This window comes from Lethenteron reissneri, chromosome 3 (assembly GCF_015708825.2).
Source record: "Lethenteron reissneri isolate LAM-NWPU_2019-01 chromosome 3, ASM1570882v1, whole genome shotgun sequence".
NCBI lineage: Eukaryota > Metazoa > Chordata > Hyperoartia > Petromyzontiformes > Petromyzontidae > Lethenteron > Lethenteron reissneri.
Genome location: NC_083781.1, coordinates 12,878,373 through 12,950,086, shown reverse-complemented (window position 1 = coordinate 12,950,086; position 71,714 = coordinate 12,878,373). Strand labels below are relative to the sequence as shown.

The 71,714-nt window shown below is 46.9% G+C and overlaps 4 protein-coding genes across 6 annotated transcripts in view; 2 read left to right on the top strand and 2 right to left on the bottom strand.

Annotated features, from left to right (window-relative positions):
• The window catches only part of LOC133346964 (COP9 signalosome complex subunit 7b-like), a 9,379-nt gene extending 5,325 nt beyond the window's left edge, over window positions 1–4,054 (bottom strand). Inside the window, exons 1-4 of one of the 2 annotated variants that reach the window (XM_061558814.1) lie at window positions 3,916–4,054; window positions 2,789–2,882; window positions 1,371–1,514; window positions 242–317 (exon numbers count right to left, since the gene is read on the bottom strand). In XM_061558814.1, coding sequence (XP_061414798.1) covers window positions 242–317; window positions 1,371–1,514 — 220 coding nt within the window. In that variant the 5' untranslated portion in view covers window positions 2,789–2,882; window positions 3,916–4,054. Of the gene's footprint in view, window positions 1–241; window positions 318–1,370; window positions 1,515–2,788; window positions 2,883–3,903 lie in introns of both variants that reach the window. The other variant, XM_061558822.1, reaches the window with a different exon arrangement.
• Window positions 4,055–6,486: 2,432 nt separating this feature from the next.
• LOC133346948 (AP-4 complex subunit mu-1-like) lies at window positions 6,487–24,528 on the top strand. Its single transcript, XM_061558781.1, is given in 17 exon segments — window positions 6,487–7,171; window positions 7,612–7,749; window positions 9,517–9,593; window positions 10,307–10,413; window positions 11,327–11,423; window positions 12,081–12,164; window positions 12,166–12,192; window positions 12,947–13,015; window positions 14,458–14,520; window positions 14,727–14,793; window positions 15,481–15,534; window positions 15,994–16,100; window positions 17,402–17,493; window positions 18,626–18,673; window positions 21,974–22,024; window positions 22,419–22,536; window positions 24,049–24,528. Coding segments are annotated over 16 exon segments (1,332 nt in total). The 5' UTR covers window positions 6,487–7,171; window positions 7,612–7,691; the 3' UTR covers window positions 24,262–24,528.
• Window positions 24,529–24,554: 26 nt separating this feature from the next.
• DECR2 (2,4-dienoyl-CoA reductase 2) lies at window positions 24,555–36,279 on the bottom strand. 2 transcript variants are annotated; one of them, XM_061558804.1, is made up of 9 exons: window positions 36,143–36,279; window positions 33,425–33,565; window positions 31,916–31,984; window positions 31,340–31,391; window positions 30,340–30,475; window positions 29,324–29,448; window positions 26,787–26,880; window positions 25,934–26,038; window positions 24,555–25,504 (listed from the first exon to the last, which is right to left on the bottom strand). In XM_061558804.1, exons 2-9 carry the CDS (start codon window positions 33,523–33,525, stop codon window positions 25,293–25,295), a joined length of 894 nt encoding a protein of 297 aa, XP_061414788.1. In that variant the 5' UTR covers window positions 33,526–33,565; window positions 36,143–36,279; the 3' UTR covers window positions 24,555–25,292. The 2 variants fall into 2 exon arrangements, with proteins under 2 accessions (XP_061414788.1, XP_061414779.1); XM_061558795.1 differs by lacking the exon at window positions 36,143–36,279 and adding an exon at window positions 33,932–34,137 and having other exon boundaries at window positions 24,556–25,504.
• Window positions 36,280–39,059: 2,780 nt separating this feature from the next.
• CAPN15 (calpain 15) lies at window positions 39,060–63,792 on the top strand. The gene is made up of 13 exons (XM_061558767.1): window positions 39,060–39,411; window positions 44,590–46,396; window positions 51,413–51,618; window positions 52,774–52,867; window positions 53,429–53,518; window positions 54,314–54,534; window positions 55,555–55,680; window positions 56,231–56,383; window positions 58,192–58,353; window positions 59,432–59,664; window positions 61,207–61,346; window positions 62,364–62,542; window positions 63,083–63,792. Exons 1-13 carry the CDS (start codon window positions 39,134–39,136, stop codon window positions 63,255–63,257), a joined length of 3,864 nt encoding a protein of 1,287 aa, XP_061414751.1. The 5' UTR covers window positions 39,060–39,133; the 3' UTR covers window positions 63,258–63,792.
• Window positions 63,793–71,714: the final 7,922 nt, after the last annotated feature.

Genomic DNA, 71,714 nt, shown 5'->3' with positions numbered 1-71,714 from the left:
CAAGCGATTGTGAGCCACTCACTTTGCTCTGCTGAGCCACCTGGCTGGATTCATAATGTCAGATATTAGTAACAAGGGAAATGAGTATCGTCTAAATGCACTCTGTTATAAATCTACGTGCAGTCCTCATGAGTAAAACAATTACGCTGATAATGTAGACACAGCCAAAGTGGAGAAGTTTTACTAGCATCATTGTGCACTTAAATGCATGTAGCAAGTGTGCCTGTGTAAGCGCACGCACCAGTATAGTCCGAGTATGTTCCATATGCAAACAACTGTAGCAACTGGAAATGTGGAGCATGAGGTCCGTTGCTCAACTGTGGACAAATTTGAACAATTACATCAGTTAGCTGTTCATAGTCACTTAAAATATACAAACGTCATTGCAATATACCGATCACTGTGAGCACCAAAATCTCCCCTGTGTTTACAATATTCAGTGCACCACATGACATGTGCAAAATTAATTAACCATGAACACAATTAACCACGTTTTCCAAACTCTTTGGTTCTTTCGGTAAAGTCACGTAGGTAGAAAAAATAAAAGATCATGACATTTCGATGGCCACACAAATAATCGTCCTCAGCTGGGGATTCCTGCACCTGCAGTCACGAAAGCTTCAAATCATGTTTTCCAAGTTGAAACCATTTATTCCAGTTTAACACGTAGACTATCGCGACCAATATCATATTTCCAAGTTTAAACCATTTATTCCAGATTAACGCGTAGGCTTTCGCGACCAATATCATCCATAATACAGGTTTTTTGGGTTAGATCGCGTAAATATCTGGCTGTCGCCTGATGAAGCTAGTTATAATTACTGGCGAAACGTCGTACTCAGATTGTAAATGTTGTGGCTTTGCTCCCCAACACACCGGTGTGCTGTACTAGTAACGAATTGCCACGTTCTGTTTACTTGACAAACTTTGCTAATGGGCAGTGTCGGGTGGTGGCTGGTTCAACGACACATTCATATATTTACGCAATTTAACCCCAAAAAAACTGTATTATGGCATTTATTCCAACGTACAGGAATCACCATTGCAAGAGTTGACTCCCGGAGATGACGTGTAGATGAGTGAGCGGTTCTCAACCAGTGGGTTGCGCTCACCTTGGTAGGGTGCTACCCACAGGTTTTGCCCCACGTGCTGGGAGCTTCCTCAGGAACTTAAATAAAACAGCCCCCCCCCCCCCCCCCCCCCCGAAGCTCCAAGCACATGGAAGCGAAACGCTGGACATCGTGCCGAACAACATACGGCAACAACCCGCAAACACACCCGACGGCTACGCGGCACGCCCCGTGAAAACCTACGTAGTAGTCGTAGGAGCACGAGAGCTCTCTCCCTGGCTGGCAAAGCCGCTCACTCACCTCCTGCACGCTGGGGACCTCGAGCAGCTCCCCGAACACGTACACTCCCGGCGCGTCCAGGGCTTGCTCGATGAGAGCGCAGAGCGCCACGCCTTGCGCCGAGCGAGCCAGCAGCACAAACTGCTCGATTGGCTTTCCCTCCATCTACACGCGCGCACACAAGCACACATATACCCCCGTGTAGCCTTAACAGACTGATGGGGCAAGTGCTGTTAGTGAGCACCTATGAAGGCTGGCACTGTGGCACACGAGGGGGTGGGTAGCCGCTTTTGTCTCCCGAACGGCGATGTCCACACACCGCACTGGGTACTCATTTGAGGCTGAGTTGACCTAGGGGAGGCCCAGGACCCGGTTCAGATAATCGTCACTGGTGTTGGCCGTGCGCGGGAATCGAACTCAGGAAGCCGGGTTTGAAACGCAGCGCGCTAACCGCTACACTCCCGCTCCCCTTACACACACACGTGCGTGTGTACAGCACAGGCACTCTCGTACGCTGTACGCACGTATATGGACAAATGGCAGATATTGTGAAATGCTGTAGTTTGAGGATTGGTGGCCTCAGTAGTTGGCGCACTGTACTATGAACACCATTACAACGTTCAGTTCCTGGCCACGGCTAAAGTCAGTGGCGAGTGTGTGACCATACTTCACAACTTGCGTCATGACAAGAGAGACCCAAAGACAGAAGATATTGACAACACAGTAATTCTAACTGACCCCAGATAAGTTCACGCTATCCACACTGTGTTCATCCACTACATTGCAGGTCATAACGCATTTATTTATGCTTCTTAGCTCGCAGTGTTCGCCTTTGGGATTCCCTCCATCGTCTAATTTACTACGTTCCTATAACAATGTTCAATTCAAGAAAGTATGAACTCTTATATATGATACATTCAGGAATGCTGTTGTTTTTTTGCCCACTTGATGCTTTAGGCCACTGGGTCTTTGGACAGGTGACCACCCAGCCTCATCCTACTAACCTCATGCCAACCTCACCCTCACCTCATGCCAACCTCACCCTCACCCCAACCACACCCCAACCTCACCCTCATCCTAACTTCACCCTGACTACATCCCAACCTCACCCTCACCTCATGCCAACCTCACCCTCACGCCAACCACACCCCAACCTCACCCCAACCTCACCCCAACCTCACCCTCATCCTAACTTTACCCTGACTACATCCCAACCTCACCTCATGCCAACCTCACCCTCACCTCATCCCAGCCTCACCTCATCCCAACCTCACCCTCACCTCATCCTAACCTCACCCTCACCACATCCCAACCTCACCCTCACTACACCCCACCCTCACCACACCTCATCCCAACCTCACCCCAACCACATCCTAACCTCACCCTGACCACATCCCAACCTCACCCCCACCAACCTTATCCTGACATCCTCAACTCACCTGATCCCGATCCCAACACGCTGCTGCTGCTCCTACCGATTCCTCGCTGCTGCTCTGGATAGGGGATCCGCTGCTGTGTCCTCAGGCGCCACAACTTCCAGGAGAGACACACGGGGGACACGAGGGGAGGGGGGCTCGTTAGACACGATGTGCACACGAGATAAGGGGAGCATGGAGGGGGGTATCACACGATATGAAGGTAACACGGGGGACACGGAGAGACGTGAGGCATGGCCACACGGGATACACAACACGCACAGCGGGGGCGGTGGGGAGCACAAGGGAGACGAGGAGACACTGGGGGGACACGAGAAGCAAGGAGGGTACAGGACGACATGGAGACACAGACACACACAGAGACACACACAGACACACACAGACACACACACAGACACAGGCACACACAGAGACACACACAGACACACACAGACACACACACACACACAGAGACACACACACACAGACACAGGCACACACACACACAGGCACACACAGACACACACACAGGCATACACACACACAGGCACACACAGACACACACACACAGGCACACACACACACAGACACACACACACAGACACACACAGGCACACACAGACACACAGGCACACACACACAGGCACACACAGACACACACATACAGACACACACAGACACACACACACACACACAGACACAAACACACACACACAGACCCAGGCGTGTTCTCCCAGTCTCGCTACCCAGGACAGGTCACACGTCTCGTTACCCCCCCCCCCCCCCCGTTTGAGTGACTATGCAGATACGTTACCATTCTCGGCAGGTTACCATTCTCGTCAGGTTACCCGTCTCGTTACCCGTCAGGTTACCCGCCAGGTTACCCGTCTCGTTACCCGTCAGGCTTCTCGTCAGGTTACCCGTCTCGTTAGTCAGGTTACCCATCAGGTTACCCGTCTCGTTAGTCAGGTTACCCATCAGGTTACCCGTCTCGTTACCCATCAGGTTACCCATCAGGTTACCCGTCTCGTTAGTCAGGTTACCCATCAGGTTACCCGTCTCGTTACCCGTCTCGTTACCCATCAGGTTACCCATCAGGTTACCCGTCTCGTTACCCATCAGGTTACCCATCAGGTTACCCGTCTCGTTACCCGTCTCGTCAGGCAGCTCGAGTCGCTCGCTCCCTGCGAGGCTCCTCCCGTGTACAGTAGGTGTAGCGCGATTCCCCTGCACGTCGATTCGCAACTGCGATTCCGGAATCGATTCTTTTGCACTTTAAAGGTTCGGCGTAGAATCGACCGATTTTTTTAGTTTGCGGCGCGATCGCTCTCAAAGCCCCGTGGACAATCTTGTAGTAAACTCCAGGGTGCGTGCGTTGCGAAGATCGGGAACGTGGGTTGAGGCCGCCGGGTTCGCGTGAACACTGCACCCGCCACACACAGACTCGAAGCCTATCGTTAGTGGGTGGAGGGCAATCGATTCCGCAAGTGAATCGATTCTCCGAATGCTGATTTATAATTTTGTTATTTTAAAATAATCTTTCTCTCGGAGCTAAATGGGCACCGCCCAACGATCAAACTCTACTCGAAGCATAAACGCGAGCTCGCCAGTCGCGCGCAGTAAAAAAAAGAGAGACGTGGGAATCGATAATAATCGATAGCGGAATCGACGTTCGATTATCGGTATCGAAGGGGAGAATCTATTTCCGCTTCCGGTGACGTCACCGGTGCGACTCGAGCCGCCCGGCGGTGACACAAACATCGCCCCGCCCCCCTCACGCCGGCATTGTTGTTGTTGTTGCTGTTGTTGTTATTGCTGTTGTTATTGCTGTTGTTATTGTTGTTGTTATTGTTGTTGCTGTTGTTATTGTTATTGTTGTTGTTATTGCTGTTGTTGTTGCTGTTGTTGTTATTGCTGTTGTTATTGTTATTGTTGTTGTTATTGTTGTTGTTGCTAGTGTTGTTGTTATTGTTGTTGTGGTTATTGTTGTTAGTGTTGTTATTGTTGTGGTTATTGTTGTTATTGTTGTTGCTAGTGTTGTTAGTGTTGTTATTGTTGTTATTGTTATTTTTTTGTTATTGTTGTTATCGTTGTTATTGTTGTTGGTATTGTTGGTATTGTTATTGTTGTTGGTATTGTTGGTGTTGTTATTGTTGTTATTGTAGTTTTTGTTGTAGTTTTTGTTATTGTTTCAGTTTCATTTATTTGCTATAGCCCTATACTCTGGCTTCTCCCCCCCTCTCTTATACAGCCTCGTGTTACATCAGCTCCCCTTTGCCCACTGCTGCAGTTGTTTCTTGCTGTGGTTGTCCCACCTGATGAAGGACGCTTGTGTTGCGTCCGAAACGTCGTGATTTAATTTAATTCATTTTCTACCTACGTGACTTTACCGAAAGAACCAAAGAGTATGGATCCCTGCAGTCACGAAAACTTCAAATCTATAATGGTATAGCCCTGTGAGCCATTCGACTCTTGAATCAGGTGCAACCGCAACAAACAAAAAATATGAACAAGAAAACATCTTAAAGTGACTAAGTGCAAACAGAAAAATCCAGGAAAAAACTGCTAAATATTCCAGAAAAAGCACCGTACACCAACGCTGTGTACAAAAATCCCAGTGGGATGCAAGTCAAACAACAACAACCACAAGACAACTTAGATTAAAGCCATCAGTATAACTCCGCACTACAACAAACAAACATGGCCAAACAAAAACATGTTTTCGAAATCACCAAAATAAAGCCATAAAAGCAATGTTGTTGCTGACAGTAGCAGAGTATGGACACATAATAAGAATCGATGTTACCCTGTCTGGCAACTAAAACTGGAGGTGTTGAGATGATCAAACACCAAATAGAAACCTTTTGCAGGGGGGATCAAGTACTGCATTAAGCACACACAAGTACTGCATTAAGCACACACAAGTACTGCATTAAGCACACACAAGTACTGCATTAAGCACACACAGTAGTTGCGATGAACATGCAAACACAGGCTCTGATACTGGGAGGAACCTTCTGGTTACACCAGCCCACAGGGGATTATTGTGTCCGTCCGTCCGTCGTGCAAGGAGGGGCTGGGTGGGGAGGGTGGGGCTGGGTGGGGAGGGAGGGGCTGGGTTGGGGGTGGGAGGGGTGGGGCTGGGTGGGGAGGGTGGGGCTGGGTGGGGAGGGAGGGGCTGGGTTGGGGGTGGGAGGGGTGGGGCTGGGTGGGGAGGGAGGGGCTGGGTGGGGAGGGAGGGGCTGGGTTGGGGGTGGGAGGGGTGGGGCTGGGTGGGGAGGGTGGGGCTGGGTGGGGAGGGAGGGGCTGGGTTGGGGGTGGGAGGGGTGGGGCTGGGTGGGGAGGGTGGGGCTGGGTGGGGAGGGAGGGGCTGGGTTGGGGGTGGGAGGGGTGGGGCTGGGTGGGGAGGGTGGGGCTGGGTGGGGAGGGAGGGGCTGGGTTGGGGGTGGGAGGGGTGGGGCTGGGTGGGGAGGGAGGGGCTGGGTTGGGGGTGGGAGGGGTGGGGCTGGGTGGGGAGGGAGGGGCTGGGTTGGGGCTGGGTGGGGAGGGGCTGGTCACCCCGTGGTGCCCTTATAAAACTCCCCACCTACACACACACAACTACACACACAGCTACACACAAACACAACTACACACACACACAGCTATACACACACACAGCTACACACACATAACTACACACACACAGCTACACACACACAGCTCACACACAGCTACACACACACAACTACACACACAGCTACACACACACAACTACACACAGCTACACACACACACAACTACACACACACACAGCTATACACACACACAGCTACACACACACAGCTACAAACACACACACAGCTACACACACACACAGCTACACACACACACAGCTACACACACAGCTACAAACACACACACAGCTACACACACACACACAACTATACACACACACAGCTACACACACACAGCTCACACACACAGCTACACACACACAGCTCACACACAGCTACACACACACAACTACACACACAGCTCACACACACACAGCTCACACACACAGCTACACGCACACACAGCTACACGCACACACAGCTACACGCACACACAGCTACACGCACACACAGCTACACGCACACACAGCTACACGCACACACAGCTACACGCACACACAGCTACACACACACACAGCTACACACACACACAGCTACACACACAACTACACACACACAGCTCACACACACACAGCTCACACACACACAGCTACACACACAGCTCACACACACTCAGCTCACACACACACAGCTCACACACACACAGCTCACACACAGCTACACACAGCTCACACACAGCTACACACACAGCTCACACACACTCAGCTCACACACACACTACACACACACACAACTACACACAGCTCACACACACACTACACACACAGCTACACGCACACACACAGCTATACACACACACAGCTACACACACACACACAACTATACACACACACAGCTCACACACACAGCTACACACACACAGCTCACACACAGCTACACACACACAGCTCACACACAGCTACACACACAGCTACACACACACAACTACACACACACAGCTCACACACACACAGCTCACACACACAGATACACGCACACACAGCTACACGCACACACAGCTACACACACACACAGCTACACACACACACAACTACACACACACAGCTCACACACACACAGCTATACACACAGCTCACACACACACAGCTCACACACAGCTACACGCACACACAGCTACACACACAGCTCACACACACAGCTCACACACACACAGCTCACACACAGCTACACGCACACACAGCTACACACACAGCTCACACACACACTACACACACAGCTACACGCACACACACACATCGCTCACACAACTACACAGACAGCAGCCACTGGCGATGCTGTCCCAGGCGTTTGTGCTGTCGTCCAGGGGAGACACTCTACTCTACAGGGACTGTATCCTCCTCATCACCATCATCATCACAATATCATCACCACCATCATCACAATATCATCACCACCATCATCACAATATCAATATCATCAATATCATTACCGCTGTCACTAACACCATCATTGGCCACAGCAGCTATCGATGCTATCGGCTCTCTCCATCTACGGGGCGTTTCGCTTTGGGTGTTTCGCCTTCGATGTTACTGTTTATGTTGCGATGTTACATGTGTACATCGTGTGTGAGATGTGTACATCGTGTGTGAGATGTGTACATCGTGTGTGAGATGTGTACCGTGTGTGTGTGTGCTGAATACAGTGTGACGTGGTTCACACTTCACGTGGCCTCAACGTGCACCTAGCCTGGCACAAGCGCCGTGGTGACGTCACCGCCACTGTTGTTGTTGCTGTGGGTGCTGTCTGTGCGATGTGTGTTAAACGCGGCTCGTGCTATGTACGTTGAACTTCTTTCGCACCGTACGTAGCCAGCCGTGCCAAGCGGAAGTGTAATGTACAGTGCGCAATGTGTACTGTACATGGGGTACAGTGCTATGTACAGTATACACACGCGCGCGTGTGTACAGTATACACGCGCGCGTGTGTGTACAGTATATACGCGCGTGTGTGTACAGTATATACACGCGTGTGTGTACAGTATACACACGTGTTCGCTGTACTGTATGTCACGACCTCGGTCACTTGTGTTCGCATCACCGTCAATACCGACGGTTTACCCCGTAGTCTTGTCCAGTCTCCACTGGTGTTGGCCCAGATGACGCCAAAAGGCGTATAACTCAGTGTATTTTGACTGCTTGTGTTGTGGTTATTGCAAACATGATGCCTCGTATAAAGGTGTCGGTTTTTGTACCAGTTGAAAGGGTTAAAACATATTACTATTCATATTTAATTTGTATCCATTGAGATCGACTTTTGTCCCACATGACTTCCACGTGGTCACGTGCACCACACATAACGTGGCTTGTTCAGCTGATTCCAAGATTTCTACTGCCTTGTTTGTCCAACGGGATTAAACTGAATGTGTCAAAACAGCCTTTGGATCCCTTCAGACTTTTGATCCAGATGTGCCCAATTTTAAAAAGTTGCCCGCGTAGGGCCAGCGTTCAAAGGAAGGGCCGAGCAATCTTGATTTGAAGCTTTTGTGACTGCAGGAATCCATACTCTTTGGTTCTTTCGGTAAAGTTACGTGACATTACCGAAAAGAAAAGAGTAAGGGCCGAGCAGATGAATGTTTGAAGGAGCCAGATCTGGAGTTGTATGATTGATGGGGCAGAAAGCACAGTCCAGTTCACCCGAACTGTTCCATGGCCACTGATGTTTTTTAAGCTCCCTTGTGTCGCCTCCTGTCATGTGAAAAACATTTCATGGCGTTGTCATGAATGGGCATTGGAGAAAAAAAGCTGTACCAGTTCATTACATTCAAAAGTAATTAGGACAAAAAAAGGCAGGGAGGCTTTACTTTTTGAGGTATCGCTCTGAATGTTTTATTTTATTTTGGCAGACATCCACTGACATCTCCATCCACCAACATAGCGAAGATGATTTTTACTTGAGAATTATTTTGAGAAGTGAATCTGTGCAATATGTGCGTGTGTTCATCGCATGTTTGCAGTGTTGTTTAGGGCGTTCGTGAATGTACAACGACCCATGACAATGCCAGAAACGAAGCTTCTTTTCAAGAATTGTGTTCCGTGTAAATGTGATGGTTGATGATCACGATGAGTTTTTAAGTTTCCTTAACCACGTGCTTGACAGATGTAGGTAATGGACACGCGGATAATTTGTACGAGAGAATGTGCCCTCTGAACGAGAGCGAGCAGCCCATCGTTAAGGTAATGGCTACACCCGCAACATCCCTTGATACTCATCAAGTCTAATACTGTCCTGGAATAACCTCCGATTAGCGCGGTCGGATGCATACGGAGCGAAAGAAGTTCAACTTACCACACATCATCAACCACGATCGACCGACTGCTGGATGAAGCCCTTACCAGGCTGTCAACGTCCCTCATGGTCTTTGCAGTGCCACATTTCATTGCTCCATCTGCATGGTGAATGCGCTCTTGGGGGTGATTCTTCCTCTGCCTGCAGCCTTGTCGATAGTTCCCGAGATTGTAATGTACAGTCATTTATCCAGTTAAAGCCTCACTGAGTACGTTTTTTCAAATGGTCCTATTAAAGTATTTGCTGTTGCCAATTCCATTTTCCGGAGTGTTTTGCACTTGGGATGAGGCCCAGATCAGGTCACAGTCCAATTGTTGTTCTGCTGTTTCCTGGCTCCGGCTGTCGGATTGACGACCATGTGAGTGACGGACGTTTCTCTGTAGCGGGGCAAGTGGGAAACTGCATCGCTGTAGTGTGAGGATTGAAACAGGCAATTGGATGGATCTTGGATGTAGATCCATGATATCACCTTCCGTGGGCTGTTCTCTAATACTGGGCAATGCACTGCTCTATGAGTGTATCCGAATTGACACGATTCTGATAGAGTGTGATCATTTACATGAATATGTGTGTGATTCATTTTCCTGTAATTCTTTTTCAGGTACATAATGGGCTGTGCTACGTGCACACACGGCATAACGGACTTTACTTTGGTTTAACCTGCAAGCCCCAGGCCTCCCCATTTATTCTGATACAATTCCTTAACCGGTACGTACACACAGCACGCGCAATGATTCACACCCACATGCGATTCAATTAGTTCTATCGATCCACGGTTCACAGCGCGAATTGAAAAATCCCTTCCGTTTTGTCTTGTTTTTACTTTCTGGCTTGTATTGTGTTGATTGTTTCATTAGCCCGATGGTTAAGATAATTTACATACAGTTGGCTTGTATCTTAAATAAAGTATTGAACGCATGGATTGTGAGCAGAGAGCTTCCCAAGAAGATGACATAACAGGAGTACTTCAGGAAATCTTTGAGTGTATGCACCTTCTTATAAAGCTACAAGTCTCTCTGCGAGTCATTGGTGACAAGGCTGAAACCATCAGCTCTCAACACTTGACAACTCCGGGTTCATTGCGTGTGGCTGAAACCTAGATTTGAACACTGGATCTTAGCTGTGTGTCAGCTCAGGTATTTAACATGGTGTTAGCGTCATGTACCCATGGGTGCTTCCAAAACAGTCTTTTAATATACTCTTTGGTTGTTACGGTAAAGTCACGTAGGCAGAAAAAATAATAGATCACGACGTTTCGATCGCCACACAAGCAATCGTCCTGACTTTACCGAAAGAACCAAAGAGTATGGATTTCTGCAGTCACGAAAGCTTCAAAACAGTATTTTATATGTTTGACCTGACAATGGAGATAAAAAAAGAGTTTTGTATGTATGTTGAACTTCTTTCGCACCGTACGTAGCCAACCTTGAAAAAACGTAGGTGTTAGGGAAGGACAACAAATTCAACACAACAGGCAGTTCTAAAAAAATTAGTTTTTAATCTGTATTTAAAAGGGCAAAGCTCCAGTGGCATCCTAATATCGGAAGGACGAGCGTTCCAGACGGCCGCAGAAGCGCATCTGAAAGTGCGCGATGCAGTGACCTCCTTTGTTCGTGTGTAGGTTTGCTGCAATAGTCAAAGACTACTGTGGATCTGTTTCTGAAGAGGCCATCAGGAAGAACCTACCACTATTGTATGAGCTTCTAGAAGAAATCCTGGTAAGTGTCAAAATTAAAACTGTGATTGCCATAGAAATTGTGAAAATAATTTACGGCAATAATTGTTCTGTGAAAAAAGTACAGAACAGCTTTAGAGTTGTATTATATCCATTTACAGTGCTTTGTCAGTCCACTGCTAGATGAAGGCCTCCCCACGCAGTGTTGGTTTGTTTGAAAAGACTTGACCACGCTGGTCAGTGCCCAGGATTTGTTCGGATATCGCTCACCACTCATGTTAGCCATTGCTGGATATCCAACTCGGGTCGTTGAGTTCATAGTCAAGCACGCAAACCGTTGTGCCACGTTCCACCCTTGTTTTAGTGAGACAGGCAGGAAAGGCAGCCGCATGGTTAACCGGTGCCAAATTCTCCTCCAAAGCTTTTTGGGTTTTATTAGTTAAGGTGCTTCGGCCAGTTAATGAGTGTCAACACGTGGGAGGAAACCGATACGTCATAAGAGAAAACCTGTGCGTGTGCGAAGGGGCAACACTCTATCTCTTACAGCTACAATTTTTCTGTCCGGTAGTGGCTGACAGCAAAATGGGATGGAGTTTTTTGGACTCGCACCAGAGCTCAATTAATTATCTTTCAGTAGCGACTTAGGAGACGAGTGGCTGTGACGTGTCGCTAACGCTGTGGCTTTTGCCTCTTGTTGAAGGACTTTGGAGTGGTACAGACTACACGTTTGGACGTCCTGAGGAACTACGTGCAGAGCGAAGCCGTCAACACCCAACCCAGCAGCCTTGTTTGACATGAGTGCCATCGGACTGGTACACACACACACACGTGTACATGTGTCCACACACGCGCCGCATTGCATTTCGAAGGATTGTAATTCGAATAACACATTAATTGTGTATATTCGGCCATGGTTAACATCAGGGGCAGGTTTATCGGAACCTCTCTTGGGCCTCCCCTAGGCCAACCCAGCCTTAAATGAGTAGTGTGGTGTGTAAACATCAATGCTTGCTTGGGAGACAAAGCTGGCCAGGTTGTAAAGTGGCTCACACCACCACCAGCATCACATGACTCTATAATACTGGTAGGAACCTCCTGGTTACACCAGCCCACAGGGGATTATTGTGTCCGTCCGTCGTGCAGGGAGGGGCTGGGTGGGGAGGGAGGGGCTGGGTGGGGAGGGGAGGGTGGGGAGGGGCTGGGTGGGGAGGGTGGGGCTGGGTGGGGAGGGGAGGGTGGAGAGGGTCTGGGTGGGGAGGGTGGGGCTGGGTGGGAGGTGGGAGGGGTGGGGCTGGGTGGGGAGGGGCTGGTCACCCCGTGGTGCCCTTATAAAACTCAACGTTTAACCTACTCACGCCGGCTTATGCCCGCCCTCACAGTCGGGCATATTTGCGGAATACACCACGCCGCCGTTGACCCTGGCCATTGACCGAGCAACCCAACGTTCCTACCAGCTCCCTCCGCAGGAATGCGTTCAGTGCTCTTTAGCAGCACTTGTTGCACGACTCTGTGTGGCTTATACGGGTAATCTTTATCATTTTTGTGTGTCTCTCTTTGTCTTTGTAGTTTGGAGCAGACACACAACAAAAAACCTTGGTCCCGGCATCAGCTTCGATACGCTCACTGTCTCATCAGGTACATCATCCGAGAGAAACTGCGTGTTTTTTTGTGCGCGTACCATTGCGTGCCGGTTTCCCACGTGAAATGTGTTTCCATAACAAGAGGACATTGGTCGCGTGGTCGTGCGTCGGTTAGTGCAGTGTTGTTCATGGCGGCCCCCTGACAATACACAACATGTGAAAACACCCCCTTGTCGGCGGTGTGTCAGCCCTCACACTGACGATGTCTTATCGGCGAAAGTGCCCCTCCCCCCCGCCACGAAAATTAGTGAAGAACACTGGGGTTAGTGCATTGCAGTATGAATCCGAAGAACTCTTTTAAGTTTGATTCCCGATAACAGCTAACACCAGCGGTGAGTAATATTTAAACCTGGAACCTGTCCTGGGCCCCCACTAAGCTAGTGTGGTATAGTATGGTCATCTATGTGCTATGAAGATTGCCCAAAACGTCACGTGTTATATATTTTTATTATTAAGGCGGTCTTGTTGATGGAATGTGTTGAGTGGTTTTTTTTGCTCGCGTGGTAAAGTACGGTCAAACAACCCCCAAGTTCGACATGGTGTGTGAATGCCTGCATCCAGCAATGGACGGACACATCGCTGCAGTATAGAAAATGAAGTTGTGTTGTTTAAAACACGACCGCCGGCTGGACAACCCCCAAGTGCATGTGTTGAACATTGAAGAGTCCCACAGTGCACTGCGTGTCACAACACGGCCAGAGTTCTTGTACCACGGTGGCAGTTTATGCTCTTTACCCAGGAGAGCCTCTCTGAGTTTCACGACTCTTTTACAGGAGGGTCCTGCCACGTTTTTTGCAATGCAGGGCGATGGTTGCTACGCATAATCCCCCTGTTGAGTCATTTTCAGGGCAAGTTTTCAAAATGTGACAAATTTGGACGATGAAGCCGACACACAGCGGCCGACTCTTGTCAATGATGTCACGGGATCTTTAACGTCGACTGTGAAGCGGGCGGCCTGTCGCATATTTTTAAGCGGAATACCACGCCGCAGTATGAACCAGGGAGGCCGCTGGATTCGAACTATGAGCCTCTGCAACAAGCGGCGAATGCACTCCCGTAAGGTCATGCCACCGCCACTTGTGCCTGTAGGCTGGCTGAAGAGTGGCAGATTATTGGATTATTGTTTATGCCTTGCGACAGCCTCACAAGTTTGTGTGAGTCAAGTGGTGGAAATATCAGCTGACAGTTGTGGAATGCAACATCCAACATTTTTTTTGGCTCCGTGTTCTGTTATGGCCAATACAGAAGTGATTCAATGGCCATTCTGACAGAGCACTGAGTTACAGGCATGCACATTGATTTGCCGTTGACATTTCCCAGCATCCTAGCTACACGAAGAGCTATCTGCATTTACTTTCACAAATGAACTCAACCCGGCGATCGAAATTGTTGACTCATTGCAGTTGGGGAATGAATGTTCTCCGCTTTTGTGTTCAGAGCAAAACCAACGAGATATTCGTGGACGTTTTGGAGAGGCTAACAGTGCTCATCGGGGCAAATGTGCGTACCAACACACACACACGATTGTATGCGAGCATACACACGCACACGTATGTGAACACAGCCGTATGCACACGTATGTGCATGGTCAGACGTCGGAATAGACATTGCTGCAGCCACCCTCGCCATCTGGTTCGAGCTCGCCATTTTGTACAAACGCTTTGCCTTCGTGTTTCTGAGTGATGCAGTTTTTGTGTCCCGAACAGGGGAATGTGGTTCAAGCGGAGCTCAATGGCGATATCAATTTGAAGAGCTTCGTGAACGGCTGTTCAGGTACCGAACGCACACCGGGTGGCTCGAACGATGACGCGGGGGGCTCCAGGTGGCCCCTTGTGGTTTTCGAGGGGCTCCCACTGCCTGATGACGTCAAGGGCGGAGGGCACCCCCCCCCCCCCTTTCACGCACCACGCAAGTCGTGTGCGGGGCTCCTGTAGGGGTCCCACGGGGTTTCGCAAACTCCGGCCCTCGCGACTCACCTCGGCCTGCCTTTCTGCCTTCATGAGTCTTCTCCGTTCCAAATACAAATATACAAATAAAATAATTGCATGCTGCACGCGCCGATAGTTTGTGAACGTGTCTTACGCGATGTCGGGAGCGCTCGGATCTTTATTTGAATCGGTGCTCTCTGCGTCACGCGGGACGCACGCGCACACAACAACAGCAGTTGCCATTCGCCGCTGAGTGACGGTGATGTCACCATGGCACTTGTGCCAGGCTAAGTACACTTTCAGACCACGTGAAGTATGGATGGCTCACTGGCATTAAGTTACAGGACAGACGCAGGTGGTATGAGTTGAGTGAGATGACTGGCAGATGTGAGTCACAGCGCCCTATACGTCACATGGAACACACGTACACGCACGATCTCTATCTTGAGTTCAATGAGGACTCTGATTCAAATTAAGATGAAACAAGTATGCATTGTGTGTGTTTTGTCACGTGGCTTTGCTGTGTTTTCAGAAATCTTCATGACGTTCAACCATGATCTTGCCATAGGATCATCACAGAATAGAGGTGAGAGGTGTGCGAGTGTGACCGGGCTTGTGGTGTGTGGAATGAAAGCGAATGAATCAGTCCCTCGCTGATCTCGTCAAGGAGCGTAAACCACCATCACGCGAACTCCGGTCATCCTCGCAGCAGCGGCTTTTTGCTGGCCATCGAACAAAGACGGTCACCAGATCTCGCGGCGCTTTCAGATGCGCTTCTGTGGCTGCCTGGAACGATCTTCCTTCCGATATTAGGAAGCCACTGCAGCTGGGCACTTTTAAATCATCATCTAGATTGAAAACTCATTTGTTTAGAACTGATTTTTGTGTTTGTTGTCCTTCTCCCGCACCTCCGATGAGCACAGTTGGCTCCGTACAGTGCGAAAGAAATTCAACATGCATACATACGTCCTTGGGCTCGCTCCGGCAGTAATGAATACACGCGACAGATGCTGCATCTGCCTTGCACCTCTCTCTCTGTGTCCAGGCTACGGCGGTGCCGTGCGATTGGACGAGTGCCGCTTCCACGCCAACGTGAACGTGACTGACTTTGAGACCAAACGTGCGATCAGAGTGAGCCCGGGCCCTGGTGAGGTAATGCTCGCGTGATTACGTATGCAAACACGCACCTCAAAACGTTATTTTTTTATCCACGATTTTCGATACTCTTTGATCACAACGGTCCCACAATGGAAGTGAGTGGGAGTAAAACCGGAGTACCCAGAGAAGACTCACGCATTCGAGGAGACGGTACTCAAAGGTTCACGAACTTGCATGCCGCCCAGGGGGGTGTTTGTGAGTTTCGCAAAATCTCTACGGCCGACAAACCCCTTGCTTTCAGAGTGCTGGGATCACAGGCGCGTGCCATCTCGCCCCTCCCCAGAGGCGAGGCTGCGCGAGTGCATCGTCATGCACTCAACGCAGCCTCGCCTCTTTGGCAGTCGGCGCATTTGCCGTGGATTGCGGCGACTTCTGCCGTTTGGTTAATTCTAAACCAACCTCACGACCTCGCCAAAACAATTTGGTTACATCTTCTTGGTTCTTTCGGTAAAGTCACGTAGAAGGGAAGTGACTTTACCGAAAGAACCAAGAAGATGAATCCCTGCAGTCATGAAAGCTTTAAATCGAAATTTGGTTACATTTCACGTGACAGTGTAAAGTCTCATCTCTCGATGCCGCGACAGTAATGCTCGGGTTAGATAACATAAGGGAGAGTGAGAGAATAAGACACGGAGACAACAACAATCGTGCTTATCTTTGATTCACGGCCATGGCTAATCATCGGTAGCAAGTGACATCTGAACTTGACTCTTCCTCCCCAACCCGCGCTGACTAGCGTGGTGAGGTATGGTCAACCAATCCCCGCAATCAGCACAGCGTTGTGAGGCCTTCACCTTGTAGTGGATTGACAAAGGGCTGTACGTCATCATTATTCATTATAGCTCTAAAGACAAAACAGAGGGAAATTCAACAGGAGGATTTCACGTACATAATAAGCAACAACGTCTATGTAACGTCTAACTAAAGTAAACACAAGTGCAAGGTTGTGACTATGGCCACACGGCAAGGTTCTTCCAGACTTTAGGAAGAAGAAAGAAGGGAGGTTGTTGTGGAGCGGAGAAAGCATGGGGGATGCACTAGAGACGAGATCGGCTCACGAGATGCATTGCCACAAGGCCATGAAGCCTTCTGAGCACGGTGAGGGCGTTTGTCATTGTGCATACGCATGTTGACCTTCTTCCCCACCGTACGTAGCCAACCGTGCTAATCGGAGGTGCGGCGGGCGGGGGGCGAGAACAACAAACTAACGCACAAACAGCAGTTCTCAAGAAAAGAGTTTTCAATCGAGATGATTTCAAGGTGCCTTAGGTCGAGCCATCGCTGTGTGACCGCAGATGACCGTGATGCAGTACACGGTGCTTGACGACTTCCCAACGCCGCTGCCTTTCAGGCTGTTCCCAACAGTGGAAGTGCAACCTGAAAGGAGGTACGTCCCTGCCCATCATCATCATCGTCACCGTCATGAAACTTCATCCTTTTACTGGCATTGTCATTGGTTTCACTGTTAATTACTCTATTGTAATAATAGGGTTTTACCCTTTCAATTGGTATAAAAACTGACACCTTTATACAAGGCATCATGTTTGCAATAACCACAACACAAGCAGTGAAAATTCAAACAAAAAGAAAGAACTCTGATAATGATATGCACTGTCCTTGAAGTTGATTGGTCTACACCCGAGACAGCTTTTCTTAGAGCCCAGTCTCACATGGTGTTGGACCAGATGACACCAAAAGGTGTACAACTCAAAAACAGCGCGCTATCAGAGTATTGAGAGCTCGGGTAAGCATTTACACTTTGCAGTTTGACTTCTTGTGTTGTGGTTATTGCAAACATGATACCTTGTATAAAGGTGTCAGATTTTGTACCAGTTGAAAGGGTAAAAACCTATTACTATATTTTACCACTGGTAAAGGAGGTCTCATAGTGTAAATTACTCTATTGTTAATATGATTGTGTGCTTGGGAAAGTCTCACTGAGTCTTAAAGCACTTTTTTAGGAGGGTACTGCCAAATGTTGCAGTAGGGAGCGACTTTGCTGATGTGTATGATCCCAATTGAGTAATTGTCTGGTAATTCTTCAGAATCGGGATGTTTAGCCGATACCAGCTACTGTGTACATTTATTCATAGCTATGGAAGGAAGTCGGAGAACACGGAGGAAATCCACGCAGAACAAGAGGAAAATCTAGAACCCAGGTCCTTAGTGCCGTGCGGCACAGGTGTTAGTTACCACTGCGCCTCCCTGTCGCTGATATTCGCAGGATTCTTGTTCAGTGGGATACACCATACCATCACAGTGTGGACACGAGTCGGGAATTGAACCCAGGTCCTTAGTGCCGTGCGGCACAGGTGTTAGTTACCACTGCGCCTCCCTGCCACCGACATTCGCCGGATTCCTGTTCAGTGGGGTCCTTCTGTCCGACACGACCATACCATGGCAGTGAGCGCCCTTCAGTTCTGTTACCGTTCGTTCGGCTCTCCGAATGCAAGTTGAGCTTGTGTGTGTACTGCTGCCCATGCGGTCCCTTCACCGTGACTGCCCGTTTGTGTTCGCAGTCGGCTGTTGGTGTGTTTGAAGTTGCGTTGTGACCTCTCGCCGAGAAGGTATGACGGGACGTGGCACGGACATCGCCGTTCCTTACACGAACGCGCGCGTCATGCACGCTTTGCATTGCGAGAGGCTCGGTTAGAAATGATGACAAAAAAATACTCGGCTTTCAACCTTTTAACCTTTCCGGCAATAATACAGGAGGCGTTCAGATGTTCAAACACCAAATAGACACACCTATCGCAAGGCAACAAGTCTGCATTAACCACACTTCTTGCTTGTGGTACAACATGTAAACAAACACGCTTTGATAATAATGTGTGCATTGTCTTTTAAACTGATTGGCCTACACCAGAGACAGCCTCTTTTATGTCCTTTTCTCACTGCCGATGTTAGACCAGAGAACGCCAAAAGGTGAACACCACAAAGGCGACGCAAAATATCAGAGCGTTAATAGCCCGGATTGAGCAGTTGTATCTAAGGGTAAAAGGCCTATTGTTTTTTCATGAGTTACAAATGTTTTGTAGTTGCCCTGTGGATTGTCGGCTGGTGCAGAAGTGCTCTACCAGTGTCTAATACATTCACACGCCGGAGGCGCAAGCACAATGGCTTAACCACCACTCTGAAATGTTGCAATTCGGTTGAGTCAACGGGTAGAATTTAGTAGAATTTATCGTGATCGTTTAACGATAGACATTTACAGTGCTCTTTCAGTCCATTGCTGGATGAAGATCTACCCGCGTTCTGTCGGTCGTGGAGGTTGTTTGACCGTACTTCACCACGCCGGTCAATGCAGGTTGATGAAGTGGGGAAGGCCCCGCACTGGCTAAGACATCAATCTCCACTTGGTTAATGATTCAGTGTGCTAACCAATGCAAAGTTCTGTTAGCGAGTAACACGTATGAAGGCCGGCATGGTACACGAGGGGGTGGGTGGTTTGCACCACGCCCGGCCGCCTTTGTCTCCCTAGTGGCGAAGTTTACACACCACACCAGGTACTCATTTGAGGCTGAGTCGACCTAGGAGAGGCCTACGACTGGTTCAGATCATTGTCAATGGTGTTGGCCGTGAGTGGGAATCGAACTCGGGTCGCTGGGTTCGTACCGGACTACCCACTGCAAAGATGAAGATCCCCTGTATAGCCTTAACAGACTGTTGGGGCAAGTGCTGTTAGTGAGCACCTATGAAGGCTGGAACAGTACACGAGGGGGTGGATGGCTAGAACCACGCACGGCCGCCTTTGTCTTCTTTGTGGTGATGTTTACACACTGCACCAGGTACTGTATTCATTTGAGGCTGAGTCGACCTAGAGAAGGCCCAGGACTGGTTCAGATAATCGTTATTCCCACATACATTTTCCGTTTGATGAAGTCACATTTAGATCATAGAAACAGTTCCCTTGTGTTTTTATTTAGTTTTTATATCTAACTTTTAACATCTGTCCCATGGTCCGTCTCATGCTTTCCCGTTTTCTTCCAGTGGCATTAACGTGTAACATTTGCTTATAATTTTCATTCATCGTCAACAATCAATAGTCACACGCGTGGCGCGACGCCGTGTATCATGAGCGCAAGAGTAGATTATAAATGGCAATGGACTTGGGCACATTTACCATTCACCGTAGCGCCCGCTTGCTCTTACTAAAACTACACCGATTTATTCAAACATTCACAGAGCTTTGATTCGTTTACCAATGTACGTCTGATTCTCTATTGAGTCATTGCTTTGTGTCTCTGCAGGGTAGTTGGTTTGTAGTCAATCGACACACACCAGGTCGTTAAGTCTGCACACTGCATAAATGTGGGCCATGGGATGAGTCATTGTTTTTTTTCTTCAAAAGAACATTTTAATACCGTGCAATTGTACGCTGCATGAGGTAACAATACATCTTCTTGATTCTTTCGGTAAAGTCACGTAGAAGGAAAATAATAAAATAATAAAAATAAAACATAATAAAATAATTCTCACGACGTTTCGGCCACAACGCAAGCAGCCGTCTTCAGGTGGAGACCAGCGAGAAGACAGAGTCTGAATGGCACGCCCCAGGCTTGGAGCGACTATTTAAGCTGGGTTGGAGGGGCGAAGAGCGTCTTGACAAAATAATTTGCATATCAAGATGAATTTAGCATATTTATGGGAAATGCAGATATGCGATTAGTACTACTTGTGAAATGCGTAGGAGGTTTGGCGAGGGGTTTAAAGTCATTGTGCCCGTGCATTATGCAGGATTAGCAGTATCAAAGGGAGGGAGTAAGGTTAGAATTAATAAAGGGAAGGAATGTTAATAATATGGCGCCGCAGCAACTAACAATACATGTTCGAGAGCGGAAGGTGTAGGGTATACAGCTTCGTTACTAAACTATAACTATACCAGTTTTTATTTGAACAGGTTAGATCCTGGCTCTCATAAATGATAGCTCAGCAAAGTGGCTCATCATCATCATCGTGCGTTGCAATCTAAAGCAGCCAAATACTCTCAACGCGTGATGTTGATTCCAAACGTGGAGGGGAAAAACAGGAGGATGCGGAGAAAAATCCAAGCGGCCACGGGGAGAGAGACACCGCAAACTCCAAATAGGCAGACGTCAGGGTTGATATTGAACCCACGAGCCCCTGTACACCAGGCGAGGTAGTTAAGATAAGAAAATGGGATAGATAGAAACGGTCGGTCATAAGGTGTTATGGACTTTATTATCCTGCGTATGTATTTTATTTCTGCATGTGGGTGGACAGGTGGATGAGTGGTTATCTCACTGCACTCTTAACTGGATAACCTGAGTTTGATTCTCGGCAATGGGCAGTATCAGTGGCGAGCGATATCTAAACCGGTCCTGAGCACCCCCCCACCCGCCATGCCACTGTTAGCAATCAATACTGACCGGCGTGGTGATGTATGGTCAGACAATCTCCGTCACTGACACGGTGTGTGGATGCCTTCATCTAGCAGTGAATTGACAATGGACTGTGCATTGCAGTATTTACAACATTATCATTAATTATTTCCCTTCTACATGACTTTACCGAAAGGTCCAAGAATATGAATCCCTGCAGTCACGAAAGCTTTAAATCGAAAAATATGATAATGAAGTATTACAACATTATCATCCAACATTATCATCCATTGTACAATAATGTTATATGATAATGCATTGAATGATGTTGTAATGTTGTAAATACTGCAATGTATGATAATGAAGTTGTTTATGATGATAATGTTGTAATGTTGTAAATACTGCAATGTATGATAATGAAGTTGTTTATGATGATAATGTTGTAATGTTGTAAATACTGCAATGTATGATGATGGATGTGATTATGATGATGATGTTCATGACGTTAGTGGTTTGTTTCCACAGTCATGCTACAAATATGATGGTCCGGTTGCCTATTCCAAAAAGCGCGATCAGGTAAGAAGATTTAAAATGATAAATGCACAACACTAAATGCGCAGTGTTAGTAAAAAGTTAGCCAAGTAAGTTTTAACGTCATTAACTTTTCAAGAAAAGCCTTGCCAAGTCCCAAGACTAGTGCGGGAGGCTTCCGTATTGGGTCGTTTGGCCAATGCCATTTTAATGATTGTGGGGGGAAAAAACAAACAAGTGAAAAACCCACGCACACGAGGGGGTAGCAATCCCCACAGATAGATGCGTTCACACACCTATTTGCTATGCTGCCAGCTTCCAGCCACCTTACAGCCTAGTGGGTTTGCGAATTTCACGAACCTCGACATGCCACCAAACCTCACCTCCACAAACATGTTTCGCTGTCGATTTATCACAGCGGTGCGTTGGTGCGTCTCAGTTTGTCACGTGACGTGAGCAGTCCAGACCAGACGGCGACGTTGGAGCCCGACAGCAGCTCCGTCGTGTGGAACGTTCCGCGCATCACCGGTGGATCGCAGCTGTCCGCCATCTTCCGCGTGCGTACCACGAACAAACATAAAGAAGCAGCAGCATTACGGTTTACAGTGATGTATTCTCGCGTACGTATGAAATAAGACTTGCTGACGGGCTGGGCTGCAGGGATTGCCAGCGCCCACCGATCTTTTCGTATTATTTAATTTATTTTCTTTCTACGCGACTTTACCGAAAGAACCAAAGAGCAGTCTATTAACGTCATTTCATTGCTACTCTCTCCATCAGTTGCGCTGCTTCCAGTGCAACTCATAAATTTGAGCTTTTATACAATCAGATTTTCCACCTGTGCTGTCTCCGCCTCTCCGGGTTAAACATCTACCCTGAGGCCTTCAGAATGTCGAGTGAATCCCCTCTGCTGTTGAAGCAAATGGGGACGATGTTGTTGATTGTCAGATTCTTTAACCAATCAGATGTCGAGTTTGCCATGGTGGGCGTATTCTTTGACACGCCAGAGCCTTCTAGCTGGCCTAGCCGCCTACGTTAGCATTTTTCGTGTGGCATGATCGGAGGGCCGGTTAGCTAACTGAAGTAAAACTAGCGAGCACGTAATGTAGCATCATCTAAGATTTTTTTAAACTTTATTTCGTGACGTTTAGATTGTTTTTTTTCTGCGGGGAAGCCTGTTGAATCCTGATTGTGTTATTGTGTTTTACGGAATTTTTGCTTGCTTGGTGGTCGTATGAGTTAATGTGACTGGTTGTTGTGAGTTTATTCTTGTTTCTTTGGTAATGACATTGATTTGGGCTATGCGATGTCTATTTGTGATGCAGCATCCTGTCATACTGTGTCATAGTGGTACATCTTTGATGGTTTCAGTCACCATGTATTCATGTCTCTGCAATTAGTGTATTGTAACTCTCATACGTGTTGAGCCTCGTGTTAAATCACTTTCTTCCACTCGATAAATGTTACTGTCATTGTGAATATGGGGTGGTTACGTTTAATGATAACAGCCTATAGCCCTAGTGTCATGGTGAGGTTATTCGAAGGCGGTTTCATTGCGGGAGGATAGCACTGAAGGCCTCAGTGTAAAATACACGGCCCGCCACTGGGACTTGGCAATCTAATTTCGATTCCCTGCCATGGCTAACATCAGTGGTGACTCCAATCAGATGTGGATCTGGCCACTGCACCTTCACCAACCTGCACTGACCGACTGGAGATCTGTGAAAAAGAGCTTATAGCTCCTTGCATTCCTCCAGTATAAATACATATTCTGATTCTGAGTCAAACGACCGTCCACGACTAACACTGGAGACGCCTTCGTCCAGCAGTCGATTGGTAAAGGGCTGCACGGATTTATTTGATTGCATTATCAATAAAACACTCATATCGGTGCAAATTAACACCTTCATTTATTTTTGCCCCAGGGGTTTTTAACAAATATTTAAGGTTTTGCACCTCCTGTTCACTTTAGCAGCGGCGCATGTGAGAGAGGTGCTGGAGCTGGCCAGTTCCCGTGCGTCATTGTTACGCGCGTCATTGTTACGCGCGCCGTTTCGTGTGTTTTCCAGTTGGAGGTGCCCGGACTCAGGCCCTCGGCTCGACTGGAAGTGGGCCCCGTGGCGTTGACCTTTGACCTTCCAAGCCTGGCCATGTCGGGGCTTCGCATCGGCTGCCTGCGCCCTACGCTGGGGGGCCGAGGGGGGGCGGCACTGTCGGGGGAGCCCCCCAAACGCTGGCTACGCTACTCGACATCCAGCGGATCTTACGTCGTCCGCATTTAAGAAAGCACTAGACGACGCGGGTCGTCTTGTTCTTCGCCGCCACGCACGTGCTCGCAGCCGGTTTGCCTGCGGTCATCCCAAGAAATCCAGGCTCGCAGCACCGTGCAGGGCGGGGCACGAAGTTCGCAGACCCCTTTGTTGTTTTCGCACGGCAGTGAGCACACGTAGATGGGTGGAATATACAACAACAAAAAAACACGCTTTGTGTTTTTACAGCCAGACACCAAAAATATGGCACTACCACTTCGAGGAGTTTCAACTTTTCTTTTTTATTAAAGGCCGGTAATTTGCCACATCAACAATTTCGGAGCACCTCAAGACGCGCGCCTTCACCGCGTCATCGTGAGCATTACTGACTATCAAGTGCGCAATTGTCACACATAATTGGTACTGTACTTGCAAATTCTACCCCCTCCTTATCAAAGTGTTCATGCAGCCTGCAGCAGATACCGCTTGACTCCACCCACTGGTCTCACTCTGCCACTCGTCAATCTCAACGCCCACCCTTGCTTTCCAATATAATGCAATGCCCAACTTTCAACAATCGGTAACTTCGTGTATCAATTTAAGATTGTTCACCGAGAAACATTCTTAAAAAACAGATTTGTTTGTGTCGAATCTCTTTCGCACCGTACGTAGCCAACCGTGATAAATCGGTGCGGGGACAGCACAGGGCTCCGCGATATATCGCAGAATCTCAACTAATCAACTAATCTCTGTGGACTGTCTGTACTAGAGTTTCCTTCCACTCAAACTAAGAACCCGAGTGAAAGTCTTGGCTCAATGCAGCCAGCCTTTTTGGACATTAACAAAGAAATGTGTACGACACTTTGCCGTTTAGAAGCGTCGTTGCCGAGAAACGTCGCCTATTCTCGATTTTTTTCCTTCTACCCGCTCAAGGCGGTGTTGTTGACCAGTGTGTCGAGTTTCTTTTTGTTTGAAACTTGGGAGGTTTGCGTCGACCGCCTGCGATTTGTCGCAGCACAAAATGCTTTGGCGAGACCGACGGTGAAGAGGAGAGGGGGGGGGGGTCACATCTTGGAGGTGACGAGACCGGCTCGGACCGCGTTGAAATCGTTGGAGGAAGTCATCCAGGCGCCGCCATCGGCGACAAGCGTCGAGCCCGTGACGTACGAGGCGAGGGGGCTGGCGAGGAACAGCGCGCAGTGTGCCATGTCCGTTTTGGTGCCCGCACGCCCCAGCGGCACGGAGGCGAAGGGATTCTGCCCCTTCAGGTGACCGCCTGGAGAGATGAACCAAAAAACAACGGCCGCGTTGGGTCAGTGCAGAGCATTTACTCTAGGCTGGCGATAACAGTACTGTTTGCGTGTGTGTGTGTATGTTTTTAATATTCGTGATGCAGACTACTAAATAAACGTTGCAGTGCTTTGTGTAACGAAGTAGGAAAACCTGACGATGTCTTGTGTACAGCTATTCATTCCGGGAGTAATTTTTGTGCAACTTAAAGTTGTCCTCGGTGGTTACCACACCCCTGCATCATCGTGCGTAACACGGAAACCAGGGGCAGTACAGCAACATCCGTCGTTGTCGCGTACATCCAAACTCCGCCGCCCCCACCAACCCGCACTGATGAGCGTGGTGGAGTGTGGTCACATGACCGAAGGACTGCTCACTGCGGAGTGTAAATCCTCCGCCACCGTGAGCCACTCACCAAGCCGCCGCATGCCCTCCGTGCCTGAAATGGGCCCCGGGGCGAGGCTGTTGATGCGCACCTTGTCCGGCCCCCACTCCACCGCCATGTGCTTTGTCATCGCATCTAAACAAAAGTCACACGGCCACAAGCGTCACTACATTTTCACAAACAGCCTAGTCTCGTTAAGCGAGGAGTTCTTTCTACACGGATTCGCCATCACGGGCAATGCGAATTTATATCCATTTGTTCCCAAAACGAGCCAAATGTTCGCTTAGCGAGCAGAGAGCGATCGATCGACATGCGTCCAGGTGTCACGGTGCGCACGACAGGTGTTAACACGGGAGTCGATGTTAAAACTATCCTTTTAACAAATGTTCGCCAACCGAGCAATTTTCGCGGAGCGCATCTCGCTCGCCAAGCGAGACAAGCCCGGACAGACACAGTCAATGCAATCACACCGACCACACCATGTCCATGTCACAGCCCCTCTAGCCAATCCACCGCTGGATGAGGGCTACCCCATACCGTGAGAGCTGTGCAGGTTATATTATTTGGCCGTGCTGCACCGCGTTTGCGAGTACGGGTTGGTGAAGGCACAGCATCAACGTGGGAGCATCGCACAGTGCAGTGACAGCAACTGAGTTTGCCTTCACTGCCCTCTGCTGCCCACAACGTAGCCCTGCGTGCATACATACATAGAAGCATGCGCTCACACCCACCACACACTTCATGGGGACACCAACCAAGTAAAAAGCCGCCGGCATTAAAGCAGAATTACAACGGCACGCTTTGCCGAATGTCTTGGGAGATCGCCGGGGTGAGGTTGTTTTGCGACGGTCATGGCGGAGCCGCTGTGGAGAGGCTCTCTTACCGTTGGCTGCCTTGGCTGCCCCGGCGTGAACCTGCAGCATCTGTCCTCTGTAACTGATGGTGGCGGAGATGTTCACAATCACCCCTCCGTGCTCCTGGTGACAGGCACACGTGCAAGAGCTTGCACACGATTACACAAAAAGATAAAGGTGCTTCCCAACTCCCCCATGAAGCCTTGAATGGACTCTTGAGCCAAGTGTTGTTAGTGAGCACCTATTAAGGCCGGCATGGCAAACAAGGGGGTGGGTGGTCAGCAACATGTTTACACGCCGCTCAATGTACTCGTTTTAAGGCTGAGTCGACCTAAGAGAGGCCCAAGACCAGTTCAGATATTCATCACTGATGTTAACCGTGAGCGGGAATTGAACTTGGGTCACCGGCTTCGTAGCGCAGTGCATACATACAAATTCACACATTCAATTCTCACAATTATATTTATTAATATTGATTCTTAAGGCTCATGATATTACATGGAATCGCATGTGTCCGAATCAAAAGTTATTCGACGTACGCAAAATAATCTGAAAACTACTTGCCATTACGTTGAGGTGAATCGCGTGAATGTCCACAGGCGTTGCAGACTGTGTGCATTTGATGGTTAATAGACGAGCAGTGATAACCAGGGCTGCCAGCCAGGTTCGAAACAAGTGGGGAATGAGCGACCGCCGGGCTGTTCTAACCATGACCTCCCAAAACAAGATACGAGTGTTTGTTGTTGCAGTCGACAAACATTGTCAGCCCTCTTTGCCTCTCGTGCCCAGTTGTGACAGTTTATTGGTGCCCAGTGGACTTCATCCACTGGTTATCGGCATCCAGTTCATGGTCTTAAATGCTTACGTGACAATGGAGAGTTCTAAACCAGAAAAATTATAAACCAGAAAAATCGATATCGTGTTCGCAATATTTGTTTACATTTAGAAAAAACAAATCGCGTGCATTGTCAGTATAAACACAAATACATGATATGAGCAACTAAAAATACATGTTCTTGGTTCTTTCGGTAAAGTCACGTAGAAGGGAAATAATAAAATAATATAAAAATTCTAATTTTCACGACGTTTCGACTGCAACACAAGCAATCATTATCAGGTGTGAAATCCACAGCAAGAAATTTTTCTTGCTGATTGCTTATGTTGCAGTCGAAACGTCGTGAGAATTTGTATTGTTTTATATTTGTATTATTTTATTATTTCCCTTCTACGTGACTTTACCGAAAGAACCAAGAATATGAATCCCTGCAGTCACGAAAGCTTTCTATCAAAAAATAAAAACACATGGATGGGTAAGTAATCACAAAGATTGACAGACTTGTCAGACTTGATTTGAAGCTTTCGTGACTGCAGGAATCCATACTCTTTGGTTCTTTCGGTAAAGTCACGTTGGTAGAAAAATAAAATAAATCACGACGTTTCGGGCCCAACACAAGCATCCGTCATCAGGTGGGACGGACGCTTGTGTGTATTTTATTTTATACCTACGTGACTTTACCGAAAGAACCAAACATTGACAGACTTTTCAGACTGAAGTATTTTAAGTAACAGAAAGGTACAGCCCTTTTTTCAATCGACTGCTGGGTAAAATTCTCCCCGTGCCGTATTGGCCACGATGGTCGCATGCCCTTGCTGCAGCACGGTGGTCAATGCAGGTTGAAGGATGGAGACAAATAATCGGTTCAGAAATTACCACTGATGTTAGCTGTGGCCGGGAATCGAACTATCATTGTAGCTTGATTGATAGTACAGTGTGATAACCATGGCACCATCTCTCCACTCTGCAGAATACATTTTATTGAATATGAATAAAAAAAATATATCCTAACACGACTACAGACAGCACTCAAACGCTGCTGGGCAGATAGATTGCGCAGGCTTACGTAGTTAAAATCCAAAGGCAATCCATTCCGATGTCGGATTTAAGTGCTGAGGAATTAATGACAATAATGCGTGCAGGCATCATTGTAAGGCAAGATTGCCACCTTTGAGGTACAAAAAGACTGGGATATATCACGGAAAGAAGAATATCTCAACACCGTAGGAGGGTAGAACTATAATACATGTGAATGCATGGCTGTAGAGTGACATTATAAAGCAATTAAAAATACACTTGGCTGGAATGTTCTGGGTAGACTTACAGATTTCCCAGGACAAGATACTACACCAAACATCACAATCCTGGTAAAACCCACATCAAGGCCTCACAGTGGCGAGATGTTAACTACCTCGCCTGGTATACAGAAGGTCGTGGGTTCAATCCCGACCCTGCGTCTGCTGTATATTTTGGATTTTTCTCCGGGTCCTCCGGTTTTTCCCTCCACATTTAGAAACAAGCGTTTAGAGTATTTGTCTGCTATAAATGTGCACGTGACAAGCAACTTCATTGAACTATAAATTGTGGCCAGGTAGGCTTTTGTTAAAGAGCAATATATAGCTGAGTGGGCCTTATCTGATATAAAACAAAAATAAAACGAGTATAAAAAATGGTTCAAGTGGCAGCCCGACTGGAAGGCGGCTGGTGTGTTTGCAGCACGATGTGGCTGACCTTGAAGCAGCGTCGATAGAGCGCCAGGCTGCTGTTGAAGGTGCCCATGGTGTCGATGTCCATGACTGTGCGGAAGCCCTTGGGGGTGAGGTTGCTCATGGGGCACACGAAGTTTCCCGCCGCGTCTGCAGTTGCCCGCGCGCACAATTTGAACGAGAACAAGTGGCGGTCCGTGAGGAAATGCTATCCCACCTTATCTTCTCCTGCTTCGGGTTGGATGAATAGATGGTTGTAATGTGCAAGGAAATGCATGATGGTGATTAACCAATGTCGGGCTCACACCAGACCAGTTCTCCAAGGAAGCCGCATGGGCTGCGTGCACCCGTCTGATGGAGAAATAGCTGATATTGAATCCACTGTCAGTGCTTTCCAGTTTCTCAGTTGGTCTCTATGCGAGTATGAGTCTCTCTATGGGACTCTATGGGTCTCCACGAGAGCTGCCACTAATCATCGCATTCCAGTTTCTCACAATGTCTCCATGTAGCATCAATTGAACTATAATGGTCTCTAGGTCTCCATTTGAGCAAGCGCCAATTAAAAATCCACTTTTAGCGCATTCCACTTTGTGAATTCACCTGCATGCATTTCCACCTGGGAACAGTCGGAGTTTGAAGCCTCCTCTAACTGGAGCCAGGAGCTGCTCGTGCAAACACGAGAGGACATACACAGGCACCTTTCCTGCAGTAATTTGTTAGATTTCTGCGGTAGTTTTATTTATTTTTACAATATTTTAAAGCACCAATATTGCAGCGGCAGCAGCATTTAAGAATCAAACTCCACCAATATTACAAATGCAATAGTTTCAGATTGGCGGAACTAGGTAACATTTTTGGGGGTCAAATTTTGCACAATGCCGCCATGGGACGTGTGCCATGCCTCCTACTACGGCTTTGATGCTGGCATTCGAGAGAACTTCCATATCGCTGCCATATTTTTCAGAAAAATGCTTTGGAAATCACATTTTTTAATCCCCATGTAATGTTTTGCCATGGAGGAGATAAAAAGAAGAAAATCACTGTTGACGAGGATGTGGATGCGGGGGAAGCGCTCCAGGGCGAGGTCGAGGGCTCGCTCAATGGAGGTCTCATCCCTGACATCAAGGGTCACGGCCACGCAGCTCTGGCCAGTGGCTTGCCTCAGCTTGCGGGCCGCCTTCACCACACGCGCACACACAGACAGCGAGCAAGCACCGCTTACATGGAAGGAATCGCCTCACAAGCACAGTCAACACCGGGGTTCTTCTCCTGGCTGCCCACGGGGCAGAGGTCGCAACCGGGTACCCGATACCCGTCCCTACCCGATACCCGGCTACCCGATACCTGTCCCTACCCGATACCCGGCTACCCGTACCCGGCCGGGTACGGGTACCTGTGTGCGACCCTGGTGCGGCCGGGTACCGTTACGGGTAGCCGCACGTGACTCACCCCAACCAATGAGTCAGAAGGCCATGAGTCACTGGTAAGTAACCGTTTGTCACTCATTTCCCAACGTCTTGTCTCTTCTCACAATTCAAGTTCCTAGAATCAACCCACCCGCGCCTGCAACATGGCTTCATCCCAGAGGTCGCAATTGGGTTCCCGATACCCATACCCTACCCGATACCCGGCTACCCGTACCCGGCCGAGTATCGGGTAGGGTATGGGTACCTGATTGCAACCCTGGTGCGGCCGGGTACGGGTAAGGAATCAAAACCCGTTTGCGACCTCTGCCACGGGGCAGATGTGTTTTGTAAAGGGAGTGTCCTGCCGAGCTATGGCCCAGCAAGAGATATGGTCAGAAGCAGGCGAGATAAACAAGAGAGATGAGCTGGTGATGAGAGATGAAGGTTAATGAGATAAAAGTGAGATATATAAGAGGGAGATAAGAGGCGAGGTAGATATTATGGTCGCATGTACAAATGAACTTTGACTTTACGATGCTACGTGACATAATATGCTGGAATGAAGGAAGGATGATTATGATACAGTGATCTTCGTGTGTCACTCAGATAAACACCTTACAGGCAGACATGCTTACCTCTTCCACCCGCTCCTTGTTTCGGCTTGCGATAATGGTATCACAGCCATGTCTGCATATTTGAGCACAATAATGGAAAGGATGACAGGAGAAGCAGTTGAGTGAAACCATCTATTTGCCATACACAACACTTGCAGTCTGTGGTGAAGACCCCGAGTCCATGGACTCTACCCTGTCTACTTCTCTCTCTCATCTGACTCCACTCCACTGCAGTGCTCTCCACTCGAGCAACGAAACCTTTTCTCTTGTCGAACCTCCAAATCATTGTTTTTCTTTGTGGAAGGTTGTCCCTTCTGTAGTCTTGAACTCACTACAACCAGCCACCCGAGATGTTGACCCTGTTCATTCCAAGCTCCAGACCTTTTTATGCTCTGCCCATGACTGCCTCTCCCTTAAATAGTAATTATATATATACACACACAGACACACAATTTTGTCAGTGATGTGCATCAAACTGTACTGCATCTTGAGATTCTAATTATCTTGTGTGAATAATGGATTTCAAATCCTCTACGCTGGCAGACACAAGAATTGTAATGAACTGCATATGCTCGTAAAGACGAGAAGTTCAAATACCTCATGAAGAGTTCAGCAATGCGGAAGCCAATTCCAGAACCTCCCCCAGTGATGAACGCCACCCTCCCTCTGGAGGACACATACACAGGTAACAAGGCATTGTCTTTCACAGGAACCCTACAATGAGCCACAGAATCATCGACCGCCATCACTTTTTTTACTCACTATGCAAACATCAAATCATGCGTGCTGAGAATTGATTGTTCGCAATTTAGACAAATTACACGTTTATGCAAATGTTACCTTCAGGCTAATGGAATGAGGCTGAACGTACGAGACAGACGATTCACATAAGAGCACAAATTAGAGAAAAAGAAATGATTCTTGACTCACATCGTGACCCTGGATTGCAACAATTGATCCAATCGTGAGTAACATTCTATTCTTTCATATGGTCAAATGAAGAGCAAATATTAGAGTTTTAAATGACTCAGCCCTTCGATTGCTTTGTGGTTAGGATGAAGTGTTACATGTCTGCTTGGCTGACATGGTACATGAGGCTGAGTTAAGAAGGACTAAGCAGTGGAAGTGCATTCAAAAATGTGAAAATGTGGTGAGCCAGGTGACTGGAGGATGGGTCTGCAGAAGATAACGTGAGAGTGAGGCATGTTAGTGGAGTAAAGTGAGACTCATCTAGTGAGATTATGGAAGAGTGGGGCTGAATAGGAGATGACACAACACGGAAACTTGAGCTCACAAACAGCAGCACGGCGCGTGACTCCCGTCCTGCCTTACATACCATCTGACCACCACAGTGCATGTACAACGCTCTCAGCCTTGTCCCTGAAAATTAAGTCACGGCGTGACGTTCGTGGGAACAAGCGAGACTCATTGAGTCGGATTCCTGGAGGAAAGTAGGCCTGTAGAAGATCGATCAACGGTGAGGCATTGCTATTGGAATAAAGTGGGACTTTGTGGCCCAGATTATTGGAGGAAAGTAGGCCTGTAGAAGATCGATCAACGGTGAGGCATTGCTATTGGAATGGAGTGGGACTTTGTGGCCCAGATTATGGGAGGAAAGTAGGCCTGTAGAAGATCGATCAACGGTGAGGCATTGCTATTGCAATGAAGCGGGACTTTGTGGCCCAGATTATTGGAGGAAAGTGGACCTGTAGAAGATCGATCAACGGTGAGGCATTGCTATTGCAATGAAGCGGGACTTTGTGGCCCAGATTATTGGAGGAAAGTAGGCCTGTAGAAAATCGATCAACGGTGAGGCATTGCTATTGGAATGAAGTGGGACTTTGTGGGCCAGATTATTGGAGGAAAGTGGGCCTGTAGAAGATCGATCAACGGTGAGGCATTGCTATTGCAATGAAGCGGGACTTTGTGGCCCAGATTATTGGAGGAAAGTGGGCCTGTAGAAGATCGATCAACGGTGAGGCATTGCTATTGGAATGAAGTGGGACTTTGTGGCCCAGATTATTGGAGGAAAGTGGACCTGTAGAAGATCGATCAACGGTGAGGCATTGCTATTGGCATGAAGTGGGACTGGACGAGCAGCGTTACTTCAGCAGCGTGGGGCTGTAGAGGTGCGTGTAGCTTGGCAAGCAGTCGTCCGTGTCCACATCAGCAGCTGCGGCAGAACTCCACTCGTCGTGTTGAGACATCGCGCTGCACGTGTCCTGCAAGCAGCAGCCCTTCTCGGATCTAGACAACGGCAAAGATCAAGGTCCATGAAGCAAGCTTTGTTAACTGAAACTACTTTTTTGAACCGGTACCTGGGCCTCCCCCTAGGTCGACTCAGCCTCAAGTGAGAATCAAAGGCGTGCGTGGTTGCTGGCCACCCCCTCGTGTGTGCGCCACGGTGCCGGCCTCCACACGCGCTACCTCGCTCACGGCCACTTGCCCCGACGGTCCGTGAACAAACACAACAACAGCAGCAGCAACAGCAGCAGCAACAGCAACAACAACAGCAGCAGCAGCAACAACAACAGCAGCAACAGCAACAGAAGCAGCAGCAACAACAACAGCAGCAGCAGGGTGTGTGGACAGCACGAGAGGCGCCGTTCGTACTTCGTAGTTCGCACGGAGCAGCACGAGAGGACGCCGACTTCGCCTGTTGTTGGTGGTGGTGGTGTAGGTGTTGGTGGTGGTGTTGGTGGTGTTTGTGGTGGTGTTTGTGGTGGTGTTGGTGGTGGTGTTGGTGGTTGGTGGTGGTGGTGGCAGCAGTGGAGGGGGGCCCCGAGCGGCAAGCAGCGAGTGGACTTCGCACTCTCTCGCCCCTGCGTGGCGCTGCTGCTGCTGCGGAGTGTGTGTGTGTGGGGTGTGTGTGGGTGCAGGCTGTGTGGAATGTGTGTATTGTGTGTATAGTGTGTAGAGTGAGTGTGTAGAGTGAGTGTGTGTGTGTATTGAGTGTGTGTGTAGAAAGTGTGTGTGTATATTGTGTGTGTAGGTAGAGTGTGTGTGTATGTAGAGTGTGTGTGCATGTAGGCAGTGTAGTGGTTAGCGCGCTGCGCTAATGAACTTGGCGATTCACGCTCACGGTCAACACCAGTCAACACCAACCGGTACCTGGGCCCCCCCTAGGTCGACTCAGTCTCAAATGAGTAACTGTGGCGGTGTGTAGTAAAGGCGGACGGGCGTGGTGCTGGCCACTCACCCCCCTCGTGTGGGGCTGCTACTCGCTAACAGCACTTGCCCCGACAGTCTGTTAAGGCTACACGGGGGAGCTTTGTTTTTGTATGTGTGTATGTACGGCGTGTGTTGAATTTATTTCGTAGCGTACGTAGCCAACCGTGCGAATCGCAGGTGCCGATGGGGGTGGGGAGAGAACAGCAGCGACAAGAAGAAGCAGCAGCCGACACGAGATGAATGGTGTCTGGTGCGAGGTTGCTGCGTGACACAGCGTGCGCTGCAGGGCGCTGTGACACCACGAGTGGACCGGGAGACGCCGACAACCACACACACACACATCCAGACACACACACATCCACACACACACACACATCCACACACACACACTCCCACACACACACACTCCCACACACACACACTCCCACACACACACACATCCAGACACAAACAAAGATCCCCCGTATAGCCTTCACAGATTGTAGGGGCAAGTGCTGTTAGCGAGCACCTATGAAGGCCAGAACGGTACACGAGGGGGTGGGTTGCCAGCACCACGCCCGACCGCCTTTGTCTCCCTAGTGGCGATGTTTACACCCCGCACCAGGTACTCATTTGAGGCTGAGTCGACTTAGGGGAGGCCCAGGACCGGTTCAGATAATCATCACTGGTGTTTGCCGTGAGCGGGAATCGAACCCGGGGCGCCAGGTTCGTAGTGCAGCGCGCTGACCACTACACTACCGCTCCCCACACACTCCCACACACACACCCAGACACACACTCCCACACACACTCACACTCCCACACACTCACACACACTCCCACACACACACTCCCACACACACCCCCAGACACACTCCCACATACACACACACTCACACACACTCCCACACACACACACTCCCACACACTCACACACACTCCCACACACTCACACACACTCCCACACACACACACTCCCACACACTCACACACACTCCCACACACACACACTCCCACACACTCACACACACTCCCACACACACACTCCCACACACTCACACACACTCCCACACACACACTCCCACATGTCACCGTATCCTCCCGATATAACGAGACCCACTTTGCTCGCGTGTGTGTGAGTGTGTGTGTGAGAGTGTGTGAGAGTGTGTGTGAGTGTGTGTGTGAGTGTGTGTGAGAGTGTGTGAGAGTGTGTGGGAGTGTGTGAGAGTGTGTGTGTGAGTGTGTGTGAGAGTGTGTGTGTGAGTGTGTGTGAGAGTGTGTGAGAGTGTGTGTGTGTGGGAGTGTGTGAGAGTGTGTGTGTGAGTGTGTGTGAGTGTGTGTGAGAGTGTGTGAGAGTGTGTGTGAGAGTGTGTGAGAGTGTGTGTGGGTTAAAGTGACCAGAGTTGTCTAACTTTATCGACACCGAGCACAAATGTTGTTCTGCTGTTAACGAGACGGTAAGGGCTGTAAACCTCAACGCTCAGCCCCTCCTCGTGTCACGGCATCATCACCAGTCCCAGCTCCGAATCTTTATGACTGGAGGATGGATCCCGACGAGCTATAAAAGCTCTTTTGTCACAGAAGTTCCAGTAGGGGGCACGGGGTCAGAGCGTTAAAACAGTCAACAAAAAATAACGATAGAAGTGTAAAGCATAAGAAAGGTAAATAACTTACAAAAAGTACCCTTGGTTCTTTGGGTAAAGTCACGTAGGTAAAGAGAATAAAAATAAAAGATAAAAATAAATAAATTAAATCACGACGTTTCGGGCGTCTGTCATTAGGCAGCCACAGCAATACAATTGCAGAGGAAGGGGGAGGAGCCACGGGGAGTGTGGGGGCGGGGCGGGGGTGATGCTTGCCACCCTCCTCTGACCCACGCCCCGCCCCTACACTCCGCTTGGCTCCTCCCCCTTCCTCTGCAATTGTTTCTTGCTGTTCTAGATTTGAAGCTTTCGTGACTGCAAGGATTCATACTCTTAGTTCTTTCGGTAAAGTCACGTTAGGTAAAAAATGAAATAAAAATTAATACAAATAAAATAAAATTATTTTTATTAATTTTTATTTCATTTTAATAAAAATAAAATAAAAATTGTTTTATTTTTATAAATTTTAATTTCATTTTTTACCTACGTGACTTTACCGAAAGAACTAAGAGTATGTTTCTTGCTGTGGTTGTCCCCGCCTGGTGACGGACGCCCGAAACGTCGTGAATTAATTAATTTATTTTTTATATTTTATTTTATTTTTATTCTCTTTACCTACGTGACTTTACCGAAATAACCAAGAGCATGGATCCTTGCAGTCACGAAAACTTCAAATCTAGAAATTACAAAAAATAAAAACACAAATAAAACAAAAACAATTATTACCACAGCTAAAGCCCACTGAGCGATTTCGCTTCTCTTTCAAAAGCTAATTGCCTAACAAATGCTCGCTCGACGAAGTGGCTTACCACGTGGGAATTTCTTGCAGCCAAAGACTCTTAAGGTCAACGTGTGGCTCGTCCCCCGGGTGACTGCAGTGACCGCAGTCACCCTTGGCATTGACATTGCTCCAAGACACTGGTGTGTGTCACCCATCGACCTCATCGCAGCAACACGTTCCTGCGGAGGGAGCTGGTAGGAACGTTGGGTTTCTCGGTCAATGGCCAGGGTCAACGGCGGCGTGGTGTATTCCGCAAATATGCCTGACGGAGTCTTTTATTATACATTGACTAAAAGCTTTCGTGACTGCAGGGATTCATATTCTTGGGTTTTTCGGTAAAGTCACGTAGATAGGTTCAAAGAAAATACAAAATAACAAAAAACTTCAGGAAAGACGACCACTTGTGCTGCGATCGAAACGTAGTTTTTGGTAATTTTTTTGTTATTTTCTTTGAACCTATTTATGTGACTTTACCGAAAAACCCAAGAATATACGTTTAGACAATTTATATTATTTTGCTGCTGTAAATGTCCAAATAATGAGCCACTTTGTTGAGCTATCATTTGTGGCCAGGTCGCTTTTGAAAAATAACCGATGTGGGCTTTGCCTGGTAGGATGGGATGGCTTAGTGTTGTATTTGTTTGTGTTTGGGTGATTTGTTTACCTGCCTTGTACTTTTCACTCCTATCGTGTTTTTTACTGTTTGTTGTAATGTCCTTACCCACCCCGACTTGACATCTGTGAAAAAGAGCTTCATAGCTCATCGGATTTCTCCAGTATAAATACATATTTTGATTAAAAAAATATTCTGTGTGATCACTCTTGCAAATGGGACGATTCTGGTCTCTTAGGTTCACTCGCCTGATTAAACAAAATCAACTTTAGACAAATAAACTACAGGGGCTTTGGCCTGATTCACTTGGTCACAGGACGTATCCTAACGTCTTCAATTACGTGACCTCTTCCTCTGGCGGGCGTGGATGTAGAGCGGTGTTCCTCACTAATTTCCAGAGGGGGTCCCACTTTCGCTCATAATACATCATCAGCGTGAGGGCCGCCACACACTTGAAACCATTGGGGTTTGACAGCAGCACGATGTGTTGTTTTCACATTGTGTTTTTTTATCGGGGGCCAGCAGTAGCTCGCGGGCCTTGCAATGAAGAACACTTGTGCAGAACAAAAGATACAATTGGACTTTTAACGTGGTTGAGCCAAATGAATGCGTCAAGAGTTAGCGGAGTGTTTAGCTGCGATGAAGACAACGATACATCCTTCCCGTGTGACTGAATGTGAATCGGCCATCGAGTCGTGATACGTTCCACGGTCTATTCTGGGCTGTGACCACAGTCAGAGCAAACCGACTCCCAACGCGTTCGTTAGCAAGACAGAGTCACCGTCGCCGCACATGGACCGGAACATTTCCTTTTTTCATTTTCCAATGTGTGGCACTTTACATTTACACAAAAGCCACTTCGTTGAGCTGTCATTAGTGGGCAGATCGCTTCTGAAAAATAAGCGAATAGCTCAGTGAGCTGTACCTGTTAAGATACAAACTCTTTTTTTATGTAATGCTTTCGTGACTGCAGAGATTCATATTCTTGGTTCTTTCGGTAAAGTCACGTAGAAGGGAAATAAAAACATAATAAAAATATAAAACAATACAATTCTCACGACGTTTCGAACGGGGCGGGGGGGGGGGTGGGCGGGGGGGGGGCGAGTGGGGGGGCGAACGGGGCGGGGGGGGGAGGGCGAGTGGGGCGGGGGGGCGAGTGGGGCGGGGGGGGGGCGGGCGAACGGGGCGGGGGGGGGCGAGTGGGGCGAACGGGGCGGGGGGGGGGGAGTGGGGCGGGGGGGCGGGCGAACGGGGCGGGGGGGGGGCGAGTGGGGGGGGCGAGTGGGGCGAACGGGGCGGGGGGGGGAGGGCGAGTGGGGCGGGGGGGCGAGTGGGGCGGGGGGGCGAGTGGGGCGGGGGGGGCGGGCGAACAGGGCGGGGGGGGAGGGCGAGTGGGGCGGGCGAACGGGGCGGGGGGGGGCGAGTGGGGCGGGGGGGCGAGTGGGGCGGGGGGGCGAGTGGGGCAGGGGGGCGAACGGGGCAGTGGGGGCGGGCGGGGGGGGGGACGGGCAAACGGGGCGGGGTCAGTATCACCCCTCCCCCCTTGCTGGTGTCACGTGGTAGGAGGCGGCAGCAGCAGCGGCGGCGAGCAGCGCGGCAGGGGGCTGCTGGGTGGCCTGGCGCCTCCAATGGGCTCCTCGGCGTCGTCTCTCGTGGAGGAGGCGACAGCGGCGGAGACGGCGGCGGTGGCGACGGCGGCGAACTCGGGGATCGCGGACCCAGGCGGCGGTCGCGCCAGCGGCGAGGGGAGTCGGGGCAGCGAGACGCAGCAGCAGCAGGAGCAGCAGCAGCAGCAGCCGCAGCCGCAGCAGCAGCACTACCGCGTGTTGGGCGACTCCGCCTTCTTCGTGTCGTCCACGGGCACCGTGCGGCGCAAGCGGCGGGCGGCGAGGCCTCGTCAGGCGAGGTGAGCGAGATGGGGGGGTGCTTGTGGGTGCACCTAGCCTGGCACACGAGGGCCGTGGTGGTGGCTGCTGGTTGTGGTGTCGAGGTTAGAGCGCCGCTGGTCTGAGCCGCGACTGGGCTCCCCCTAGGTCGCCTCGGCCTCCAATTAGCACCTGCCGCGGTGCGGAGTGAAACATCGCCGCTGTCGGCACTTGACCCAATAGTCTGTGAGGACTTTACGGGAGGCCTTTACCTGTGTGAGGGGGGGGGGGGACTTGAGGTGCACCTAGCCTGGCACGAGCGCCTTGTTGACACGTGGAACTCTTTAGGGGCAAGCAGCTGCTGGTACTCTCTGCATGGGTATTATAATAACAACGCTATATAACACGAGGTTTTGTTCCTGGGTAGTAAGTGTTATTTACTAATTGCTTATGCCTCAAGAGTATATAAAGTGGCTGTTGTTATTACCCACAAACTTTGCTTTTGTGACCAGGACGGTGATATTTTTAAATGTAACAATTGTCAATGTGTGCATTTGTGTAATTCCTTCACGTAAAGTCCTGGGCACAAGAGCAAAGTTTGTGGGTAATAACAATAGCCACTTTATATACTCTTGAGGCATAAGCAATTACGAAATAACACTTAGTACCCAGGAACTAAAACCGTGTTACATAGTGTTATTATTGCACAGTTGTCCAGGCTAAGTAGACCTTGAAGATATATTTGTACTGTATTCTATATCTTATAGTGTTTAATATAAATACATGTGTTGGATGTGTACAGTATACTAATGTATTGCACGTGGACATGTTTATTATACTAATGTGTACTGTATGCGGGCTGTATTGTATCTGTTAGAAGATATCCTCCAATATTGTAATACAGGATGAGTCATCTTAGTTCTCAGTTGTGTATTAGTGTGTGTACAGATGTTTACACTGCGACCTCCTTTACCAGTGGTAATATATAGTAATAGGGGTTTACCCTTTCAACTGGTACAAAAACTGACACCTTTATACAAGGGATCATGTTTGCAATAACCACAACACAAGCAGTCAGTCGACCAATCAACTTCAAGTACATCAGTATCAGAGTTTATTTTTGTTTGCATTTTGACTGCTTGTGTTGTGGTTATTGCAAACATGATCCCTTGTATAAAGGTGTCAGTTTTTGTACCAGTTGAAAGGGTTAAAACCTATTACTGTACAGATGTCTGTGGTATCTGTAAGCGTATTAGATGTGTGCACATGTCTGAGAGGTTTTCAAGTTTGTGTATTAGAGGTATTTGTGTATTAGAGGTATTTGTGTATTAGAGGTATTTGTGTACTGCGTCATTGTCAATTAGTTATATTATTGGTGGAACCTTTTAATAATACGGGCAGCACGTGTGTTAACAACGCATTTGGGATATCAGTTTGTGTTAAAGTTAAATGTAGGTTTGATGTGTTGGTGGCGTTGCTAAGTGTATGCTGATCTCACTATAATCTGTGTATTTCATGCAGAACGATGTTGACTGTGTGTGTGTGGTTATTTCTGTTGCCAGTACGCGTGTGTGTATTACAGAAGAATACTGTGTGTGTGTTTAATACAGAGACGTTCGTGTTGCCACTGTGTAAGTGTATTACTGATGCCCCCATCTGTATTATAGCGATGTCAATGTGTGCGTGTGTATAACACGTGAGCATGCGTGTCAAGTACATTACTGGTCTTTGTGTATTCGTCTGCGTGTTTGTGTTACTGGTATCGTGTATGGTTATCATCATCTTGCCTATAAAATGATTTTTTTTTGTCTGTCCGTCTGTGTACGTGCGCTTGCGAGGGATTTGGCTATCGAACGGTGGAGTTTATATTACAAAAAATCTTTAAAAAAATCGCGATATGGGGATGGGTGGGGGGGAGGCCATTATCCAACAGTGGATTTAGAAAGGGCCGTGAATTATTAAGAGATCCATTGAGACCAGAAGTCTATTTTTCAAGGGCCACCTGAGTGAACGTGGAAAGAGCCTTTTAACAGAAAATGTGTTCTAGTATCTGACGTGGTTGTAACCAATGCAGCTTTTGTAACAAATAAACAAAATCCACGCGTCTCATGGGGGGGGGGGTTCTTTATCGTGCCTATTGTGTTGCATCTGTAGACAGCTGTAAGGTATTGCACAAAGCGCCGTCGTCCGGGTATTTCGACAGCGACCTGGGGGAAAACAAGGGTATTGTTTGTGGTTATGTAGAGAGAGAGATATGCGAACGGTGGTGTAACTTCAGCTCTGCTGAGTAAAGAACAAAAACACAATTCACAGTTTTCCAGGGCCTTCGTTACGACGTTTGCCGGTTTTTGAGTAAAAATTCAATGAAAGTTTACAACGTAAATTGTTAGTACATTATTTTCATTGTTCGACGCGTACTACTCACTGGAAAGGTTTCTCTGGGGTTTTGACGTTCCCTTTCTATTGTAACTGAAGATTTGCATTGTATAACTTTAAAATTGCAGGTCTGTGAAATATAGCCAAACAGTTTATTGGGCCCTTTCTGCTGAAATAAATCCATTCTATCTACCTATCCAAATCCCATCACGAGACTGAATAGCGACTTATATGAAATGTATGAATTTCATTAGTGCTATTGTTATGCCCATCCGTGATGTTCTTCACTTCTTTCATTTCCCAATTGGTTTACGCTTCATGTTTATATATATTTTTTTATCTATCCCTGAGACTCGCAGATAAGATGCTTGTCAGTACAAAAAAACTCTTAAGTTCTCACGCCACGGATGTCACGGTGTTCCTGTAAATGCAACAGTTATTCACTAAGCAATAGCTTGTGATGGATTTACATAATTCGTTTTTTTCTCATTCCGCTTGTCGGCGGCAGCATTTTGAGTAGGGGGGGTCCAGACCTCCCTTTCCCTGGCGACAGACTAGCACTAAACTGCTATACACTATCTTCTTGGTTCTTTCGGTAAAGTCACGTCGAAGGGAAATAATACAAATAAAACATAATACAATTCTCACGACGTTTCGGCCACAACACAAGCAGCCGTCCTCAGGTGAAGAAACAGAGCTGTCGGAAAGACAGCGCTCCAATGAACACTGCTAAGCTTGGCAGCGCATTTAAGCTGGGTGGGAGGAGAAGAGCGCCTTGACAAAGGAGTTTACATATCAACAGAGGAATTTAGCATAGAAGTAGCTATGATAATGTGAGAGATTAGCATGATGTTAAAGTGCTATACACTACTCTATACACTACTACACTATACACTACACTATACACTACTATACGAAGACTCTAGCTCTTCCTGGGGAATTGCCAGGCGTTTCCAGGCCGGCCGAGCGACATAGTCCCGCCAGCGTGTCCTGTGGGCCGGCCCCGGGGTCTTCGCCAGGAGGGACGTGCCCCCCGGTACCTGGGCGAGTCTTATCCAGGGGGGTCATTCTTGTCAGGGCCCCGAACCACCTCAACTGGCACAGCTGATTTATCCTTTAGTCATGGAATTGTGTGTTTATATTCTGATGTTCTTGTGTTTATATTCTGATGTTCTTTTGCCAACATGTTATGTGCGTTGAATGTGTAGGTTTACACAAGATTGGAGGCTCTTGACCTCTACTTGTGATTTGTAGTAAATTCCCACTTAAAAATTCTAATTTTACACAATAGCAAAGTCTGCCGTGTGATTTTGCCTCAGTCTAAATAACGATTCTGATTCTGTACATTGAACTGCTTTTGCACCGTCGAGTAGCCGACCGCGCTAATCAGAGGTCAGGGAAAAGTGGTGGCGTGCGAAAATCGATCAACGCGAGACACAAAGAGCAGAAAGCCGGCGCTCAAGCTCAGACATGAGAAAGTTGGATCATAACGCCACACTACGGATAAGAATTGGTTTAAGAAAATGAAGAACACAATTACCTTCAGAATTGGTTTATTTCAGAACTTTGGGGCACTGCAAGTTGGTGAACACCACACCCATGTGTATGTAGGGTTCTCACGATTGATTCTGAATGACAAACGCTGTAACAGCCAAACCAAAGCAACTACCCAAAGCAACTTATCGAAGAGTATTGGGGAGATCCCTCGGAAGATGTGCTGCCAGTCTCCCTTGTGCATGCGTTATTTGCCCAGGAGGAGAGCCTTAGGCGTCTCAAGATGTTGTTTTAAGACGTCACACGCATTGCGTATGCAGTGGTACATGGTATCCGTGCATCTTTCTGACAAAATTTAGAATGTTGATTGAACTGAAGTGTGGAGACCCAGCGCTAAAGTATAAACATGCTCTGCTTATTGATTCATTCAGAAAAAATAGATTTTTTTTTATAAATGTTGCTATATTACAACAATTAACTTCTTTATCGGTTTGAATCGGACATTAGTTGCACGTTCAAATAGTAACAGATGCTCGTGTTGTGTCTTTCATTATCTGCCAGGGCATTCATATATTTTTGTGGAGGTCATAGTTCTGGCATCTGTTCAAGGCAGGCATTAATTTTGGCGCGTACTCATAGCATTTTCAAGGCTGTGTTGCATACGCATGTGTCGTTCTGCGTGTATTAACGTGTTTAATGTATGCGTGCCCGTGTGTGTGCAAGTTCATGTATAATGATGTGCTTTTCATGTGTAGCAACGTGTATTATGTACTGCATATTTGAGAGATTTGGTATGGAAGTGTGATTGCGTGGTTATGGTTAGTCTCTGTCGTTGTGTGAATGTATGCTTTACATGCATATTTAATATATATTTAGAATTGAGAATTATTATTAAAAGGATGATAAGTCTTGCTTTAAATGAAAAAGGAAATTCATCCTACTTGAAGTTATAATATCCCAGTTGTGTTGAAAAAAGGTTTTTCAGATAAAATTGTTAAGGATGATTGCCATCATCATAGAATGTGGGGACTTGGTTCTTTTAAAAGAGTTTTAACCTGTGAGAGACTAAATTTCGATTTAAAGCTTTCGTGACTGTAGGGATTCATCTTCTTGGTTCTTTCGGTAAAGTCATGTAGAAGGGAAATAATAAAATAATAAAAATAAAACATAATAAAATAATTCTCACGACGTTGTGAGAGACTGTTTATGTGTCATTTAACGAAATAATTTGTATGTGCATCAGTGGGTTCATGAGTTCAATTAATCGTCCATCAGTTTTCACCATCACGCCGTTGTTCAGATGAAATGTGATGGTGGTGCTGTTGGTTGACCTCTGCTTTTCGCTGCAGGGCGGATGACGGAGACATGGGCAGCAGCGGCCAGTGGTCATGCAAACGCTGCACTCTGCTCAACCCAGAGGGGCTCAGCCGATGCTCCATTTGCGAGAGCCCTCGCATGGAGTGCAATCTAGAGAATATTCTGAGGCTGAGCAATGGGCTCTCTGTGAACAGCGGATCCTTGGTCGCAGTCGAAAAAACCTTGAATTGTCAAGCGTGTGGTGGCCAGCAGAATGCGCATACGGCAACGCATTGCCAAGCCTGCCAGAATTCAAGGACGCTTTTCTCTACAGCCGGTGAGTTGGCACAAGTAGCTAGGACATCGGAAAAAGAAGCCCAACCTCCCGAACAAAAGACAGACGTGTCAAGAGACACTGCCGATGGTATCTGTGGAATGCAGACTGATGCACTGCCTGAAAATAATAACACGGTTTTGCCGAGTTTGGGAACCGGTCTTCCTTCAGTCGTCAGTGAGATTCCTAAAACAACGTGGGTCTGCAGGTGTTGCACTCTAGAGAACAATATAGCGGATAAAGCGTGTAATGCCTGTGGCGCCCCTGAAAAAGTTTCTCTACCAATAATCAGTCCCACTGTATCTGAAATCAATGTCGCAGTTTCCAATGTCATAAACCCACATTCTAGACAAGATGCAGGGCATAGATTTGTACAAAACACCGATGTTGAAGTGAGTGACCAAGGTGATGAGCCAGAGGCCTTAGACCGGATGATGGAATTTAGCAGTGCACAGTCTCCCAGCTCTCTTAATTTTCCCAAGATGCGCAAAGAGATGCGTCCACACAATGCCCACCATCGCCCATCTCACGCAGCACCGAGGAGCTGCATCAATAGCGATGTGAAGTGTAAGCCTGACGAGTTGGCGGCATTCTTCACCTCCATATCGCCGAGCAATTTCGGTCAGTTAAAATGCGTGAACTGCAGGACAGGACTTCCCGAGGCATCGACGCAAAATGGAGATTGCAGCAACTGCTCGGCATATGCTCACCCGTACCCAGAGAGTGTCCCGACTGCGGGCAACGTTGGAGAAGCCGAGAGAGAATCTCCGATGCCTGCTCTCACCGCAGAAGGAGGAGAGGTTGTGTCGATGAGCAGGAGTTTCGAGTCTGAAAGTCCGGTGGAGCGTCCTGCACTTGTCCGGAGGTTTGATGTCCTTCCCGAGCCGCAGCCAAAAGGAGTTCGAAGGGAAGAACTGGCCAAGCAGTGCACACCCGAGGGTTCAAAGCCCCCAAAATTGTTTGTGTCCGCATCCAAATCTAGTGGTGGAAAAGTCTCTGGAAACAGGAATCGCCCAAATTTTGTAGCAGCCAATGACGTGCCAAGGAGTAGCGAAGCCATTGGTTCAACTGCCAATTTAATTAAGCATAAGCACACCTCTTCCTCAAGCCCACATTTTCTCGTGTGGACCTGTTCACAGTGCACATTGGTGAATTCATTGAAGAATCTTGAGTGTGCTGCATGTAAAGCATCCAAATTGCCAGGGTGTCAGCAACCTCCATCTGTTGTAAAAACTGGCTGGACTTGCAAGCAGTGCACCTATCATAACAAGGCCATTGATATTGGCTGTGCAATCTGTCAGTCAGATAGGAGCAACCCTGGTGTTTGGGTTTGCAGTGTTTGTACACTGCATAACGATGTCAAGGATAAGGTTTGTGAAGCATGCAGCAACCCAAAGCTTAAACCACAGATGAAGAGTATGCACAAATTACAGAGAAGAGAAAGTATCAACATAAATGCTCAGAGGAACAGCGATGAGAAGATGGCAGAAGAGCTTCGTGAAAACATCGTTCAAGCATCCAAAGAGGTGAGACCGCCCGTAACAGATACCATTCACCATCGTATAAACTACACGGGGGAAACTCATTAACACCGGTCACTTTCATGAAATTTTCAACCTCGGTCAACATTTGTGAATGATCTTGATAATTGTAACACAAAATGTAAATTGGAGTCCTTTTGAGAATGTAAGAAACAATATAAATCATCGGACAATATATCTCTCGCCGCTCATGTTAGCCGTGGCCGGGAATCAAACTCGGGGGGGGGGGGGGGGGGGCGTGCTAACCACTGCACCACGGCTCCACCTATTACTGCAGATGGGAAATAATTTAGATTTTTGACGGCCGTGGTTGGCTACGTATGGTTCGAAAGAAGTTCTACATACATCACATCCCATCGTGGACGAAAAACTTACGAGTCCAACACATTGCTGTTTCATGAGCATTTCACCATTCTATCATGAAAGGTGGAAAGATTATTTCTGCCTTACAGTCCAGATTGGTTGATATACTATTCCCAAGTAAAAAAAGGCAGTTTATGATTGTCGTAATGATTACCCGTGTCCAATATGATGGATTTGTGCAATTCTAAACCACTTTTTTTTCGCTATATACTACAGCACGGTTATTTATTTATTAATGTGAGTTATCATTTTCAGTTATTCAATACATTGGAGCCAGACCTCTTATCTGCTGCTGGATGCAGTGGCAGCATAAGCGTGGGGCGACATAAGCAGTTGCCTGGGGCGGGAAAATATTTGCTGAAAGGGTTGCACAAAAATGCATTTTCGAGGTGACCCCCTCCCCACTATTTCCCCCCACAGATTTTTCAGTGATGCCTAGGGTGCTCGGGTGCTCGTAAACTCGGCGCGGCCAGCCCTGTCGTGGTGCATTTGCAATACGCCGCACAGATATTTATGTATAAAATAATAAATGTGTGTGTGTGTGTTGCGTAAAGCAGTAGTTCCCGACGTGTGGTTCGCAGGCCAGTGGTGACTTACAACGCCGTGGGAAGTGATCCGTGGCACAGTTGCGGATATTATTTTTTATTCACAACACCCATGTGGTTTTTTGCGTGGAAGTCTGTGAAAAGGTTTTGAGGGGTTGACGGTGGTCCAGGGGCACAGAAAGGTTTGGGAACCACTGGGGTTTTTTTGTTGTCTCCAGCATGATTTAATGAGGTGGGGTGAAAATATTCTTGGTTTTCAGTACTAGGTAAGAAACGTCACGTTGGTTTATGGACTTTCTGGGTCATTGTGTGTCATTGGCGATTGAACAACATTTCTCAGTGGCTCTTTCATTTCCCCCTTTAATGGTGTCGCAGTTCATATCGGCTGCCCCGTAAGGCGACGTGCGATGTGTCAAATCGAGTCATGTCTCCCCAGGTGTCGCTTTCATTTCCAGTTCATGTATTGCTCCATTACTCTTTTCGCTGTATTTCCTTCATGTTGATTCATTTTTTTGATTCAGTCGTCATGTTGTTTTTACAGTTGCTATGATTTTTTTTTTCCTATGTACGTGACTTTACCGAAAGACCCAAAGAGTATGATTTTATACTCATTCAGAATATTCTCATGAGGTTTTAAATTAAAAATTGAACGCCTGTAAACAAAACGCATGGGGCGGAGCAGTGGCATAGGGGTTCGTACATTGCCCTATGAACCTGGCAAACTGAGTTCAATTCCCAGAAATGGTTGACGTTAGTGGGAAAATATCAGAACCACTGCTGGTAAATTCCCACCCTTATTTCACTAATAGGCACTGACTAAACTGGTGAAGTATGGTTAAACAACCCCCATGACAAAAAAAGTGTGGGGAGGCCTGTATCTACTAGTGGATTGTAAATTCTTATACTTAAACAAAAATGCTTTCCATTTAAAGCAGAAGTTTAATCCAGGCAAACAAATGACTGAATCTTAACATTTTCCAAAAGTATTAAATACAATAAGTTTTCCACTGAGAAATGTTGTTCAATCGCCAATGACACACACACATTTGTTCATTTAAGTTGTGATGTTCATGTCATCTTTTCAAAGATAAATTGGGTTTTCGTACTGAAGTCCATTGAAACTGCTGTTATCTGTGGCACTTTGGGTACGAGAGCATAGATCAGCAATTTAGTGAATCACAAAAGTTGTCCTTGGAGTGTCTTAACGATCCAAGGGTCGTGTTACCTACGCCGACCGCCCGAGGCTCTAAACTCTGCGTCACTCAAGTGCCATCGCGTACAGTGACCTCGCATTACACACAGGCACGGCTCTGTCGTCTGTGATGATGTTGAGAACCTGGATGGAAGATGCGTTAATTTGAGGATGAGAGGAGTTAACCTCAATCATGTAATTGCTCCGTGGGCCGTGACTGATCTGCGTCATCCCAAGGTTGCCGCGTGCCACGTCGCCCAAAGAAAACGTTTAATTTATTGAACAACTAATAAGCTAAATAATAATAATGTGCTAAGGCTTATTTAAAAAAAAACAGTATGAATATTGCATTGGTACACCATTGTAATTACAGAGGCGTTTAATGAACATGCCTTATGAGAGAAGCTAACCTTTTGATAAAAATGAATATGTGCTTTCAAGCATATAACAAAGACACAAATCCCCCATATAGCCTTAACAGACTGTTGGGGCAAGTGCTGTTAACGAGCACCTATGAAAGCCGGCACGGCACACGGAGGGGGTGGTTGGCCAGCACCGCGTTTAGCCACCTTTGTCTCCCCAGTGGCGATGTTTACGCACCGCACCAGGTATTCATTTGAGGCTAAGTCGACCTAGGGGAGGCCCAGGACCGGTTCAGATAATCGTCACTGGTGTTGGCCGTGAGCGGGAATCGAACTCGGGTCGCCGGGTTTCGTAGCGCAGCGTAGCGCTAACCGCAACACTACCGCTCAAGCATAAACTGTACACGCTCACGAACGTGCATTTTGGTTTTTGTATTCTGCACTCCTCTCGTCCCGGCCGCTGCTCCAGCCGCGCTCTGCACCTCCACCTGGCTCCTTCGCCCCTCCTGCTTGGCACTATTTTATTTTCCTTCATTATGTTAGCATGCAACATCCTCTGCCGATTTGATTCCTTTTCACAATTCATGGTTGAAAATTGATTGAGATTTGCAATTCGATTCTAATTGTAACCATCTAATTTGTACAATTTTGGTTTTCTTCATTATCCTAAATATACCAGCATATCGTATACATATAATTTGCATAAATTATACGTTCGTACATGCAACATGATTGATATATGCATCCGAATCTTTTATAATTGATACATTTATGCGGCATTAAATGCATGCAATTATGTATTTTGGCATCTGCTCAATATTCAGAAAAGGTTCATTATGTAGTGAAATTTTTGGTTTTCCAAACGTTAGTGTATCAGCATTTAGAATCAACATCATTCGTATTTGGCTGCTATACATTTGTGGCCAGGTCGCTTCTGAACAAGACCTATAATTCTCATTGGGCCTTACCTGGTAAAACAATAAATAGTTTAGTTTTATACATATACTAGCTTTACTACCCAGCTTTTGCCCGGGACTTGGATTCACCACACCCGGCCGCCTTTGTCCCCCCAGTGGTGATGTTCACACACCAGTTACTCGTTTGAAGCTGAGTCGACCTCGGGGAGGCCCAGGAGCGGTTGAAATAATCGTGACCTGTGGTGGCCGTGAGCGGGAATCGAAGTCGGGTCGCCGCGCGGCGCGTGGGTCACATGACAGATGTGACGTCACAGCTCACTTGCCGTGCAAAAAAATTACTGCATTATTGAGCTCCCCCCCCCCCCCCCCGCCAAAAAAAAAACACAAAAATGTATTTTTATAATTTTTGCATAGTGTACAGTCTGGAAAGTACCCACATGGCAAATTTCCAGTTTGTTGCATGTCGGGAAGTACGCTAAACATTTTGAACAGGCGCACATAATAACAACTTTGCCTTTTATATATATGGATTATGCGCTTGCGTTTTTATCTGATTTGCGGATTAACCGCGCACCTGAGATTTTGACATAAATGAATAAATCATGGATTTTCCCGTAAGCCCAAATTAATAATCTAAAAACAGTTATACATTGATATTCTTGGAAATGTTTATTACAAGTCACATGCTTAAACTGAAGAAATATGTGCTCCGGTTCAACCAAAATCCACACGATTGCCTCTACAGTACAGTAGTTACATATCTTTACAACAGTGGGTGGAGTTTGATGTTGATTGGCGTGGCTCTGCTGCTGTCCACTTAGTGGACCGAGTTATCTGCACGGGAGCAGGAAAGTGTCATCACTGAGCATTCCCATCGATCGGCCGATCGGCAGTAATAAAACAAGATCAATACATTATTTGCTACAAGTGCTTGTTTCGTTCGTTAACAAACGCAATTTTCTTAACTTAAACATAATTTATACCTATATTAGTGTTTTCTAGCATCGAGAGCCACGGAAAATGGATATTTTTGGATTATTCTCGATTTTGTATTATCCGAGGCCCATCCTCCCCATCATGAGACACAAACCACCCCATCCCTCTCGCCAGCGATGAGGGGCACGATGCTACGGTCCATTACGGGCAGCGATTGCGTCCATCTTGGTCACTTGAGCTCGAATGCAAATGGTGTGATGCAACCCTGTGGTGGTGTGACCTTGTTGAGAGGGGCGCGATGACGCAGGCTACGTTATAAACAACGGACCGATGTTAACCTGCTGAACAGAATAACGTCCATTCTGCTCTGGCTCGTGTCCACTGTGCCTATGAGGAAACACCGTGACGAACTCTCACTCAATTATATTTTTGCTGTTTGACCCCGGCCACCTTCATCAATTTCAGACACTGTTGTAGTCAAATGGCTTTAATATGAAACATTTTTATAAAGTGAGATTAACCTTCAGTCGGGTTGTGTGGGGTTCCGCCTATTCATCTCGCTCCTCTGGCACTACAGGGCTGGCGTGATGTCGCCTCGGTAAGTGCAGGCTCCCCCCCCCCCCCCCCCCCCCCGCTGCCCGTGTGGCCAACGAGACGCAATGCTGCTCCGCTTTGTTTTGCTGCAGGCCGGAGTGAACTTTGTGGATGACAGCTTCGTGCCTGGCAAGAAGTCCCTGGGCTCGAACTTGGAGAGCTCCATCGTGCAGCGTGTGGCTCACTGGTTGCGGCCTACGCAGATCACCTGCGCGCCCCATGAGACGTCCATCCCCTGGGTCGTGTTCCGCACTCCGCGCCCCAGTGACATATCGCAGGGCCTGCTGGGAAACTGCTGGTACGCTTTGTACTCCTGTTCTTGACGAGCCTGCTACTTAGTGTGTCATATGCACGCTGTCCATGAAGGTATTATCCATTATTATAGAATTATTAGATGACAGATCTAGGTCAATAAAAGTACACACCCAGGCAATGGTGATATGGTGATGTTATCGTACAAGTCTCATTCCTGTAAACGTCCACGTATCTGCCGCGGAGTTGGTTACGTGCATTGTATCGAGAATTGAGAGATTTCCAGGTGTTTGGCAACATGCCAGCTGTGAATGTTTCAAACGCTTCTGTTATGTCCTGTTAGAACGTAATTTGAGCTTTTTGGTTTAAAAAAAACGTGTTCTAGGAACATGTTTTCCAGCATTTTAACAACATAGCTAAGACTGTTGTATTGTTATTTAATAACGAATTATAGATTTGTGGACACATTCCTTTTCTTACATTATTATCTGCTGAGCGAGTTACCACTTGATAAAGTGATAAATAGTCGAATGGGTTTTACTCATGAAATAGCACGGTTGGCTACGTACGGTGCGAAAGACGTTCAACATACATACAAAACGTCTAGTTCGAATTATTCTGTTTCTCCAGTTGTGTGTGAAATTACTGATGAACACATGGCTAAAATAACTTTTAGTAATATTCTGCATGCATCATTTTGTCGAGAAAATGTTTCTCTTTTGGTTTATCTTCTATTGAAATATATTTTGTACAGTACAAATTACACTTTTGGGGAGGGGCTGGGTTGGGTGGGGAGGGGCTGGGTGTGGAGGGGCTGGGTGTGGAGGGGCTGGGTGGGGAGGGGCTGGGTGGGGAGGGGCTGGGTGGGGAGGGGCTGGTCACCCCGTGGTGCCCTTATAAAACTCAACATTTAACCTACTCACGCCGGCTTGTGCCCGCCCTCAGTCGGGCATATTTGCGGAATACACCACGCCGCCGTTGACCCTGGCCATTGACCGAGCAACCCAACGTTACTACCAGCTCCCTCCGCAGGAATGTGTTGACCTACTCGAATTACATATCATAGTGGGTCACTTCTGTCTTCACGCGCACCCCCACTCAACACTCTGTCGTCTTGAAGATTGTTTTGGATGCCTAAGGAAATGAAGAGGAAGCTCGTTCTTTTCATTCATTCATTTTTTGTGTGAACTGCATTGTTCAGGTTTCTGAGTGCCTTGGCTGTGTTGGCGGAACGACCACAACTTGTGGAAAGGGTTATGGTGACCAGGCAGATTTGCCCAGAGGGAGCCTATCAGGTCAGAGCTGCATGACATGTTATCAGACGAGTGGTAATACGTTTTTTTAAACCACTGATGAAATTGCTTTGAAAATGTACGGTCTATTAAATAAAATATTTATGAAATTGTTGAATTGAAAATTGCATATTTTTGTGCAATGTTTCATTATCCTGAGATACACAATCATACCAGTATATCTGAATTTCAAAAAAACAATACTACATATATAAAGTATGAATAAAAAGAAGGTAAAATGTCAACCCTACATCTGCTTGTTTATGCTATTGTTGGCAGAAGAGCTTCCACTAGAGCCCCTGTACAGGGTATTTGGCCTACTCTTCACCGCTGGCCACACATCTCGGAAGAGGTGGCAGTAGCCACGCTTTACCCCACCGTGCACGACATGCCATTTCATATACGGCCGGGTGGATTTAATAAGCTTGCTCATTGATGTCAACTGCCCGCACCTTGAGATCGAACCGGCGCCCATCTGGATCGTGCGCCCCCCCCCGTATAACAGCGAAACCTCGTGGTACCGTCTCCTGTGATGACATCGTCACCTGCCCCCCCTTGCTCCAGGTGCGTCTGTGTAAGGACGGTGTGTGGCAGACGGTGCTGGTGGATGACATGCTGCCGTGCGACGACAGCCGCTGCCTGCTGTTTTCCCAGGTCCGTTGTTTATTTTCTTCGCGTCGCTGTCGATTTTTCAAGTGACCTCGTGCGTCACGTGAAACGTCGCCCGCAAGATGTTTTCGTCGCGAACAATTGCTCCCGCTTCTGCCTCGCCGCCGATTATTTCACTTGCCTGCAACTAAAGCGGCAGATTAACACATTCACAATGGACAAGGTTGCTTTTCGCTAGTGGTATTATTATTATGAGTTAGTACGGCAATTCAAATTTCAGTTGTCAGGTAGAGTAAACCTTATTGTTTGTTAAATTGTTTACAAACGTAATCTGATCTTGATAAATAATTAATGGCGTATTCTGACATTGGAGTGTTGGATTAGCAATATCGCCAATTTGGTTGGTTCAAAATCTGTTTATTTTCCCAATATTATTTCATTTTTCATGAGCAAAATGAGCAAAATCCATTGTTGTGCTATACTTCTATGTTGCCATATATATGCTCTGTGCCTTAACCAACCCACACTTACAAGCCTGGTGAAGTTTAATGAAATAACCCACACAATATGGGGAGGCCCTCATCAAGCAGTGGATTGTCAAAGTGCTGTAAATATACTTTAATGCATTATGAAATGATAACTTTTTCCCATAATTTATATTTATCGGGAGTTGCATATTCGGACGAAGTTTGAAACGCCCTGTCGTTTGCCGTAGGCCAATGAACATGATCGTGCACAACCATTCCTGGTTGGTGCACGACGCGCGTACGCGCTCTTGTCGCACGAGACCGTGTTCTTCATGTCGACGACGATGTCTGCGTTGTGCCGTGGTGCGATCAGGCCCAGCGGAAGCAGCTGTGGGTGCCTCTCATAGAGAAGGCGCTGGCAAAGTTGCACGGCTCCTACAACGCCCTGCAGGCCGGCCGCACCATCGAGGGGTTGGCCACGTTGACGGGGTCGCCCTGCGAGAGCGTGCAGCTGCAGCCCAGCCCCATCTGCCCCAGTGAGCCCATCGACACTGACCTCATCTGGGCCAAACTTCTCAGCAGCAAGGAGGCAGGGTGAGCGTCTATTGCTATGCATAGCGTCTTGGTTTTTTTCTGTGAGACTATTCTCCGAGTGCTCACCTGGTTAAACTAAATAAACTTGCGTTCGACGAACAAGACTGCAGGTCTAAACACTTCTCTTTCCGCTTCTCCACGTGCACTACCCAACTTTGGAATTCCCTTCGATTTTTGTTCGTTTTCTACAAGTTCTTATAATCTTGCTCAATTCACGATTTTTATTTTATTTATTTTGCGCTCTGCGTATCAATTCTTATCCATTACAATTGTAATGGTGCTATCTATTTGTTGTTGGCCGCATGACATCTTAGGCCTCTGGGCTTGTGCTAGGCCACCGTGGATAAGAAAGGCCCCAGTTGCGTGAGACACGGCGCTTATTCTGCTTTGTCCATATGGCAAGGGTGGGGGGGAGCCCTATCATTGCTGAGGCCCAGACAGAACGTTCAAATACCTTTCGTCGGACAACAACAACATATTAATGCACACCTTAAGCGTTATCTAATAACGGCACAATAAATGTACATCTTTACAGGTGACGAAGAGCTCTAAACATTACAAAGTGTGGCTGAGATGCTTGCAGTGATGGATGAATTTTGTTTGCTGGCTGTTGAAGAGTGGTAGGCCTCCTGTGGCTACAGGCCATATGATTGGGGCTGTAGATTTCCCACCCCTGCCATGAATGCGTGGATAATAATGCCACACAGCCCCGTACTGTCTAACTGGTTGGCACTGTGATGTTGGATCGTTCATCGTAACCACTTTTTTCAAGTGAATGTGAAAGTCATGTAAATATCCATCAAATCCCCACTTATGGGAATATGACATTTCCACCACTGGCTCCGAGCCATCAAACAGATTTACACCACCTGATGTGTTCGCCAGCAGTGGGACCGTAATGTCTTTGGTAGTGTCTAAAAAAACCGAAAAGTTTATTTGAAGTACAGTTTGTACTAAAAATAAATAATGTCACAACGCATTTGTAAAGCGCCGATGTTTCTCTACTGGCTGCTGTATCAGCTTCTTGATGGGTGCGTCATGTGGCGGAGGGAACATGAAGGCGGACGAGACCGAGTATGACCGCGTGGGGCTGCGACCAAGGCACGCCTACTCCATCCTAGATGTGCGAGACATCGAGGGCCACAGGTAAGCCGGGGGTTCGATGCAGAAACCAAATGTTACGCTTATCTCCTCAGGGTCGAATAAATCAATGTTGATTTGTAGGGAGTCAATGGCAATTGTTCTGCAGATGTACTGAACCATGACATGGGAATGTGAAATTTCTGCAACTGGCTCAGTGTAGCCAGTTGTGTTGAGCGCAACCCCCATCAGTCATTGGAGCAGCATTCTGGTAAAGGTGCAGCCCTGCAAGTGCTTATTCACACCGCTGCTGGCAGCAAGGCCCCCACTCGGGAGAACTTGAGAACCCCCTCGAAGGGGGGGGGGTAGTATGTTTGGCTACTTTTGTACCTTGAGAACCTTCTGATGTTGTTACCAAATGGCGCAGCACGTGCATTTTTACATTCCCTTGCAGTGGCAAATAGTCGGAGTGCGCGCGTGTTTTCTGTCTCCTACGCGAGTAGCTTCGTAGGGCAAAAACTGTGACGGGAAGAGTGCTGGTGTGTGATGGGACGCGTGGGTGTGCAGACCGATGAGGAAAGAGTGCTGGTGTGTGATGGGACGTGTGGGTGTACAGGCTGATGAGGTTGCGCAATCCCTGGGGCCGCTTTTCCTGGAATGGGCCATGGTCCGACAACTCCTCCGAGTGGACCCCTCAACTGCGTACGGAACTCATGGCGCACGGCAACAGCGAGGGCGTCTTCTGGATGAACTATGATGACTTTAAACGGTAAGCAAGGATAAATATACAAGGGTGGCGTTGTGCTGTATTGGCTCGCACACTTGACTGGCTATCGCGGGGTGCCCGATTCGCTTTTCTGGCGCAGCAGTTGCAACATTGAGAGATGCTTGTATGCCCCCCCCCCCCTGCTCCTGTCCACCTCGATACATGGGCACACCGCAGTCAATCAGCAGGTTACACGGGGTGGGGAAAAGTGTGGGTGCTCTCACCTCTTCCAAGACGTCTGGGGATACATGGAGGAGTAGATCAAAGTACCCTCTGTGGGGCTAACCAGAGTTACCTTTAGTTGCTGCTCCTCCATCAGCACTAGTTGGTGTGCGAAAGTAATTGCAGAGCTGCAATTTAGTTTATTGGCACTTTTGTGTAAAAAAAAAAATGCTTTTGAGAGTTTGGGGTTCAGCTCTTTCCAAGCGTCAAGCAGTGTGCCATAACCACATTAGCCAACAGGAATTTTGTCCAACATGTTTTTTTATGATAATTGTTTTTTTACTCTTCTACCTGGCCAAAAAACTGACACCTTTTTTACAAGGAATCATGTTTGCATAGACCACAATACCTGCAGTCATAATGCAAACAAAAAACATAACTCTGATAATGTATGCACTGTCCTTGAAGTTGATTGGTCCACACCCGAGATAGCTTTCCTTGTTGCCAGATAGAAGGGTAAAAAAACAATTATCATATTTTTTACTGGCAAATGAGGTTCCAATGGTGTAAATGTTTTTTTCTCTCTCTGTGACTGGTACTCTGCTGCCCTGGGGGAGGCCTTAATCCAGCTGTCAATTGACAAAGGGCTGTCTTTAAGTTTGGCTATTGTTTTTCTCGGTCCGATAGGGTGGCTGCGCATTGTTAGTGTGGGTGTAATGAACATTGTTCCCCCTCAACAGGTTTCCAGATGTCAATTAGGCTTGGCTCAGAGAGGTGTTAGGCAGGCATTGTATATTTAACCATCGCCTTACCCAGAGATTGTGACATCTGTGGCCTTGTGGCAATTACTTTTAGGTTTCTGCAGTGATAAAAAAAAATACTTTTTCATAGAGTTGAAGTGTATTGTAGTTTCACACTCTTATTTACCTACAATTCTAATGGATATCTTAGCTGAAGCTGGGACGGCCAACAATGAGTTTCAGCTGTGGGGTTTATGTTTGAAGTATGAAAGGCATTTGACTGAAAACTCTGATCTAATAGTTTCTGACAGTTGCGTTCGGCTGAGCTCCAAAACATCTCTCAGGAAAATGTTTTGGCTGGAGTTCCATTTCTCCTTAATCTGCAAACGTTATAATATTCAAACAGCAGGTTACCACTTGCATAGAATTTTTCCTACAAGTATAGGTATCATTATCGTGAACATTGTCAGTGATCTCCATCGGACCCGATCATCATGATGATCTTAATTCTGAACATCGTCATTCTCATGTAATATTTAAATTATCTTGGGATTTTCATAAATTTGATCTATGTTTTCATTAGTTTACAATTTTCCACTACATTTGTAACATTTCTCAGTCGGGTTCGTAATGGTTTATTGAACAGATGCATGATTCACGCTGATTCTAAATGCTTTTGTAACTACATTGGCTTACGTGGCAATTAGTATGCTGCCGGCTGAGTGATGTGGCAGAGATTCTCATTATAATGTTAAGGTGCGTTTGAGCATAACACATTTTAGTCGATGCATGGCACGTGCTAAAATTGTGGGCGGGGGGGGGGGGTGTTTATTTTCATTGCAAATACTCAGTATTGTTGAGGTTCTACAAAACGTTGAAGGCACTTTGAATGGCCTGTTTTTGTGCAAGGTATTACGAAAGCGTGGACATCTGCAAGACGCACCCGGACTGGAATGAGGTGCGCCTGCCGGGCACCTTTCCCGTGTCCCACGGCAGGCCCATCTCTGCCACGCTCGTCAGCGTGTTTTACCACACCGAAGTAGATTTGACCCTGTTTCAAGAAGGTGCCAGGTGAGCTCTCCGCACATCTCATCACATTATTTGATCAGAAAAATAAAACTTTAGAAGCAAAATAGCTGAAATTTGTCGTGAGAATTTTATCATGTTTTATTTTTATTATTTTATTGTTTCCCTTCTACGTGACTTTTGCATTGTTTGTTGTTGTTATGTTCTTACCCACCCCGACTTGACATCCGTGAAAAAGAGTTTTCTAGCCCATCGGATTCCTCCAGTATGAATATTCTTATTCTTTATATAATTTCCCAACGTTTACCGACTTGCACTGACCAGCACGGCGAGGTTTGATCCAATGACCCCATGACCCGTACACCTTGACGAGGCTCTCCAGCAGCTGGCTGACAATGGCCTCCTGTCATGATGGTCGACCATTGTTCCTGCATGATAGTTTGACAGCTTTTTTTGCCCCCCATACTCTTAGGTTTTTTCGGTAAAGTCATGTAGGTAAAATTTAAAATTAATAGAAACAAAATAAAATAATAATTTGTTTCTATTAATTTTATTTTTTACCTATGTGACTTTACCGAAAAGACCCAACAGTATGATTCCTTGCAGTCACGAAAGCTTCAAATCTAGAATTTCCCCCCCCCACTTCGTTTAACCTAACCGTGATTCTACCACAATATGAATGTTGGATATAATATCAATTCGTTGATTAAAATTGAGTCTTGCACTCGGGATACTTCCACCAAATTGTGTGCAAAGAAATAGATTGCGATTCACACGAGTTTTTTCAACGTTTTCTTTAGGTTAATGGAATGAACAAGACGACGCAGATCAGACACTGCCAATGAGAGAGTTGTGTACAAAGGAAACTTAAATATATATATTCTTAACTCAGTTTTTACAATTTATAGATTTTATGGTGGCGAGAGGAATGAATCAGAACATGCCAAATTAATTTTCGTGGCATGATTGATGACGGTTAACCCACGCACCAGATAATGTTAGCAGGCGCTGTGCAGTAGGCTAAAACAAAGCGGTCTGTTGAACACGTGGCAAAATCAGTTGTGTGTTTTTGTTCTCGAGGTCGTCTCTCGGCAAAACACGTTTTTGTTTTTTTGCCATGCAGGAGGGGAGACGACGTGGAGGGAAACATTCTGGATCTGTGCATTGTCATCTACCAAGTCACCACGGACAAAAAAGAGAAGATGTGTTTGGAGAAGGTCATTGTGCACAGCCAGAGGGCTGTTAAGAAGTTTGTGGGCTGCAGCAGCATGCTGGCGCCTGGCCAGTACGCCATCATTTGTCTGGCCTTCAACCACTGGCAAACCGCTGGTCCCACCTCACCCAATTCACCGACAGGTGAGGCTGGGATCTTACTGCCTTCTCTGCTTTAGTACTCTGGACATTGACAGCTCTTGGGCTCAAACATCCTCCATAAGAGAGGTGTTTGGGTTAGATCGCATAAATGTAAGTGCATCGTTAAACCCGCCACCACCCGACACAGCCAACTAGAAAGGTTTGTCACGTAAACAGAACGTGGACCAATTCGTCACTGGTACAGCACACCGGTGTGTTGGAGAGCAAATCCACAGCATTTACAGTTTGAGTAGCGTGACGTTTCGCCAGTAATTACAACCAGCATTATCAGGCGGCAGCCAGAGTTGTGGAGAAATCCTTCTCCTGTTTCGGAGGGATAAACGTGATGTCGTCACTTGTGAGCCATTGCATCACAACACATTCCTGCGGAGGGAGCTGGTAGGAACGTTGGGTTGCTCGGTCAATGGTCAGGGTCAACGGCGGCGTGGTGTTTTCCGCAAATATGCCCGACTGTGAGGGTGGGCACAAGCCGGCGTGAGTAGGTTAAACGTTGAGTTTTATAAGGGCACCACGGGGTGACCAGCCCCTCCCCACCCAGCCCCTCCCCAACCAGCCCCACCCTCCCCACTCAGCCCCTCCCCACCCCTCCCATTTTTGGATGCACGACGGACGGACACAATAATCCCCCCTGGGCTGGTGGAACCAGGTGGTTCCTACCAGTATAACCCACATCTATCCTGTCCGATCTTGAGCGGTTTTCTTCATTTTGCTTGTTACCTTTTCCTCCCCCCACCCCCTCGTGTTCAGTACTTTCCATCTCATGGCTTCTTGGCCTCTTTGTCAAAATCCATCCCTGCAGAAATGTTGCTGCCATCAAATTGTAAATGAGTCCATTCAATCCTGAACCTGTTAATCTGCAGAGTTATACTCGATGGAGAAGTTATACTTTTTTGCTTTCTCCATTTTAGGGATATTTTGCTGTCTCTGTGAAATATTTGATAATTGGGAAAAATAAATGGATTGTGAAAATAGATGTTTTTGTTCCCAATAAAGGCCGATGAACAGAATGCTTAAAGCGTGGTGAAAAACACAAGGTTATGTTTTTCAAATTTACTCAGTACATGAAATCTCGATTTTATAGGTAAATTATTAAATGATATGCATGATATACTTTATTTTGTTATTTCAGGTATTATGACCATGAGGTATTTTACAAAGTAATGCCAATGTTATAGAATCATAATCAATGTCAAGCTCCATGCAATGACTCGCATTGATGTAAGAATAGCTGTTTAAACACTTCATAGTTCCTGTCAAATATCAGTCATTAAGCCCAACAAAGACTGAGATTCCCCATATAGCCTTAACAAACTTTTGACGCAAAGTACTGTTCGCGATTACCTAAGAAGGTCGGTTCGGTACACGAGGTTGTTCAACTGGAAAACTTTCATTTGTATGTAATAACTTATCTGTGGGGGGGCGGTGGGGGGGGGGGGTGGTATAAACGACAGGTGACTTGAGGACCCTAATGAGATTTAAATGTCTCTCGCAACGTGTTCAAAACAATCCTGTCCGTACATGCAGGCAAGCTGCCGAGTCCCTGCAGCTACATCCTGGCCGTGCACAGCTCCAAGTCGGTGTTTGTGGAGCAGCTGGTGCTGCCCCCCAGCGTGCTGGCCAGCGCCGTTATTAATTTAGCCGTCAACAAGGGGCAATGCCATGAGGTGAGCTGAACGAACGTCGGGGGGGTGGGGGGCGGGGAGGAGGGGGCGCGTTGGCTAGTGGGCCCCCCACTTTCTTTTTTATTCGCGCGCGGTTAGCGAAATCGTGGCGACCGATGGGGTCCCTGTTATGCCCGATGGGGTAAATTGCCATGGCAATATGCGGTTTCAACCGTTTTGTCACGATGTGAATTATGCAGATGGCAAGGGACTTGTGTGCGCTGGCGGTGGTGTACAGAGAGGGTGCAGTGCTAATGATGGTGATCATTTTATTTTTTGGTTTGGGTTGGCCTTTTGGCGTCTGATAAAAGGTTTTGTTTTTTCCCTACACATTACCCTTATTAATTTTTAACATCCATCTTCGAGAACTATGATGTTCATCGCATTCGAAGGTGTTGCTTATTTGTCCGAGTGTGCTGAGGTGGTGGATTTTATGATTGTGATAAACATACAATCTCGTATTTGCAATAATAGTAAGTGGTGATTTTATTTATAGGCCTTCACGGTTATTTATCTGAACCTCGACTATACTCTCAATTATCTTTCGTAAGCATCAGCATTTTTTACGCTGAGGCTTCACGATAGTATTTTTAAAGATTTTAATATTCCGTGATATTTTTGCCTTTGTGTGTATGAGGCAGCATTGAGAAGTTAGTTAATCGCAATGCATAGTGCTTAAAGTGACCACAAAAAGCACAATTCTGTATCTCCTGCCTTCTATTCTGAGTGCTCTTTTTGCTGCTTTTGGAAAGAAAAACGAGCATGGCATTTGTTTAGTCGATTGCCATCACAAGCCATGTGATACTCACTGCTGAATGAGGCCTCCCCACGTCATCTCCATCTCTCGTGACCCTGCGATGTCGTAATCCATCTCACTCCTGCACATGATCAAAACGGGCCCTCTATGACCATGCGGGTGAGGGGGGCTTTCATCTGGCAGTCTAATGACATAACATAACAGCACGTTTGTTAAACATCGTGACGCGCAAGAAAGCAAACCTGACCGGTGGAATTCCCCAGGCGCGGGAGGGCATGTCGTGCTACTATCTGACGCAAGGCTGGGCGGGCCTCATCGTGGTGGTGGAGAATCGCCACCCTGACCGCTACCTGCAGGTCGTGTGCGACTGCTCCGACAGCTTCAACGTCGTTTCCACTCGCGGGGGGCTCAAGACGGCCGACAGCGTGCCTCCGCTCAACCGGTACGCACGCACGTCTCCTGTGACAAGCTCTTCATTCGGCCATCATTCAGGGATTGTTAAAGATAATCGCATCGTGCGGGGTGTTGTACAGGAGTGGAGACCCAAGAGAGGAAGATCTACGGGTCAGATGGGGGGTGGTGCGTGACGTGGTGGAAAGAATGTTGCATGATATGACGAGGGTGTGATTGGCGGCAACAACACTGGCACCAGTGATATTCTGACCTTGATTTTCTACGGTAGCCATTGCTGGAGTTTATGATTCTAGATTTGAAGCTTTCATGACTGCAATGATTCATATTCTTAGGTTTTTTCGGTAAAGTCACGTAGGTAAAAAATCTAATTAAAATTAATAAAAGTTAAATAAAAATAAAAATCACGACGTTTCGGAGGCAACACAAGCTTCCATCTTCAGGCGGAGTTTGATACCCAACATTTTACGAACTTTCTAAGCACTCCCGAATGGGCTTCTTTTTTTGTCTCCATTATAAATCGGTGTGGGCGGGAGGTCACTGACGATGTCCACTGCTTGTTCCCCAACAGGCAGGTGCTGCTGATCCTGTCCCAGCTGGAGGCAAACAGCGGCTTCTCGGTCACGCACCGACTACAACATCGTAAAGCCGGATCGCCGGGCCTCGGGGACTGGGGTCCCCGGGGCCACAACCACGAACCTCGGTTGGGACCCGGTCTGGGGTTACACTCCCCCCGGCCTCTGTAGCGCCAAGCTGGGCGACGCCACAGACTGTTGTCCCTTGCAAAAGGGGCTACGGCCACTGCAGCTCGTTGCGTGATTTATTGCTGCTCTCCTTTGTATCCTCATGGGAATGACTTGATAATTTTCTGACTCCCCTTCCTACGTGTGTGTTCCTGCTAAACGTCGGCAGAATGGCAATCCTCAGTAGTCGTAACACCAAATACCACTTTACAGGCAACCCCCACTAACTTGTGCGTGTCCAAGAGGCACTACGAGTGTTCTGGTATTTATTGGTGCTGCTATCTCGAAGAGACGGCGTGTTCGTATTTGAAAAAGGCAGTCACTGGAAAGTAATTCTAATTACATTACCTGAATATTGCAGTAAAATGCATCTCAGTGTTTTGTGTATATATGATGTAATTACATTTTTTTGAGAGATTATATTTAACTTTTAATGATGTGCATCCATTTACTGTATTTGAAAATGCTTTTTGAAAAACTGCATTTTCATCTATTCCAACTACCTATCACGATATGTCCTTTTTGGGGGGGGGGGGGGGGGGGGAAATGGGGCTTCTGTGATTTTGAAACATTTTAGCTTGGCTTAGAATCAATAGGCAATCCACGTGTCCATTGTATTACCATGTCATGTGTAGGTACAATACACTTGATTCTCAATGTAGCATTGTCGTTGTAATGGGAGTGCTGTCGGTGATTACACGTTTCAATGTCCCCACAAAGGTTTTGAAGCGGCTGTATTTACCCGAGTAACAACCGGGCTTTAATGTTGGCGAGACGGCACAAGGCGTAATTTGACGCGCAGTTGTCTGCAAAATACAAAAAATATCACGAGGATGGCCTTGTCTTGCTGCGCTGAATTTCTTTCGTGGCAGAAGCTGTCGAATAGACTCCAATATTAACGGATGGAAATTATACATACTGATTATAAATGTTTAGGAAAGTAATGAGCATCTCCTTTACCCAGGAAGCAAATTTATCAACACATTTGTCAATAACACTTGACGTAAAAGGCGAGCATTATGTGATGGATGATGTTTTGTGGTCGATGGCCCTCCTTGATAGCAGACACACTGTAGAGTAAAAAAACATATCTTCGTTATGGTTGACACAGGAAGGCTGCGTTGAGCCTCGATTTTGATGATGAGCCCCGATTGAAATGTTCGGCCACTTTGAGAGCATTTTGAAAGTGGCCGTACTCAAAACATCCATTGAAAATTCACACATGCAAGGGGATTAATGCTTAAATAGTCGTACAAATGTTCAGGCAACCACCTTTTTTTACTGTCGTATACCAGTCATCTCATAGCCCTGCAGCCTGGGAGGTGTCTATGCACATGAGCATTTCTGTGTGACTCATCTACCCCGCCCAACAGCTTCTGCATTTCAAAACGTGTACGCACACACGCGCAAAACACTGGGACATTCGCATGTTTATTTATTATATATTTTACTTTGACCAAATCGCCCGAAATGCGCTCATTCTCGTCAGATCTAAGCAAAGCAGGGTTGAGCCTGGATAGTGCCTTGTATTGGTGAGCGTCACTCACAACATGTTGTAATCAATGTGCCCACATCTATACTGCAACCCGCTTTGGTCCGAACGATGAAGTGTGGTCGAACAAACCCCCACAACCCACAGAATGGGGAGGCCCTCATCCAGCAGTGGATTAAACGAATGGGTTTCATGTAGATATTTTGGAATGTTGGAATCAAATTAAATGCGATAATGCAACTTCAATAGCGATGTTACAAAGAGGAAATTATGCAAAAGGCTCCCAAATTATCCCATAAATATACTTTTGCTCTTTGAAATGTTGGTTCACCCCTTGTAAACATGTGTCTTGAAGTTGATCGTATTTGCTGCTCAGGTTTTTGGAGTCTATGTAATGGTGTAAATCTCTAAATGATATTTTATCTTAGATTTCACAACTCTGTCCCATTGTCAACCACATTCCCTCTCAATTTGCAGATAATATCCGACTGGGAGCCTCGTGTAATTGGCAACCCATTTCCCCTCGTGTGCTTCACTCTTCAATGCTCGGCTGTGTATAGATGTGAGGCTGGGCTTACACTGTACAAGTGGTCAATCAGTCATTTGGTTCTGTGTTGCATCTCGTCCATGGACACTTAACTGTGTATCCATTCGTATCGTTGTCTATGTACACGGGGGGGGGTATGCTCTGCGTGGCGTGCACAGTTATTTATTAGGATAATAAAGTGGTGGTTATTACAACTGGCTGTCCATTTGAAAATGTGCTACATTGGGAATCAAGCACAGTGACTGGTGGATTAAGTGATATTTTCGTTTTCATACGGTGTTGCTGATTATTTTGGTAGTTGTACCTTGTTGTTTTTGCTCTTGTCGTTTTGGCGAGCCAGAAAGATGACCACTTGCGAAGGAGAGACGATGTCCTGGTATCTTGAGTTCTCATCCGGCGAAGCAACGTTAACTTGAATAATGTAACATCTCAAATCATTGCTCGCTCATGCAGTTGGTGGGGGGGGGGGGTGCGAGACATGGCCAGATGTTTTTAGTACTACTTTGTTTCATCAACCCCTATGTATTTATTAACATAAACTTCTGTAACGCTTGAGAACCAACTGCAGTAAAGACGAAGAACCACTGGCATAAAGGTTGGGTGGGGGTAGCTGCCAAGGAGAAAGCCTGCCGCATAAGTGATTGCACAGCGGCGGCAAGACGGCCGTTGTTTTCATTCGTATTCAATGTGAAGGTAAAAGGGAAGAGAGATGAGTGAAATCAGGTGCTTTGGACACTTTGGAATATATTTACGGGTGAAGTCAAGTTTGCGAGGTAATAAATCAGCATTTCCCAGCCTGTCGGTACAGCAATAGTGCTAAGTTGTAACTTCGAAAATTATCCTGTTTGCTGGGAATTTTCCCTCTTTGGCGTTGGAAGACTTAAAAAGTTATGCTTTCATGTTAAACAGATCAATCTCATCGGCAATGATGATCTAACTACCAGCCTCTTCAGACTTTTTTTTAAGGCGTGTTTTTTTAAATCTCTCGAACGCATTTCGCGTGTACATTCCTACGTTTGAGATGCATTCGCGTTTCTGAATCTGTCAACTTTTGTTTCTGTGACGTCGACGGGTGTGGAAGAGCGTGTGGGCTCAAGGACGATCGTTGGGGAGCCCGCGTCTCCGTTAAATGTCACGGCATCTGAATTCCTTGCGTCGTCCATGCGCGTATTGTAGGGGCGCAAATGACGTGACGAAAAGCCGCCTCCCATGGGCAGTCGGCAGCTTGTTAGTTGGCCTCAATAGGAACGGAAAGATTGTAACTGCACCTCGGCATGTGTTGCAAGGTCTTGCTCTCTCAATGCTTTGATCCCATCACGCCTGTCACTTAAGCGACTTGATGAGAATCAGGCCTTTGACGTGGAGCCTGAAATTGCGTTGAGCTGAGTTTAGAAGTTTCTTCCATCACCTGTGAAGCTGCTGGGGGATAAAGTACCCAAATAAATGTTACTGGTGAGCCACTTTCATCCAAAAAAAATGTGTTGAATGGGCAATTTGTTTTCGCTGTTGATGCAAGTTTGAACCAGCAGTGCTTGTGAGGGTGGTGGCTCAAGGTTGACCTGCACTTTTGTGTAAAACGTGAAGCGAATGAAACGCTTGACCGCGACGTTCCCCTCTTACACGTTGTACCTTCATTGTTGTAATGCCTCGATGCCAAAATAGCATATGTTTCTCGGATATAGATGTACGCACCGTTTAGAGCATTGTACGTGCCTCCCATCGCTCTTTAACGACCCGTAACAATGTAAAACAGGGTTTCAGTACGCGCGTTCAAGCTGGTGCTCATCATTGGCTCCGAATCGACACAGTTGAACGGCCAACCGTGTTGATGCGGAGCGTGTCAGGGACCAGCGTATGAATCGAGTTGTACACACACATTCTTATTCTTTGGGTCTTTCGCTAAAGTCCTGTAGATGGGTTCAAAGAAAATAACAAAAAACTACGACGTTTCGATCAAGCGTTCGTCATGCTGATGTTGGGATCGAAACGTAGTTTTTTTTGTTATTTTCTTTCAAGCTATCTACGTGACTTTTCAGAAAGACCCAAAGAATATGAATTCCTGCAGTCACGAAAGCTTTAAGTCAAGAGTTGTACACACACGTTTTGCGCGTGTTGCCTATCGCCAAACTATAAGCTTAATTTGGTTTTGACATTTATCCTCGCCAGAAACTCGATTGCACGATGCTTATCACGCAGCAGCAGCACATCACATTGCATTCCTATGTTGTAAGTACCCAGACTGCTTTGCGCACTTGACACACGAGGTGTTTCCCAGCTGTTGCACACCTGCTCACGTGACATTTCTGCGATGTCATTCGGCGACGTCATCCACAACAGGAGTGGGGGGGGGGGGTGCAGATTCAGCTTTTGAACGTTGATCGGCAACTGGATTGGAGGTGGCTTTTGCACGAACGTGGTTGCTGCTTGTGAGAGCTTAGACGATTCATGTCTGCTTATGATGCACATAAGGAAATCCTTCGCGGGAGAGATGCGGGTGCGGTTAGAATTGTTTTCTTCTTGTGGCTGTTGGGTTCATCTGTCCAAAATAATTGTTGCATCAGCTTTTAACAACCCAACGTGTAGTGCCATTTAATGTAATGTGTCTAGCACATTGTTTATTGTGTCCAAGGGTATTTTGATAATTAACATTTATACGATACTATATGTAATAAGAGTGCTCCAGATTAAAATGTTCTAAGGAGCTGGACTAAAATACGCTAAAATATTACCGTAATCAAACGAGATTACCTTCTGTTAACTGACAATCGGATAATATCTGAAGCTGTGACAGACTTTTGTAATCTTTTTCAATCATTATAAATTGATCAGGTCGGTGACCATCAGTTGTGACGAACCACTGGTCGCTTAGGTTCGATTCCCAACCACGGGAGAGAAAAAAAATCAATGGTGAGCGATTCCTGGGGCCCACCCATCTTCACCAGTCTGCACTGACCAGCGTGGTGAAGTATGGCCAACCTCCACATGGTGATGGGTAGGCTCTCAATCCAGCAGTGGATTGACAAAGGGCTGTGAATTACCTGCGTTATTGTTCGTGGTGCATGGCATGGGTTACACGTGTTAATTGTGGGAAAGCAAGTGCCCAGTTGATCTGTATTTAACTGTTTTGGTTTTATATGTATTTTTTTGATATACAACCTCGGTAAAACTACTGTTTTAAAGAGCTTGAGCACTCGATTTTTCTAAAGGTTTTTAGGGTGCTGCCGGTTATTATACCATCATGCGATAAGATGCGCGGACGAGTTGAACAATGCCACTTTCCCAATGTGAATCTGCCGTAGAATTGCAATGACGCTTGTAAAGAAATGCTGGTAAAGCATTGTATTTTTATAAAGTCCATAATGCAGATAACGTCACTATGCATAACCTCTCCCAGTGCGCTATAGTTCTACGCTAGGTAATGTACGTGTGTGTGTTTGTTGTCGCTGCAAGTTCACTTGTGCATGGGATAGCTTGGTTTCGTGGTCTCTATGCGCCATGTGTTGGTGAGCCGTTAAACAGCTGAAAAGTGTAACACTCTTCCTCGTTACTTGTTGTTATGGCATTCATTTGAGCTGTTTAGGCTGCTGCTATTACGGCACAGAGCATCTAAAGCAAACAGAAAAGCCTGTCACGGTTACAGTGTCCATTAACATCATGGATGCATGTGGTACACATGCATTCTAAAACCACAATAATCACAAGACATAATTATTTCACGAAAATATTTTAAGACACCTTTAAAATAAATATATACAGTAAGTTTTATTTTCCACCTCGGAGATCAGAAGTGTCATCATATTGCAGCTGGCTTCTTGATAAAAAAACAAAACCAGTCAGACTAGTCCCACGAATGCAAAACGGTTCACAGTTGTAGCTTTGTCACGCTTCTCACCGCACGTGACCAGGAACGGATGACTCACAATGTTGATGCGTACAGTGAGTGCGCACGTGATGTCCACCAGGACGGGCTATGTCAGATTGAGCAGCCCCTTGCACGAGACGTGTCAACGCCAGTGAGTGGCTACACTTCGCTTGTGGGGGGCCCACTCGCGTTGGGCTTGCGTGCCCCCCACACCGCCGATTGGCAACTCCAGTGAGGCGACTGGTGGTGTCAGTGCCGGCTTAAGCTAGCGCAGGGCCTGTAGCATATGACGTAAAGGGGCCCTAAACATTTTTAAAAACACATTTTTTACTTGCATAGTAAAGTAATTGTAATTTTTTATTCGCTATACAGCCAGATAATACGACTAGTCGCTAACCTTAAACACCCGGTGGTTCGTAAAAGTTGAAGGCGGTATAGTACTATAGTAATAGAGCAAGTGCAGAATCACTGAACCGGAATTGATAGCTTGAAAGCATTTAGCGCCGGGCCTTTGAAAGTGCGGGACTACTACATATGGAGTGTAGCTGGTGGGGTAGGGTTCATGCTGTTGATGCAGCAAAAGTAGCTACATATGTAGTAGCTACTACATATGTAGCTACTTGTGCTACTGGGATAATCCGGCACGGGGTGGTGTTTATCCAATCTGACATTGCCCACCATTCTCTGCGAACGATTAATGATTATTGGTGCTGCATCAACAGCATGAACCCTACCCCTCCAGCTCAACTACAAATATCGATACTGCGTGTTTTTAGCCCATCAGGCAATTGTATAACCAGATCAATATTATTCGGCAGCATTAGTTTAAGCGAGCACACTGCTTGTTTGCGTTATCCTCCAGTGTATTTAAGGCTCACTGCCACCCTCTGTGACATGACGTGGGCCAATTTGGCCAATATTTCCACGTCTTTCGGGAACGGTAAAAACATTTTCATAGTAACTGCTTTTATTGCACATGCCGACAGAGGCGTGAAATATGAGACTCGTCGGGTGATTATTCCCGCATCATGTCATGTAACATTGAATTAACAAAAACGCCCCACTTGAAGCTATTTGTTAAAGAAATGCGAACCTTGAAAACAAACATTCTTAGTCTGAAAAGTGGTGAAGCAACATTACAAAACGGGGGGGGGGGGGGCGTAAACCAGGAACCAGACGTTGCCAAACACTAACCACAGAATGTGACTTCTACGTTTTTGTTTCCATGAAATGCTACGCCCTAATATGGTTTATCCAGCAAATACAGCACTGTTTTGTATACAAAAAACCTATCCAGTAAAACGAATGTCTCAAACACGAGTCGGCATGGTTGTATGTTCAGTAATTATTTTTACTACCAAATTGAGGCAAATATTTAGAACGAATCATTGATTACAACTCGGACCGTCCCTCTACGCTGTCACCTTGTCCCTACATTCAGCACGCATTACTACTGCTACTACATGGAGTCTCGTCTTACTCTTAGCATAAGACTGATAATCATCGACTGCTGTTATGCAATAACACAATCTTAAGGCGTCATTCAAACGTTAACAACGTTTATCACGTGCGCACAAACCAAACGCTCGTGTGGTGGGAAAGGGAAGAGCATATACATGCTGATAAAGCTTGGACAATCAACATTTCTTTCTTGTGGAGGTGGGAGGTGGGTGGTGGGTGGGCCCAACAACACACGGGTTTTAATAATGTTGATAACGTTCAAATGTCCTTTAGGTGAACTGCGATTAAATCGAAATTTGAGAACATGGCCCGCTTAGAATTTTTACTCTGTTCTGATAATAGTCATAATTTCTGCTATCTGTTACCATTTGCAACAGTTTTTTTGCCCATTTTTGGACATGCATCGAATGAAACTTGGCCATTCTCGATGGGTTTTGCTCACGGCGTGCTGCGTGCGTGCTTGGGTGTGATATCGTGTGCGATTTAGCTCACAGCAGCAGCCAGGAGCATATGTAGCAACATATAGAAATACAATGAATCATCACTTCTCGTGATTATCAACTTACAATCTGGCCTTCTGGGCTTACGTTATCAAGCAGAAAATGCTGAAACGCTTTTTTTTTATAATATGAAGACACAAACGGAAATACATTAAAATGTTATTACCCTTAATGCTTCAATAAAGATAAGTTAATGCATTTTTTTAAATAGCCAATACAACATTCACTTTGCTTGGGAGGATGTTGCAACTCATTAGCACCGCGTCTGCTTCGTTCTGTCGTACACGCAGTAGAACGACGACTGGGCTTACTCATTTGGGGCAGCTGATCTTTGGCGCAGCTGCTGCTTCGTCGTTTCGTGATGAGAGGTGCCATTGTCAACTAGCGCATATGCCGCAGCCGTCCGTTGGCAGAGCGTGTGCACATGGTGCCATTTCAATATGTTGCTTGTTGTATGTCTGAACAAGTTTAAAGACATGCCTTATGTAAAATGTATGAGAGCAAAGACAAGAGTATGGGAGTATGTTCAGATGAAATTATGGCAATGAATGTGTTTTTTTTTAAGTTTGTGAGAAAACTATGGTGATGGTGTACATTT

Bases quoted from the DNA above. Each gene is read 5' to 3' on its own strand.
- DECR2 (XM_061558804.1), bottom strand. From the start codon at position 33,525: ATGTCTCAACACGACGAGTGGAGTTCTGCCGCAGCTGCTGATGTGGAC. The intron at 31,985-33,424 runs GTAACGCTGCTC...TGTGTCCTCCAG, and splicing joins TACAGCCCCACGCTGCTGAA to AGGGAGGGTGGCGTTCATCA. The intron at 29,449-30,339 runs GTGATTTTCTTC...GGGCAACTGCAG, and splicing joins CATCCACATCCTCGTCAACA to ACGCGGCGGGAAACTTCGTG.
- CAPN15 (XM_061558767.1), top strand. From the start codon at position 39,134: ATGGGCTCCTCGGCGTCGTCTCTCGTGGAGGAGGCGACAGCGGCGGAG. The intron at 39,412-44,589 runs GTGAGCGAGATG...TTTTCGCTGCAG, and splicing joins GCGAGGCCTCGTCAGGCGAG to GGCGGATGACGGAGACATGG. The intron at 59,665-61,206 runs GTGAGGCTGGGA...CCGTACATGCAG, and splicing joins CTCACCCAATTCACCGACAG to GCAAGCTGCCGAGTCCCTGC.